Source organism: Scyliorhinus canicula, chromosome 5 (genome assembly GCF_902713615.1).
Source record: "Scyliorhinus canicula chromosome 5, sScyCan1.1, whole genome shotgun sequence".
Classification (NCBI taxonomy): Eukaryota; Metazoa; Chordata; class Chondrichthyes; order Carcharhiniformes; family Scyliorhinidae; genus Scyliorhinus; species Scyliorhinus canicula.
In genome coordinates this window covers 230748458-230820546 of record NC_052150.1, presented here as the reverse complement: position 1 = coordinate 230820546, position 72089 = coordinate 230748458, and the positions used below count along the sequence as shown (strand labels likewise).

The 72089-nt window shown below is 50.4% G+C and overlaps 1 protein-coding gene across 2 annotated transcripts; it reads left to right on the top strand.

The window, feature by feature from the left end:
• The first annotated feature begins 15553 nt into the window (after nt 1-15553).
• LOC119966667 (fucolectin-like) lies at nt 15554-66895 on the top strand. 2 transcript variants are annotated; one of them, XM_038798726.1, is made up of 6 exons: nt 15554-15581; nt 40008-40050; nt 52497-52564; nt 53922-54204; nt 54727-54894; nt 66746-66895. In XM_038798726.1, the coding sequence occupies exons 1-5, from the start codon at nt 15569-15571 to the stop codon at nt 54887-54889; spliced, it is 570 nt and encodes a 189-aa protein (XP_038654654.1). In that variant the 5' UTR covers nt 15554-15568; the 3' UTR covers nt 54890-54894; nt 66746-66895. The 2 variants fall into 2 exon arrangements, with proteins under 2 accessions (XP_038654654.1, XP_038654655.1); XM_038798727.1 differs by lacking the exon at nt 15554-15581 and adding an exon at nt 40240-40327.
• The last annotated feature ends 5194 nt before the right edge of the window (nt 66896-72089 follow it).

Genomic DNA, 72089 nt, shown 5'->3' with positions numbered 1-72089 from the left:
GAGACCCTGCGTGAGGACCCTAACGCGCTGCAAGGTATTCTCGGGCCACAGAACGCTGGGACCCGTCCGGATCGCAAATATGCTCTTCTAGCAACCCCTCTACCTCAACCAATGCTCGGGACCCTGCCAGACGTGACCCTGGATACGTAAACAGCGCCCTGGTCCCCGCCAACACCCTGGACCCCTCCAACACCCTGGTCACCTCCCTTCCACAAGTTCAGGCTCCTCCTATTGGATCCTGGGACAATCTAGCCACAGCCGCTGACGGAGGAAGCGAGAGAAACGCAACAGTCTGCCGGTAATAAATAATAATAATCGCTTATTGTCACGAGTAGGCTTCAATTAAGTTACTGTGAAAAGCCCCTAGTCGCCACATTCCGGGGAGGCTGGTACAGGAAGGTTAGACTGAAGCAACGCGGTTTCAAGATCCCTCTCCCCACTCCTGGCAAACGTCCAAGTGATCGATAACCAGCTGGATGAACTTAACGCCAGACTTACCTCTCAGAGGGAAGTAAGAGACTGCTGTGTGCTCTGTTTCACAGAGACATGGCTCACCCCCGCCTCACCGGACTGTGCCATACAGCCTGAAGGCTTCTCTATTCACCGGGCCGACCGCACGGCATCTTCAGGCAAAGCGAAGGGTGGAGGGGTTTGCCTCCTCATCAACTCCTCCTGGTGCTTGGATGTGGTGACCCTGGCGACCTACTGCTCCCCAGACCTGGAATACTTGACCGTAAAGTGCCGCCCATACTATCCTCCACGTGAGTTCACTTCAGCCATTATCACAGCGGTCTACATCCCACCCCAGGCAGAAGTGAGGAAGGCGCTGGATGAACTGTACACAGTCATAAACAACTACGAAACAGAGCACCCGGAGGCCTTGTTCATTGTGGCCGGAGACTTCAACAAGGCCAACCTCAAGAGCGTACTGCCAAAATTCCACCAGCGCATCTCCTGTCCCACATCTCTTGACCACTGCTACTCAAAAATCAAGGGCGCCTACCGTTCCATCCGCCGACCGCACTTTGGGAAATCAGACCATAAGACTGTGCTCCTTCTCCCGGCTTACAAGCAGAAACTCAAGCGGGAGAATCCAGCTAAGAAGGTTGTGCAGTGCTGGTCCGAGGAGACAGAAGAGCTCTTACGTGACTGCTTAGAGACAGTGGATTGGTCCATATTTAAGAACTCAGCGACCAACTTAAATGAGTATGTCACCACCGTCACAGACTTCATCAGCAAATGTGTGGACGACTGCGTGACAAAGAAAGCAGTACGTACGTTCCCCAACCGGAAACCATGGCTCAACCGCGAGATTGGATGGAATCATATAATCATCGAATTTACAGCACAGAAGGAGGCCATTCGGCCCATCGAGTCTGCACTGCCTCTTGGAAAGAGCAGCCTGCCCAGGCAAACATCTCCACCCTATCCCCATAACCCAGTAACTCCACCCAACACGAAGGGCAATTTTGGACACTAAGGGCAATTTAGCATGGCCAATCCACCTAACCTGCACATCTTTGGACTGTGGGAGGAAACCGGAGCACCCGGAGGAAACCCACGCAGACCCGGGGAGAATGTGCAGACTCCACACAGACAGTTGTGGTGAATTATAAACACTAATAATCCACACTGTATTGTGCAACATGTGTTGAGCCTGTACCTTGTATCAGATCATGTGTAGTTGCGCGGCTCTACCCAAGGGGGAGATGAGGAGCTTGTACTGGGCTCCACCCTTTGCTCCGCCCATGGCTCCTTCCCCTAACCAGAAGTATAAAGGTTGCTGTCGTGAGCCTGCCTGCCAGTTCATCGAGAGTTCATCTTGTCACAGGCAGGCTCTGTTGTAAGACGATTAAAACCACTGTTCCCTTCTAACCACGTGTCGTGTGAATTGATGGTCTCATCAATTTAATCGTCTTAAGAAACAGTAAGGAATGACCATGGAATCAGCCCTCAAACCTTATCGACTGGAACTCGACCCACAGGATGCAGAAGCGAAAGAAATCTTTTCACACTGGCTCCGATGTTTTAAGGCCTACCTGGATGAAGCAAGCACTACAGAAACTACGGAGGAGCAGAAACTCAGCCTACTGCACGCAAGGGTGAGCCATTGTATATCTACTCAACTTAATTGTACCGGCTCATATACAGAGGCCCTGGCCCTGCTCGACAGAATGTACGTGAGGCCCGTCAATGAGGTCTACGCGCGCCACGTTTTTACTAGTCGCCGCCAGTGCCCCACAGAATCGCTAGAAGAATTCCTAAGAGACTTAAAAACCTTATCCCGGGACTGTAATTACCAAGCTGTAAATGCTGCAGAACATAGGGAACTCGCTGTCCGCGATGTATTTGTTGCAGGCCTCAGGTCCAATTACGTGCGCCAGCGGTTGCTTGAGAAGGGGGCCCAAGGGACTTCCGGTTGCGGCTATGACTAGCTAAGTCGCACGTTTGGCGGCTCCTGCTACAAAGGTGTTTTCGGGCCGACTGGAGGGCCCCAACGGCGCTGGAAGGACAAATCCCGGTGGGGGAAGGCTCCCTGAGGAGAACCAGTCCAACTTTATGGTCGGTACCCGGAGTGGGGTGGCAAAGAAAGCAACAGCAGCTCCCCAAAAAAAGCGGGGGAAGAAGACCAAAATGGCGGCCGGTGGCGCACCCGAGGAATGGAGGAAATGGGCGGAGGAGCAGCAGGCCGCTCTCCTGCGCTTCTTTACGGAGCTGAAAGTGGAGCTGCTGGAGTCAATGAATGCGACGACCACCAGGCTGATGGGAGCCCAGGCGACCCAAGAGGCGTCGATTCGGGAGCTGCAGCAGGAGATGACTGCGAGGGAGGAGGAGGCCACGGTCCTCGTGGGAAAGGTAGAGGTGCACGAGGCACTCCACCTGAAATGGCAGAGCCGTTTTGAGGAGCTGGATACCCGAATGAGGCGGAAGAACCTGAGGATCTTGGGCCTGGCAGAAGGCCTGGTGGGGTCAGACCTCCCGGGATATGTAGCAGAAATGCTGAGCTCCCTGATGGGGGCAGGGGCCGTCCCTTCGCCCCTGGAGCTGGAAGAGGCCTACAGGGTCATGGCTAGGAGGCCAAGAGCAAATGAGCCCCCGAGGGCGGTGCTGGTGCGGTTCCAGCGACTCAGCGATCGTGAGAGAGTGCTGGAGTGGGCCAAGAGGGAAAGGAGCAGCAAGTGGGAGAACTCGACGGTGAGGGTGTACCAGGACTGGAGTGCGGAGGTGGCTAAGCGGCGGGCCCGGTACAACCGGACGAAGGCGGTGCTGCATGCAAAACGGATCAGGTTCGGAATGCTGCAGCCAGCGCGCTTGTGGGTCACCTACAAGAACCAACACCACTATTTTGAGTCCCCAGAGGAGGCGTGGGCCTTTGTACAGGAAGAGAAACTGGACTCGAATTAGACCCAGGGGATACTTGGCGGCCGTAGCCGCTTGGGTACTTTCAGCTGAACAAGCGGTTCTTTTTCGGCTGGGTCGGAACTGGGCAACCCTTATTGGAACGGTTTCCCCTTTTTTTTTTCTTTCTTTGTTTGGATCTTGAACTCTTGCTTTGGTTTTTCTTCTGATGTTTTTCCCCCCTTTGCCAACTTCCCTTAGTTATTGGTATTGTGGTTATTCATGGTTATTTATGGTTATTTAGAGTGTTTGGTGGAGGGCGACTGTTAAGTACATTGTTATTTGTTATCTATCTGTTATTTATAATGTTAAGTTGGGGAGGCGGGACGGGGGGGGAGAGCAGATCGGGGATATGGGCTCCTAGGGGGGGTTCTTTACAGGCATGGACGGGGACGGGGGTGGAACTGAAGATGGCGGGGTGGGGTGTGGCAGGGCGAAAGCGCGGGCTTTCCTCTGTTTTCCCGCGCGCGGGGCAGAGGAGGGGTGAGGGGAGGAGCGCGGGGCGTGGCTAGCAATGGCGACCTTTCCCGCGTTGGAGCGGGGCCAGGGAGGAGTGGCAAGGGGGGGGGAGGCCCCCCCCCGAGCCGGGAGGAGTCGGAGTGTGGCAGGAGCAGCCGGGTCAGCGTAAACCAGCTGACTTACGGGAGTACGATGGAGGGTACATCGCGGCTAGGAGGGGTCCTAGCCTGGGGGGGGGGGGGGGGGGGGGGGCTAGGGAGGGACACCGGGTTGCTGCTGGAAAGACCAGGAACGGGAAGTGGAGGACTGGAGGGGTGGGGGGAGGGGGCCATCGCCATGGGGAGCGGGTCAGAGGGGGAGGGTCGACCCGGGGCGAGCAGGGAACAGGACATGGCTAATCGGCAGGGGAAGGGGGCGGGTCGTCCCGTGACCCGGCTGATCACTTGGAACGTGAGGGGGTTGAATGGGCCGGTCAAGAGATCAAGGGTATTCTCACACCTGAAGGGACTGAAGGCTGATGTAGCAATGTTACAGGAGACCCATTTGAAGGTAGTGGACCAGGTTCGCCTGAGAAGGAGGTGGGTGGGACAGGTGTTCCACTCTGGATTGGACATAAATCCTTGAAAGTTGCCACCCAGGTTAATAGGGCTGTTAAGAAGGCATATGGTGTGCTAGCCTTTATAAGCAGGGGGATTGAGTTTCGGAACCACAGGGTCATGCTGCAGCTGTACATAACTCTGGTGCGGCCACACCTGGAGTACTGCGTGCAGTTCTGGTCACCACATTATAGGAAGGATGTGGAAGCTTTGGAAAGGGTTCAGAGGAGATTTACTAGGATGTTGCCTGGTATGGAGGGAAGGTCTTACGAGGAAAGGCTCAGGGAATTGAGGTTGTTTTCGTTAGAGAGGAGAAGGCTGAGAGGTGACTTAATAGAGACATATAAGATAGTCAGAGGGTTAGATAGGGTGGACAGTGAGAGTCTTTTTCCTCGGATGGTGATGACCAACACGAGGGGACATAGCTTTAAATTGAGGGGTGAGAGATATAGGACAGATGTCAGAGGCAGTTTCTTTACTCAGAGAGTAGTAGGGGTGTGGAACGCCCTGCCTGCAACAGTAGTAGACTCGCCAACTTTAAGGGCATTTAAGTGGTCACTGGATAGACATATGGATGAAAATGGAATAGTGTAGGTCAGATAGGCTTCAGATGGTTTCACAGGTCGGCGCAACATCGAGGGCCGAAGGGCCCGTACTGCGCTGTAGTGTTCTATGTTCTATGTTCTAACCGGGGGGTGGCGATTCTGGTGGGAAAGAGGGTGTCGTTCGTGGCGGAGGAGGTGGTGGCGGATAAGGAGGGTAGGTATGTGATGGTGAAGGGTAAGCTGCAGGGGGAGAAAGTGGTGATGGTCAACGTATATGCCCCGAACTGGGATGACGCGGGTTTTATGAGGCGCCTATTGGGCCTCATTCCGGGACTGGAGGCAGGGGGCTTGATCATGGGGGGTGACTTTAACACAGTGCTGGACCCCGGGCTAGACAGATCGAGCTCAAGGACCAATAGGAGGCCGGCAGCGGCAGAAGTGCTGAGGGGGTACATGGAGCAGATGGGAGGAGTAGACCCATGGAGGTTTGGTAGGCCGAGGGCGAGGGAGTATTCCTTTTTCTCCCACGTCCATAGAGTGTACTCCAGAATCGATTTCTTTGTGTTGAGCAGGGGGCTGATCCCGAGGGTACGGGAAGCTGAGTACTCGGCCATTGCGATCTCTGATCATGCACCACATTGGGTGGATGTGGAAATGGGGGAGGCGCGGGACCAGCGCCCGCTGTGGCGGCTGGATGTGGGGCTGTTAGCGGACAACGAGGTGTGTAAAAGGGTCCGGAAGAGCATTGAGAGCTATCTGGACTTGAATGACACGGGTGAGGTGCAGGTGGGGATGGTCTGGGAGGCCCTGAAGGCAGTGATCAGGGGAGAGCTGATCTCCATAAGGGCACACAGAGAAAGAAAGGAGAGGCAGGAGAGGGAGAGGCTGGTGGGGGAGCTATTGGAAGTGGATAGGAGATATGCGGAGGCACCAGAGGAGGGGCTGCTGGGAGAACGGCGCAGCCTGCAGGCCAAGTTCGACCTGCTGACCACCAGGAAGGCAGAGACGCAGTGGAGAAGGGCGCAGGGCGCGGTCTATGAGTATGGGGAAAAGGCGAGCAGGATGCTGGCACACCAGCTTCGCAAACGAGATTCGGCTAGGGAGATTGGGGGAGTGAAGGAGAGGGGCGGGAAGGTAGTGCAGAAGGGGCAAGAAGTGAACGGGGTCTTCAGGGATTTTTACAAGGAGTTGTATCGGTCTGAGCCGCCGACAAGGAGAGGGGGAATGGAGGACTTCCTAAACAAATTGAGGTTCCCAAGGGTCCAGGAGGGGCTGGTAGAAGGGCTGGGGGCGCCAATAGGGCTAGAGGAGCTAGTCAAGGGAATAGGTCAGATGCAGGCGGGGAAGGCGCCGGGGCCAGATGGGTTCCCGGTGGAATTCTATAAGAAAAATGTGGACTTGGTGGGACCGGTACTGGTACGAGCCTTTAATGAGGCGCGAGAGGGGGGGGGTTCTGCCCCCGACAATGTCGCAGGCTCTGATCTCCCTGATATTGAAGCGGGATAAAGACCCCGTGCAGTGCGGGTCCTACAGGCCTATCTCGCTTCTGAACGTGGATGCCAAGTTGCTGGCAAAGATCCTGGCAGCTAGAATAGAGGATTGTGTGCCAGGGGTAATCCATGAGGACCAGACGGGGTTCGTGAAGGGGCGGCAGCTCAACACGAACGTGCGGAGATTGCTGAATGTAATTATGATGCCGGCAGTGGAGGGGGAGGCTGAGATAGTGGTAGCGCTGGACGCGGAGAAGGCATTCGATAGGGTGGAGTGGGGGTACCTGTGGGAGACGTTGGAACGGTTTGGGTTTGGGGAAGGGTTTATTAAGTGGGTGAAGTTGCTCTACTCGGCCCCGACGGCGAGTGTAGTGACAAACGGGAGGAGGTCGGAGTATTTCGGGCTCCACCGAGGGACCAGGCAGGGATGTCCCCTATCCCCCTTACTTTTCGCACTGGCGATTGAACCGTTGGCGATGGCACTGAGGGGTTCAGGGGGGTGGAGAGGACTGACTAGGGGAGGGGAGGAACATCGAGTATCGCTGTATGCGGATGATCTACTGCTGTACGTGGCAGACCCAGAAGGGGGAATGCCGGAGATAATGGAACTATTAGCAGAGTTTGGGGACTTTTCGGGGTACAAACTAAATTTGGGCAAAAGCGAGGTTTTTGTGATACACCCGGGGGACCAGGGAGAGGGTATTGGGAGACTCCCCTTCAAGCGAGCAGGAAAGAGCTTTAGGTACTTAGGGGTGCAGGTGGCAAGGAACTGGGGGACCCTCCACAAGTTGAACTTTTCCAGGCTGGTGGAACAGATGGAGGAGGAATTTAAGAGGTGGGACATGGTACCGCTGTCGCTGGCGGGGAGGGTGCAGTCAATCAAAATGACGGTCCTCCCAAGGTTCTTGTTTCTATTTCAGTGCTTGCCCATCTTCCTCCCTAGGGCCTTCTTCAAAAAGGTGACGAGTAGCATCATGAGCTACGTGTGGGCGCACGGCACCCCAAGGGTGAGGAGGGTCTTTTTGGAGCGGAGTAGGGACAGTGGAGGGCTGGCACTACCCAATCTCTCGGGGTATTACTGGGCGGCAAATGTGTCAATGGTGCGCAAGTGGATGATGGAAGGGGAGGGGGCAGCTTGGAAATGAATGGAGAGGGCGTCCTGTGGCAACACAAGCCTGGGGGCCCTAGTAACAGCACCATGGCCGCTCCCCCCCACGAGGTACACCACGAGCCCGGTGGTGGCGGCCACCCTCAAGATATGGGGGCAGTGGAGGCGACACAGGGGGGAAATGGGAGGTCTGTTGGCGGCGCCAATAAGAGGGAACCATAGATTCATCCCGGGGAACATCGACGGGGGATTTCAGAGCTGGTACAGGGTGGGCATACGGCAGCTGAAGGACCTGTTTATAGAGGGGAGGTTTGCGAGCCTGGGAGGGCTGGAGGAGAAGTTTGAGCTCCCCCCGGGAAACATGTTCAGATATTTACAAGTGAAGGCATTTGCTAGGCGGCAGGTGGAGGGGTTCCCCCTGCTCCCCAGTAAGGGGGCAAGTGATAGGGTGCTCTCGGGGGTCTGGGTCGGAGGGGGGAAGATATCAGACATCTACAAGATAATGCAGGAGGCGGAAGAAGCATCAGGGGAGGAGCTGAAAGCCAAGTGGGAAGGGGAGCTGGGAGAGCAGATAGAAGACGGGACGTGGGTGGATGCACTGGAGAAGGTCAATTCTTCCTCCTCGTGTGCGAGGCTGAGCCTCATTCAATTTAAGGTGCTGCATAGAGCTCACATGACGGGGACAAGGATGAGCCGGTTATTTGGGGGTGAGGACAGGTGTGTCAGATGTCTGGGAAGCCCAGCGAACCATGTGCATATGTTCTGGGCATGTCCGGTGCTGGAAGGGTTCTGGAAGGGGGTGGCAAGGACGGTGTCGAAGGTGGTGGGGGGGGGGGGAGGGGGGGGGGAGGGGAGGGGGGGCAGCAATGGTCGTGGGGGGACATGCACGACTGTAACGCGGGCAAGTCTGCTCGCTGCTCATGTCTGTAACTGTAGGCTGCCTTGTTTGTTAAGTTGTTGCTTGGGGGGGGGGGGGGGGGGGTGGGGGGGAGGAATGGTGCGCGCGAGAGGGCGGGCGAGGAAGGGATATTTGCCTAGAGGGATTGTGTTGTAAATAATTTAAAAATTAGTAGGGGTAAATGTCTGTATGGAAAAAACTCTTTCAATAAAAATTATTTTTAAAAAAAAAGAGAAGGGGGCCCAAAACTTAGAAGACACTGTAGAACCTGCCACTACTATGGAGGTCTCGTTCCGCAGCCTTACCTTGTTCCCCGCGGACTCCGCGACCCCGTCATGGGCCCCCGACCAGCGACTACCCCAGGCCTGCGCCACGCGGCCACCCAGCCACTATGCTACTCCAGCCTGCCACTTTTGTGGCCAGCCCCAGCACCCGCGGCAGCATTGCCCGGCCCGCAACGTGACCTGCAGCAGCTGCGGTCGCAAAGGACACTATGCCAGAGTGTGTCTGCCGAAGAAAGCCCCAGCCTCTAACCCTCCCGCAGCCCAGAGCACTCGCTCCCTGAATTCGCAGGCCCGCAGGCTCCGTAACGCCACGGCCTGTACTCCGACTCTACCCCCCCACCCACCACGTGCGACCCAGGGGGGCTGCCATCTTGGCAAACCCCCACCACGCGACCAGCCACGTGCGATTCATGGGGGCCACCATCTTGAGCGCCATCTTCCTCGCAGCCCACCACGTGCGATCCACGGGGGCAGCCATCTTGGGCTCCACCCTCTCCAAACTCAGCAACCCAGATCGAAGACTGCGACCTCAGCGGGCATTCATCACGGGGCCACTCCAGCACAGCTGATCGAGCCGCCGACTACCCACAACTCAGCGCGGTCACGTTGGACCAGTCACGTCCGAAGCACCTCCGCAACTCCATGATGACCGTTGAAATCAACGGGTACAGGACGCCGTGCCTCTTCGACTCCGGGAGCACCGAGAGCTTCGTACACCCAGATCTGGTAAGACGCTGTTCGCTCCCTGTTCTTCCTCCACGGCAAACTGTCTCCCTCTCTTCGGGTTCCCACTCTGTTCACATCCAAGGGCGCACCGTCGCGACCCTAACGATCCAAGGCGCTAGCTACTCTAATTTTCAACTATACGTCCTGCCCGAACTCTGAGCCCCACTCTTACTGGGACTCAACTTCCAGTGTAACCTCAAAAGTCTCACCCTCAGCTTCGGCGGACCCCTACCCACTATCTGCAGCCTAGCCACCCTGCGAATCTTCCCCCCTCCACTCTTTGCCAATCGCACTTCGGACTGCAAACCCGTAGCCACTCGCAGCAGGCGGTACAGCCTGCAGGACAGGGTGTTCATTCGAACCGAGGTCCATAGGCTCCTACGTGAGGGGATCATAGAGGCCAGTAACAGCCCCTGGAGAGCTCAGGTGGTGATCGTCAAGACCGGGGAAAAATTCCGCATGGTTGTGGACTATAGTCAGACCATTAATCGGTTTACGCTCCTCAATGCATATCCCCTTCCCAGGATTGCAGACATGGTGAATCTGATTGCCCAGTATCCTCCACGGTGGATCTGAAGTCTGCATACCACCAGGTCCCAATCCACCGGAGGACCGCCACTACACGGCGTTCAAAGCCGATGGCCGCCTCTTCCATTTCCTCCAGGTCCCTTTCGGCGTCACGAACGGGGTCTCGGTGTTCCAACGAGCAATGGATCGAATAGTGGACCAGTACGGGCTGCGGGCCACGTTTCCGTACTTGGATAACGTCATCATCTGCGGTTATGACCAGCAGGACCACGATGCCAACCTCCATCGATTTCTCGACAGCCCAGAAACTCAACCTCACTTACAACAAGGAGAAATGCGTTTTCCGCACGACCAGGCTAGCCATCCTCGGCTATGTCATGTAAAACGGAGTCCTGGGCCCCGACCCGGACCGTATGCCCTATGCTCTTAGAATTCCCTCTCCCTCATTGTCCCAGGGCCCTCAAACGGTGCTTGGGGTTCTTTTCATATTATGCCCAGTGGGTCCCTCAATATGCGGCCAAAGCCCGCCCACTATTTAAGGCCACACTTTTCCCCCTGTCGGCTGAGGCACGCCAGGCCTTCAGCTGCATCAAGGAGGACATCGCCAAAGCGGCCATGCGGGTCGTCCCTTTTCAGGTAGAGAGCGATGCCTCAGAGGTCGCTCTCGCAGCCACATTGAATCAGGCTGGGAGACCAGTCGCATTTTTCTCCTGAACCCTTCCCGCTTCAGAACTTCTACACTCCTCGGTCGAAAAGGAAGCACAAGCCATTGTGGAGGCTGTATGTCACTGGAGGCACTACCTCGCAGGTAGAAGGTTCACCCTCATCACCGACCAAAGATCGGTTGCCTTCATGTTTGACAACTCGCAAAGGGGCAAAATAAAAAATAATAAAATCCTGAGGTGGAGGATCGAGCTCTCCACCTACAAGTACGATATAATGTACCGACCGAGAAAGCTCAACGAGCCCCCAGATGCCCTGTCCCGCGGCACGTGCGCCAGCACGCAGAGCGACCACCTGAAAGCCATCCACAATGACCTCTGCCACCCGGGGGTCACCTGGCTCGCCCACTATGTCAAGGCCCGAAATCTACCTTTCTCCACCGAGGAGGTAAAAGCCATCACCAGGGATTGCCTGATCTGTGCGGAGTGCAAACCGCACTTCTATAGACCAGACAGGGCCCACCTGGTCAAGGCTTCTCGGCCCTTTGAACGCCTCGCTATCGATTTCAAAGGGCCACTCCCCTCAACTAACCGGAATGTGTACTTCCTGAATGTCATCGATGAGTTCTCCCGCTTTCCCCTTTCCTATTCCGTGCCCCGATATGACCTCCCACACAGTCATCAGGGCCCTGCATAGTATCTTCACCCTGTTCGGTTTCCCCAGCTATGTACACAGCGACCGGGATTCGTCCTTCATGAGCGATGAGCTGCGTCAGTACCTGCCCGACAAGGGCATCGCCTCGAGCAGGACTACCAGCTATAACCCCAGGGGGAACGGGCAGGTGGAGAGGGAGAATGCGACGGTCCAGGGGCACTACCACGGGGGCTTCGCTCCCGGCATGGTTGAAGACGCCGGGCCCAGTACTCCTCCGGAAGCACGTCAGGGCACACAAAACTGACCCACTAGTAGAAAGAGTGCTCCTACTCACTCAAACCCCCAATACGCCTTCATAGAGTACCCTGCCGGCCATCAGGACACCGTATCCCTCCGGGACATAGCGCCTGCAGGATCAAACCCCACCACTACCACCGCCGAGATACCCCTCACACTACATCCCACCCAACTCGTCGCGCCCCACACCCCCGCACCTACCGGGTTGCTACACATGTTCCGCGCACCCGCGTCCACAAGCGTTCAGCGCCCCCAGTCGAACCAGACGGGTACGAAGCTCGGACAGAATCACCCCCGGAGTCCGCCATCGTATCCCAACCAACCGTGATCGTCCAGCCACCAGAAGAGGCTGCAACCCTGGTGCTCCGCCGATCACAACGGACAACTCGACCACCGGACAGACTCAATTTGTAAGCCATCACCCCCGCCAGACTTGATTTTTTCACAGGGGGTGAATGTGGTGAATTATAAAGACTAATAATCCACACTGTATTGTACAACATGTGTTAAGCCTGTATATTATATTGAATCATGTGTAGTTGCGCAGCTATACCCATAGGGGGAGATGAGAAGCTTGTACTGGGCTCCACCCTTGGCTCTGTCCATGGCTCCTCCCCTAACCAGAAGTATAAAGGTTGATGCTGAGAGCCTGCCTGCCAGTTCATCTGGAGTTCATCTTGTCACAGGCAGGCTCTGTTGTAAGACGATTAAAACCACTGTTCACTTCTAACCACGTGTTGCGTGAATTGATGGTCTCATCAACAGTGACCCAAGCCGAGAATCGAACCTTGGACCTAGGAGCTGTGAAGCTGTGCTAACCACTGTGCTACCGTGCTGCCCCTAAATTGCTGCCGTGTTGCCGGAATTGACTCCCTACTGAAGGGCAGTTCTGAGGCGTTCAAGTCAGATGACCTTGACTATACAAGAAATCTAGGTACGACCTCTGCAAAGCCATCCGAGATGCCAAGAGAGAATATCAAACCAAGCTAGAGTCGCAGACAGACTCTCGGCGACTGTGGCAAGGACTAAACAACATAACGGGCTGGGTTTCCTCCGGGGGCTCCGGTTTCCTCCCACAGTCCAAAGATATGCGGGTTAGGTGGATTGACCATGATAAATTGCCCCTCAGTGTGCAAAATTGCCCTTAGTGTTGGGTGGAGGTATGGGTTTGGGTAGGGTGCTCTTTCCAAGAGCCGGTGCAGACTCGATGGGCCGAATGGCCTCCTTCTGCATTGTAAATTCTATGATTCTAAAAAGCGAAGCCGAGCACTATGTCTGGCAGCAGTGCACCCCTCCCCGATGAACTCAATGCGTTCTATGCTCGGTTTGAGCAGGTAACCAACAATCCGCTGTCGAGTTCCCCAGCAGCCCATAATTCACCCATACCCACCATCACAGTTTCTGAAGTCAGATCGGCCTTGCTGAAAGTGAACCCACGGAAGGCGATGGGCCCGGACGGGATCCCTGGTCGTGCACTCAGAGCCTGCGCATACCAGCTGGCAGAGGTATACACAGACATCTTTAACCTATCCCTTCTCCACTCCGAGGTCCCCACCTGCTTCAAGAAGACCACCATCATACCGGTACCAAAGAAGAACCAGGCAACGTGCCTCAATGACTACCGCCCGGTGGCCCTGACGTCAGTTGTAATGAAGTGCTTCGAGAGGCTGATCATGAAACGCATCACCTCCATACTCCCAGAACGCCTTGACCCACTTCAATTCGCATACCGTCGCAACCGGTCCACATCAGACGCCATTTCCCTGGCCCTACACTCATCCCTAGAGCATCTCAACAACAAGGACTCCTACATTAGACTCCTATTTATTGATTACAGCTCCGCCTTCAACATCATAATCCCAGCCAAGCTCATATCAAAGCTCCAAAACCTAGGACTTGGCTCTCCACTCTGCAACTGGATCCTTGACTTTCTGACCCACAGACCACAGTCAGTAAGAATGAACACCAACACCTCCTCCACAATAGTCCTCAACACCGGTGCCCCGCAAGGCTGCGTACTGCCCCCTACTCTACTCCCTGTACACACACGACTGCGTGGCAAAATTTGGTTCCAATTCCATCTACAGGTTTGCTGACGATACAACCATAGTGGGCCGGACCTCGAATAACGACAAGTCAGGATACAGGAGGGAGATAGAGGGCCTAGTGGAGTGGAGCAGCGGTAACAATCTCTCCCTCAATGCCAGCAAAACCAAAGAGCTGGTCATCGACTTCAGGAAGCAAAGTACTGTACACACCCCTGTCAGCATCAACGGGGCCGAGGTGGAGATGGTTAGCAGCTTCAAATTCCTAGGGGTGCACATCGCCAAAAATCTGTCCTGGTCCACCCACGTCGACGCTATCACCAAGAAAGCACAACAGCGTCTATACTTCCTCAGGAAACTAAGGAAATTCGGCATGTCCACATTAACCCTTACCATCTTTTACAGATGCACCACAGAAAGCATCCTATCTGGCTGCATCACAGCCTGGTATGGCAACTGCTCGGCCCAGGACCGTAAGGAACTTCAGAGAATCGTGAATACTGCCCAGTCCATCACACGAACCTGCCTCCCATCCATTGATTCCATTTACACCTCCCGCTGCCTTGGGAAAGCGGGCAGCATAATCAAAGATTCCTCCAACCCGGCTTACTCACTCTTCCAACTTCTTCCATCGGGCAGGAGATACAGAAGTCTGAGAACACGCAGGAACAGACTCAATAACAGCTTCTTCCCCACTGTTACCAGACTCCTAAATAACCCTCTTATGGACTGACCTCATTAACACTACACCCTGTATGCTTCATCCGATGCCAGTGCTTATGTAGTTACATTGTACCTTGTGTTGCCCTATTATGTATTTTCTTTTATTCCCTTTTCTTCCCATGTACTTAATGATCTATTGAGCTGGTCGCAGAAAAATATTTTTCACTGTACCTTAGTACACGTGACAATAAACAAACCCAATCCAATCCAATCCAATCCAAAGATCCTTCCACAGCACCTTCCAAACCCACGACCACTATCATCCAGAAGGACAAGAGCAGCAGATACCTGGGAGCCCCACCACCTGGAGATTCCCCTCCAAATCACTCACCGCCCTGACTTGGAAATATATCGCCATTCCCTGACTGTTATTCGGTCAAAATCCTTGAACTCCCTCCCTAGCAGCACTGTGGGTGTACCTACACCTCATGGATTGCAGCGATTCAAGAAGGCAGCTCACCAGCATCTTCTGAAGGGGCAATTAGAGATGGGCAATAAATGCTGACCTCGCCAGTGAACCCAAATCCAGTAAATGGTGAAAAACCCTGGGAACAGAGAATGGAATTGGGAGCAGCACTGAGTATGGGCAATATACAGAAAGGAGTCTGGGAAAGGCAGATGTTGGGAGACAACAGTGAGGTAGAAATTGCCTCTGAGATGGAAAACGTGTTTGTGCATCAGAGCTCAGAATATGGGAGCTGCACCATAAGAAAATATAGATTTAAACAGGCACAACCCAAATGTTTAGTTTTTGATCGTTCAAAATTAAATATTCCTTTCAGGAGCTTCTTCTTGGAACCTAACGACGTGTTCCAATATTTGAACAAGAGTCAGCAAGGTGGTGCAGTGATTAGCATTGCTGCCTCACGGCGCCGAGGATCCGGGTTCAATCCCGGCTCTGGGTCACTGTCCACGTGGAATTTGCACATTCTCCCCGTGCCTGCCTGGGTTTTACCTGCACGACCAAAAGATGTGCAGGGAAGGGGATTGGCCACGCTAAATTGCCCCTTAATTGGAAAGTAACATTTTTTGAAAGGAAGTTTTAAAAAAAATAACAATATTAGAACAAGTGAATGCACACAACATCCACGCATGTTATTGAAGAGTGGAGACCACGAGACTGGAGAAGACCCAGATTACGGCTCGCAAAAGTATGAATTGCACAGGTACCTTATAAATATCTGCTTAATTTAGTGACAGTAATGACTATAGCGTTTCTTCAATCACAACAAAACCATATTATATTATTATACCAGTAAATCTCTGTATCTAACTCCGTGCTGTACCTGTCCTGGTAGTGTTTGATGGGGACAGTGTGGAGGGAGCTTTACTCTGTATCTAACCCCATGCTGTACCTGTCCTGGGAGTGTTTGATGGGGACAGTGTAGAGGGAGCTTTACTCTGTGTCTAACCCCGTGCTGTATCTGTCCTGGGAGTGTTTGATGGGGACAGTGTAGAGGGAGCTTTACTCTGTATCTAACCCCGTGCTGTACCTGTCCTGGGAGTGTTTGATGGGGACAGTGTAGAGGGAGCTTTACTCTGTATCTAACCCCATGCTGTACCTGTCCTGGGAGTGTTTGATGGGGACAGTGTAGAGCAGGGGTGGGCAAACTTTCCCGTGCAAGGGCCACATTCAGAAATTCACAATTCACAAAGGGCCGCATAGTATATTAAGTAAAATAATTACTTCACCCGGTTATGATTCTGGGCGCCTCATATAGAACATAGAACAGTACAGCACAGAACAGGCCCTTCGGCCCTCGACGTTGTGCCGAGCAAAGATCACCCTACTCAAGTCAACGTATCCACCCTATACCAGTAAGTAATCCAACAATCCCCCCCCATTAACCTTAAAAAAAAAATTTTTTTTTTTAAATAAAAAATTTTTTTTTTTTTTTTTTAATTTTTTTTTTTAATGACTTGGTGGGCCGCAGAAATACCTTTCGCGGCCCGCGGGCCGTAGTTTGCCCACCCCTGGTGTAGAGGGAGCTTTACTCTGTATCTAACCCCATGCTGTACCTGTCCTGGGAGTGTTTGATGGGGACAGTGTAGAGGGAGCTTTACTCTGTGTCTAACCCCGTGCTGTATCTGTCCTGGGAGTGTTTGATGGGGACAGTGTAGAGGGAGCTTTACTCTGTATCTAACCCCGTGCTGTACCTGTCCTGGGAGTGTTTGATGGGGACAGTGTAGAGGGAGCTTTACTCTGTATCTAACCCCGTGCTGTACCTGTCCTGGGAGTGTTTGATGGGGACAGTGTAGAGGGAGCTTTACTCTGGATCTAACCCCGTGCTGTACCTGTCCTGGGAGTGTTTGATGGGGACAGTGTAGAGGGAGCTTTACTCTGGATCTAACTAATATCCAGAGTCAATCGTCGTCAATCAGGGCGAGTGTTTGGAATGATCTCTTTGTGGTAAACAGATGGCGGCACAGTAGCACAGTGGTTAGCACTGTTACTCCCCGTGTCAGCGTGGGTTTATTCCGGGTGCTCCGGTTTCCTCCCACAAGTCCCGAAAGACGTGCTGTTAGGTGAATTTGACATTCTGAATTCTCCCTCAGTGTACCCGAACAGGAGAACACGTGATCGGCGTGGGCTTGGAGGGCGGAAGGGCCTATTCCTGTGCTGTATTGTTCTTTGTCCTTTTGTTCTAAACATCATCCCCTTTTATTCCAGCCTGTATAACACCGATCCCACTCACTGATAATGTAGTCTCGTTTACACGTGGCTTACATTGTAAACATGAAGAGGAAACTCAGGGTATTTCATTCTTTGTGGACTATTATTGCAATGATGCAGCTTCTGGCTGGCTGTGCTTCCATCTCAGGGGTTTCAGGGTGATCCACACCCAACAATCTGCTCAAACCATCAACAATAATAAAACACCAAAGCAAATTCAGACCAATGGTACAGTAAGATCCCACAATTAGCAATGAACTTGATGTTTTTATACTGACTTTGACTGAGCCAAGTTCACAACAGGTGCTGTAGGTTGTAATAGCAGAGCGAGGAGGCAGGAGTAATGATCTGGGTGGTGGTTTCTGTGGAAATGGAGGATGTGTGACAGAGACAGACAGAACAAAATGAGTCTCCACTTGTCAACTTAACTCAGTTAACATCAGGAGGAGGGCAGACTGTCCGGAGTGAGGGGCAGAACACACGGACATGTTCCAATACGAGGAAGGAAACCCCATGGGGAGAGAGACTGACCCTGTGGGGCGAGGTTTCTGTGTACATGGGGAAGTGAAGCAATATTCCCCAAGGCAGTGAGATTGTGTGGAGTCAGTTTGTTTACAGTGGGTGATGAGTGATGGCACGATGAAGCAACTGTGCCACCGTGTCACACATAATAATCTGCCTTCCTCTTCTTGTCACCAAAGCGGACACCTCACATTCACCCACATTATATTTTATTTACCAAGTACTTTCCCACTCAGCCAGCCTGTCCAAGTCACCCTGCAGCCTCTCTGCATCCTCCTCACAGCGCACACTGCCACCCAGCTTCGTGTCGCCTGCCAATTTGGAGATATTGCAATTCCTCCGTCCAAATCATTAATGTATATTGTGAACAGCTGGGATCCCAGCACTGAACCCTGCGGTACCCCACTAGTCACTGCTGCCACTCTGAAAAGGACCCATACCATAAGTGATAGGAGCAGAATTAGGCCACTCGGCCCATCGAGTCTGCTCTGCCATTCAATCATGGCTGATATTTTTCTCATCCCCATTCTCCTGCCTTCTCCCCATAACCCCTGATCCCCTTATTGATCAAAAACCTATCTATCTCTGTCTTAAAGACACTCAGTAATTTGGCCTCCATAGCCTTCTGCGGCAAAGAGTTCCACAGATTCACCACCCTCTGGCTGAAGAAATTCCTCCACATCTCTGTTTTAAAGGATCGGCCCTTTAGTCTGAGATTGTGTCCTCTGCTTCTAGTTTTTCCTACAAGTGGAAACATCCTCTCCACAGCCACTCAATCCAGGCCTCGCAGTATCCTGTAAGTTTCAATAAGATCCCCCCTCATCCTTCTAAACTCCAATGAGTACAGACCCAGAGTCCTCAACCGTTCCTCATACGACAAGCTCTTCATTCCAGGGATCATTCTTGTGAACCTCCTCTGGGCCCTTTCCAAGGCCAGCACATCCTTCCTTAGATACGGGGCCCAAAACTGTTCACAATACTCCAAATGGGGTCTGACCAGAGCCTTATACAGCCTCAGAAGTACATCCCGGGTCTTGTATTCTAGCTCTCTCGACATGAATGCTAACATGGCATTTGCCTTCCTAATTGCCGACTGAACCTGCACGGTAACCTTAAGAAAATTGTGAACAAGGACTCCCAAGACCCTTTGTGCTTCTGATTTCCGAAGCATTTCCCCATTTAGAAAATAGTCTTTGCCTAAATTCCTCCTTCCAAAGTGCATAACCTCACACTTTCCCACATTGTGTTCCATCTGCCACTTCATTGCTCATTCTCCTAGCCTGTCCAAGTCCTTCTGCAGCCCCCTTGCTTCCTCAATACTACCTGTCCCTCGACAGATCTTTGTATCATCTGCAAACTTAGCAACCCTGCTCCAAGAAACCATCTCAGACGTTCCACAAATTCCTTTTCTTGGGATCCAGTACCACCCTGATTTTCCCAGTCCACCTGCATATTGAAGTCCCCCATGATCATTGTGATGTTGCCTTTTTTACATGCCTCTTCTATCTCCTGATTTATTTTCTGTCCCACATCCTGACTATTGCTAAGGGGCCTGTACATAACTCCCATCAGGGTCTTTTTACCTTTGTGATTCCTCAACTCTTCCCACAGAGATTCAATGCCTTCTGATCCTATATCGCTCCTCGCAACCCCGCCCCCTTTGCCCATCTGCCTGTCCTTTCGATAGGACACATATCCCTGTATATTTAGATTCCAGCCCTGATCCCCTTGCAGCCACATCTCTGTGATGCCCACAACATCGTACCGGCCAATTTCAATGTGCATAACAAGCTGATTTACCTTGTTCCATATACTGCACGCATTTCGGTACAACACCCTCAATCCTGCATTGACCACCTCCCATTTCACATTCTCCTCAGTCACTGTACCCTGTACTGTCGCCCTTTTTGATTCTTGACTATGGCTCCTCTGCCTTGCACTTTCCCCCTTCCTGCCTTTTGTTCCTGTCCCGTTTTACTTCCCTCCGACTTCCTGCATCGGTTCCTATCCCTCTGCCACATAAGTTTAAACCCTCCCCAACAGCACTGGCAAACACTGCCCCCACGACATCGGTTCCAGTCCTGCCCAGGTGCAGACCGTCCGGTTTGTACTGGTTCCACCTCCCCCAGAACAGGTTCCAATGCCCCAGGAATTTGAATCCCTCCCTCTTGCACCATCTCTCGAGCCACGCATTCATCCTATCTATCCTGACATTCCTACTCTGACTAGCTCGTGGCACTGGTAGCAATCCTGAGATTACTACCTTTGAGGTCCTACTTTTTAGTTTAACTCCTAACACACAGATAAAGAGAAGATAACTGCAAAATGTACAATAAACGGCCAGGGAAGGACCCTGCAGCAACAAAAGGCGGGGCGGGGGGGGGGGGGGGGGGGGAGAAGAGACAAGGAGGGAGGGGGAGAGGGGATTGATTACAGAGGGAAGTGACTTGTATATTGGAACAAGTCACATACCCTTGTTGAATGGACAGTGAATAAAATGTAAACGCTTCAATTAAAACATTTTATAAAAATCAAGCCCAGCACCAGGGGGCCAGTGGAATGCGATGTTCTGGTGCCTTGACAGCGGCAAGGGAAGGCAAATTGGACAGCAAAGGCTGTTGGCGAATCATTAACGGGGCCGACCCAGCATTCTCCAGGTCTCCTGCGAGGTTCACTTCTGCTATTTAAAATCAGAGGACGGGCTACTGAGGGGCGAGGGCGGGGGGGGGGGGGGGGGGGGGGGGGGAAGAGAGGGAGTGACATATGTTCCCAAAGTCACAGTCATTGTCTGAGAGTGTAGCCACCTAAGATGGACACTGGGCTAACAAAATGGAGAACTGCTAAGACTGTAGGGAGAAAACAGTTTAGCCAGGACAAGCAGTCTGCAAAGGCTAATTAGCATTCTGCACGTAGCAAAACTGGTTTATGGCCAGGTGGAAGATCTCAACCAAAGGTGTAAATAGCAAAACGCTTTGCATAGTAATGAGGCAATCCAGATCTGGGCACACACAATAGCAACATTTGGGTTTGAATGGATACTTTGAGTGGACGCCCAGACGAAACGGCACCAGAAGTATCCATCACAAAAGACCCTAGAGACCACCCCACCCATCGAGAAGAGACCCTCAGATTGGGGGATTTGTAAGACATTGATTGGGAAATAACCCAATCGATACATGGCAGGTAAAGGCCCGCCCCGAAAAGCCACAGACATTGGGGGCCCTATAAAGATAGACCCCGCACATGGTTCTGTCTGTTTTTGTGCTCCGGCTTGGACTGCTGTTTTGACTCCGGCCCAGATCTGCTGTTGTATCCTGACTCCGACTCCAGCCATTGATCCTGTCTTCCATCACCAGCCGTTGAGCACCAGCCATCGTTCAGTAAGTGCCAAAACGACGCTCGCTACGTGAACCCGGCATTACTTATACAGTATTCGACTATTAGCGAACAGAAGGTGCAGCCCAGAAAGGAACAAAGGCCTTGTCCCCTGACCTTGCTGGTTCCTACTTAGATAAGTATTTAGTCGTTTAATAGTAGTAATAAGTATTAGTCTTTAGCGTATGCATGCGTATTTATTATATTTGTATAATAAATATTAATCGTTTGAACTTACTAATCGGTGTATAGTTTTATTACTTTGAACCTGACCTTGAAATACTTGTGAGGTGTCTAGATACGGCACCTGGCGACTCCGAGCTGAAAATACACACACAGAGCTGTAGCAGTGTTAAGCACACGGCCTTTAAACGGAGGCGTGTTAATACACTCCAATAAACGCGTAATACACTCAAGTAAAACGTGCAACATTTAGTGGCGACTTCCTGACGGGACGCGGTTACAAGTGGCACCCCCACTCCGTCGAGGACCCTGAAATTTGAATTAGAAATCTGGTAAAGGAAAAGGAAAGAAATCACAAGTATTCAAGGTGTTCAAACGAATAAACGTAATTCGGAAGTGTGTTTAGTGCATGCGTACTAACAGGGTTGTAAGGAAAACCTGAAAGCATTTTTGTTGCGACAAACTTTCGGTAGTTTTGTGAACGGAACATAGCGTAAGCCTCACCCGTTTCGTGAGACATAACCTCAACACCCCCTGTTCCAAATTAAAGTGAGTCAGAGAAAATGGCCATGCAGGCAATGGAACGCCTCATGAATCCAGAACGGTTTGTGGTTGCAGCGACCAGCAGTAGCCGAGTAGGTGAGTGTCCCGTGTGGGAGCTGGAACTCCGCAAGTATCTGCAAGGAAAGGGATGGCCCCTTTGGAAAGAATTCTGTATGAATGAGGAGACAGGTCCCGGAAGTATAGGACATACTTGGTGGGAGAACCTCTCTCAAATTCATAAGAAAACCCTTAGTAAAGCACGCAAGCCGATGGCAATCGTGTCCTGTTTGGCACAGTTGCGAGGCACAGAGGAGGTCGTTCAGACGCTCCGGGCAGAATTAGAGGAGAGAAATCGAATGAGTAAAGTGGATGTCAGGGACATCGAGAAAGAAAATATGGATCTTAGAGGGAAGTTGGCAGAGAAAGGTAGAGAGGTGGATGATGCCAAGAGGGCACATCAGTCTTGTCTAGCCCATCTCAGCAGTTCCCAGACCCAGTACGAAAAGGCCTATCAGGACGTGCAACGTGCCGTCCTGATAAGAGAAGAATCAGAGAAGCAGGTAGAGGCTTTGCAGAGGCAATGCTCTGACCTAAAGGCAGCTTTAAGAGCACTCCATGCTGCCACCACAGAACAAAGACAGAGTAGTAGACCATGCAAAATGCAGGAAGCAGATTGCGGAGCTGCAATCACTGCTTTCAGTGCAGAATGGGTTCCAAAGCACCTTTGGAACGCAGTTAGATGAGGAGAATGCCCCAGACTGGAAGGAATTAAGCGAAACAGCGCAGCGTTATGTTCAGGGAACATGTGCGCCAGCAGCGCAGCAGAAAAGACAAGCACCCCAACCCCCCACAGATCAGATAGTTACCGCACCAATGAATCCAGTCACCACCCAGAGGAAAGCGACCACAGAAGGCGCACCCGATATCACCTACACCACCCCCTTAACTGTCACCCAACTCAGGGACGCATGTGAAAAGATCACTCCGTTTCTCCCCACCGCAGACCCCCACCAATTTTTCGCAAAAGTAAAGCAACAGGCAACCATGTACGGCCTGGACGAGAGAGAGCAGGTTAAGCTCACGGTTCTGAGCTTAGACCAATCGGTAGTAGCAGCCCTCCCCGACCCACAGAACGTTGGCGGAGGCACCCTAGAGGAAATGCACACCTCCATTTTAGATGCCATAGGGTATAACCGAGGTGACCCAGTCGAAGGACTTAACAAGTGCCGACAAAAGAAAACCGAGCACCCCACAGCATTTGCAGGAAGGCTGTGGATCCATTTTAACGCAGTTTTCGGCGATTTAAATAGAGCCCATTTGAACCGTGAAAACATGGTTAAATGGATGCGCACCATAATTTCCCATGCCACAGATGCAGGACAGAGTGCTTGCAGCAATTATGACCCCTCAGAAGAGGCCCATAATGAAAAATGGGTCTTGAAAAGATTGTCCCGCATTTGGCAGCAATCCGTTCACAATAAAACAGCATTTATAAATCCCGAAGAGCAGGCAGATGCAGACATGAATCCAGTTAAAACACATCAAAACCCCACATGGGTAAATGAGGGAAGGAACAGCCCACAGCAGATCAAGTCAAAGGAATGTTTTAACTGTGGACAGTTAGGACATTACGCTCGAGAATGTCAAGCCCCCCCGAAACAGCAACAGAATCAGCCCACCAATGCCCCCCGAAGCAGCAATGAAACCAAAATCCCCGACCCCCCACTCAGGGAACAGTACACAAGGGAACAATGCACCAGAGTGCCTGCTCCGCCTTATGTGCCTCAGGGGTCATGTTACAACTGTAGGCAGCCAGGACACTTCTCCCGAGACTGCAGGAGACACCCAGCACCAGCTAGACCCGCCCCCAGATATGAAAGAGAACACCACTCACAGCAGCTACAAGGTCCCAGCTGCCCCATGCAAACTATGAGCGCTTACCCACCACTTCTCATGGCAGGGATACCTCAGCAATGCCACTTCATTTTTGTTTCTCTCCTCCCCCTCTTCTTCGGTCACACTGCACTGACTCCATATGCTAGTTACACCCCAAGCCAAATGTAATTTACAGTATCTTTGTTCTGATGGAACCTGTACGATATTCGTTGCATGTTTGTTTGTATGTGTTTTATAAAATGTTCAGTGTTTAAATTTAAACAGCTTTTCACAGCCCCACGCCACCACTGATGGAACCTGCACGTATGTTTTGTTTGTGAGTTTATGTTTGTTTGTTTCAATGTTACTGGTTCAGTTGGAGGCTGGACACCTTTTCAGCTGAAAAGATTGTGACCACCTCTCACGCACTCTAGTTTGTCCGCCGATACCTTTGAGAACTTCTGTTCCCAACCCAATGGTTTGATTGGAAATCTTTTCAGCTGTAAGGCTTGTGACCGCCTCACACGCACACTAGTTTATCTGCAGATACCTCTGAGAACTTCAGTTCACTGTTTTTAGATGAAGGAGCATCTTGGCTCCTCCCTTGTTTTAGGTGCCCCTCTATTCGGCGAATAGAGGCTGCAAATCCACGGTAAACACATTCTTGCCCGTTTAATCCAGGTTACTCAGGCAGTGGACAAACGGCACTGAGGACCCACCCTGCCTGAGAACCCACTTTGGTCAGCCAAGCTCGGGTATGGCACATCACGCCTTACCCGGGGATCCCATTCAAATCGTACCCGTAGCGGCCCATACGCAACCCATTCGACCTTTTCTTTCAAATTTGTTTTCATTTTTCGTTAGGTAGCCCTTAGGCCGCCATCCCACATGCTATTTACATCCAGGAACATTCAGATGGTAAATGAGCAAAGCCTGCGAGACGGCTCGCAGGAGGAAAGTTGTTAGGTGTATTCTGTTCATTAAATTCGCTTTTGAAAAAAAAAATGAGGGGAGTCACAGGGTGTGACTTGGCCAGTCATTTTAATGGGTCAATTGGAATTAAAAGACAGATACACCAACAAGTACGGATATTAAACTGTGTATTGACAGATACTGTGCTTGATCCCATAGCTTTCGAAGGACGAAAGAGGGTTCACAGCAAGGATCGGCCATACAGGAGGAAGAGAAAGAGAACGAAGAGAAGACCATGATGGAAGCCTACCTATTACTGCTAAATGTTATATTTGTATGTGTGGAAGCAAGGCACGTTTCCCCCACAACCCCCGCCGTCAATGTTTCCCTCACACCAACTCCCCCGTGCTCAGCTCTGATCAGTGAAGTTCAGACCTGGTGCACAAAATTTATGACATGGTACTCCATGTCATATGTGATTGAATCACTGCTAGTGATCGCAATCCTCTGCATAATCATACAGACCCTCAGGTTGAGGAAATGGAAAAGGAGAGCCTCCCGTTCCTGCCCCTCAACCGTTTATGGAGTTCGATCCCCTATTTTTCGGTTTCATCAATCCCCCTTGCCCCTTGATGAATAAAGCACTATGTGAATAAAGATACCCATGTATTATATTGTCCTGGACTCGATTGCCGAGTCAGGAAATGTTATGTAATGTGGTATGAATGAATAAGGTTTAGACTGTAATAAAATGTTTAAGGTAAGAAAAGGATAGTTGTGATAGGTAGAGGTTCCCGGTTTTTGGTAATGCATGTCCCCTTTGACATAGCGCCAAGTAGAGATGTCAGGTAAAAAATTTTTCTTCCCATAGTCAAGGACAGAATAGACGCCCAGGAACTTGCCGAGGTCAGAGAACACAAAGAAGGCACCCAGAAGCACTCGAAGCAACGTGCATAGGTGATCCTTCACAATTTTTTTATTGTGAGGATCACAAGGAGGGAATGTAGCCACCTAAGATGGACACTGGGCTAACAAAATGGAGAACTGCTAAGACTGTAGGGAGAAAACAGTTTTAGCCAGGACAAGCAGTCTGCAAAGGCTAATTAGCATTCTGCACGTAACAAAACTAGTTTATGGCCAGGTGGAAGATCTCAACCAAAGGTGTAAATAGCAAAACGCTTTGCATAGTAATGAGGCAATCCAGATCTGGGCACACACAATAGCAACATTTGGGTTTGAATGGATACTTTGAGTGGACGCCCAGACGAAACGGCACCAGAAGTATCCATCACAAAAGACCCTAGAGACCGCCCCACCCATCGAGAAGAGACCCTCAGATTGGGGGATTTGTAAGACATCGATTGGGAAATAACCCAATCGATACATGGCAGGTAAAGGCCCGCCCCGAAAGGGCACGGACATTGGGGGCCCTATAAAGGTAGACCCCGCACATGGTTCTGTCTGTTTTTGTGCTCCGGCTTGGACTGCTGTTTTGACTCCGGCCCAGATCTGCTGTTGTATCCTGACTCCGACTCCAGCCGTTGATCCTGTCTTCCATCACCAGCCGTTGAGCACCAGCCATCGTTCAGTAAGTGCCAAAACGACGCTCGCTACGTGAACCCGGCATTACTTATACAGTATTCGACTATTAGCGAACAGAAGGTGCAGCCCAGAAAGGAACAAAGGCCTTGTCCCCTGACCTTGCTGGTTCCTACTTAGATAAGTATTTAGTCGTTTAATAGTAGTAATAAGTATTAGTCTTTAGCGTATGCATGCGTATTTATTATATTTGTATAATAAATATTAATCGTTTGAACTTACTAATCGGTGTATAGTTTTATTACTTTGAACCTGACCTTGAAATACTTGTGAGGTGTCTAGATACGGCACCTGGCGACTCCGAGCTGAAAATACACACACAGAGCTGTAGCAGTGTTAAGCACACGGCCTTTAAACGGAGGCGTGTTAATACACTCCAATAAACGCGTAATACACTCAAGTAAAACGTGCAACAAGAGTCCTGCCGCTGGGTGGGGAGCTTCTGTCAGGGCCGGGGGGAGTTGCGGGGGGCAACCAGGGGATGGACCAGGGGGTGGGGATGGACCAGAGGGTAGGGGTGTCCCCGCGGGGCCGGGGTGTCCAGGCATGGATGACATCTGTGGGTGGCAGCCTCCTTCCCACCCCGGGGAACAGGGTGCTGCCTCTCCGCCACGGCATCCAACACTGTCTGCAGCTCTGCATCAGTGAACCTCACTGCTGCTCCCCCGGGTGCCATCTTCTTGGCTGGAATGAGAGTGTGGGGAGTGGCTGCAGCTTGTCAGCTTCTCGAGAGCCAATCCCGACCCCGGCGAATCACCGCCAACGTTCGTTGGAATTGCATTAGCTCCACGAGGCACAGGGATGACCCATTAGGATGTCCTGTGTCACTCCGGGGTCAGCGCCGCTTTTGGGGCCGTAGAACCTACGGGATTCAGTCCCGGCATCAGCACGTAGTCTCTGAAACAGAGAATTCCACCCACAGGGTGTGTCCAATGGGCATGCTGAGCTGGAAAAGTAGCTCACCACGGCGCACAGTGAAAACCGGGAGACCCCGCTACCGCGATCTACCCGGCTCGTAACGCCTCCCAAGATTCAACTCAATCTGACGAGACATTATGATGTGAAACCAGCCCACAATGGGCGAGATCACTTTTCAGCAAATCTGCATATTAGAGCAAGTCAGTAAGCCTCATTCTAATGTCCAGATTCCTGAGGTATCTGAGGCTTTGTGATTCCCATATTGCTTTCGAGCTCGGGGGGAGGTTGGGGAATTAGGCTCCATTTGAAAATGGTGTCCAGCTCTCGCTACAATGGGGAGTTCCGGAGATTGGAGCTCCCCACTGTAAAAACCGTGGCTGTGTGTGGCCTCGGTCGCACATTCCCTGTTCAGGACCTTTATTCAACATCAGTCACGTTGAATAGCCATGTGTTTCTCAGCACTGCGAGCACCAGGAAACATGCGGCTGAACCCGCTCGCTCGGGGACTTAGTTCCCTTTTGGGAGAATGGCGTCCACAATATTTTGGCCTCAACTACTTTCTGTGGTAACAAATTGCACAGCTCACCTCTCTCTGGGTGAAGACATTTCTCTTCATCTTGTGATAGGACTGTTGATGACTCATTCCATCACTTTGCTGATGATGGAGAGCAGACTGATAGGGCGGTAATTGGCTGGGTTGGATTTGTCCTGTTTCTTGTGTATCGGACACACCTGGGCAATTTCCCACATTGCCGGGTAGATGCCAGTGTTGTAGCTGTACTGGAACAGCTTGGCTAGGGGTGCGGCAAGTTCTGGAGCACAAGTTTTCAGTCCTATAGCCGGGATATTGGAAGGGCCCATAGCGTTTGCAGTATCCAGTGCCTTCAGCCATTTCTTGATATCAGTGGAGTGAATCGTATTGGCTGTAGACTGGCATCTGTGATGCTGGGGACCGCCGGAGGAGACCGAGATGGATCATCCACTCGGCACTTCTGGCTGAAGATTGTTGCGAATGCTTGAGCCTTGTCTTTTGCACAGTGTGCTGGGCTCCTCCAGTGAGGATGGGGATATTTGTCGAGCCTCCTCCAATGAGTTGTTTAATTGGCCACCATCATTCACGGCTGGATGCTGTCATAATATACACCAGTATATCGTGGTGCAGACACACACTGATGGACACACACAGGGACCAATCAACATGTACAAGCACCGCAGCCAATCACCAGTTAGAATACACGCACTATAAAGGCAGAGGGCACCACGGTTCCCGCTCATTCTGGGTAACTCATCCAGCCCAGCACAGACTCACACCACGTGCTGAGAGAATCAACTGGTTCAGACAAGGCTTAGGTCTCTAGTTCAAGTTAATATTATTTAGACCCACAGTCATCGTGTGTTAGTTAGAAGTAGTTAATAAAATTGAGTTGAACCTTCATCAGTGTTGGAAATGTCTGTTCATCTCTCAAGCCTACACTAGCCAACACATCAGATGTGGCAAGACGACAGAGCTTAGATCTGATGGGTTTTGTTCTGGAATCACTTAGCGCTGTCTATTACTTGCTGCTTATGCTGTTTGACACACTGGTAGTCCTGTGTTGTAGCTTCACCAGGTTGCCACCTCATTTGTCAGTATGCCTGATGTTGCTGCTGCCATGCTCTCCTGCACTCTTCATTGAACCAGGGTTGATCCCCTGGCTTGGGGGTAATGGGAGAGTGGGGGATATGCCAGGCCATGAGAAGACAGGATATTGTCTCCACAAGGACTGTGCGGTGGTCACTTCCACCGATGCTGTCATGGACAAATGCATCTGCGGCAGGCACGCTGAGGTCAAGTATGTTTTCCCCTCTTAGAACATAGCACATACAGTGCAGAAGGAGGCCATTCAGCCCATCGAGTCTGCACCGACCCACTTAAGCCTTGATCCCTCACCACCTATCACACTCCCAGTTTAACAGCTCTGTCCTTTAGGACCCGGCCAGCTCAGTCTGTGGTGGTATCACCTGAGCCACTCTTGATGATGGACATTGAAGTCTCCCACCCAGAGTATATTCTGTGCCCTTGCCACCCACAGTGCTTCCTCCAAGTGGTGTTCAACATGGAGGGGAACTGATTCATCAGCTGATGGTGGCTGGTACGTGGTAATCAGCAGGAGGTTTCCCTGACCATGTTTAACCTGAAGCCAGGAGACTTTGTGGGGTTCAGAGTCAATGTTCAGGACTCCCAGGGCAACTCTCTCCCGACTGTATCCCACTGTGCAGCAACCACCTCTGCTGAGTCTGTCCTGCCGGTGAGACAGGACATACCCAGGAATGGTGATCGTGGTGTCTGGGACATTGTAATGAATGATTCTGTGAATATTAATGTCAGGCTGTTGCGTGAGACAGCTCTCCCAACTTTGGCCGGTGTTAGTGAGGAGGACTTCGCAGAGTGGACAGAGCTGCGTTTGCCGTTGTCGTTTCCTGTCGCTTCCTGATTCAATGCCGGTGGTCCATCCGTTTCCATTCCCTTTTTTTCGTGTTTTCATAGCTGTTGAATACAACGGAGTGGCTCACTCGGCCATTTCAGAGTCAGCATATTGCTGTGGGTCTGGAGTCACATGTAGGCCAGACCGGGTAAGGACGGCAGATTTCCCTTCCCTAAAGGGCATTAGTGACCCAGATGGGTTTTAGCGACAATCGACAATGGTTTCATGGTCATCGTTCATCTTTTAATTCCAGATATTTTATTCAGTTTAAATTTCACCATCTGCTGTGGTGGGAATTGAACCCGCGACCCCAGAGCGTTACCCTGGGTCTCTGGATTACTAGCCCAGTGACAATAACACTATGCCACTGCCTTCCCTACAGTCACAGGAGTGTCACTGACATCCCTTCCTGGTATTCCCGGCTCTGCCTTTGCATCTCAATCAGCTGAGGGACAAATGTGTCCAGAGACATGCCCTTGGCAGGGTCACAGCTGGGTCCTGGTATCCAGCAGACCTCCAGCAGAGGGACTGTTTAGCACACTAGGCTAAATCAGTGGCTTTGAAAGCAGACCAAGGCAGGCCAGCAGCACGGTTCGATTCCCGTAACAGCCTCCCCGAACAGGCACCGGAATGTGGCGACTAGGGGCTTTTCACAGTAACTTCATTGAAGCCTACTCGTGACAATAAGCCATTTTCATTCAACTGTCCCTGGGTCATCCCTACCTCCACCTGATGTGCACCACAAGCTGTGTGAACTCACCAGATAGTGATCCAGAGGCCTGTCTGCCCCAATCACAGTGTGTGTCTCTGCGATGGTGGATGGTGCGGGTGATCAATGTGACACATTGGACTACAAACAACTCGCTTGAGACTGATCATCTGGATGAAGGTTCAGTGGATGCTCACTTTCCTCTGGCAGGCCCACTTCACTCTCGGTGTGGCCCCCATCCTGTTCCTGCCCTGCGAGCTCCATGGCTCTCTCCTCATACGGAGTCAGGACCCACATCTCGAGCATCCCACCATCCGTTTTCTCTCTCTCTCTGGGCGGTTCTGCACGATCTGCTCCTGCGGGAATGCAAATGGGGGCAATCTGAGCTGGACGCGTGGCAAAGAAATTGGCGTCAGGTTTAATGCCATCAGACTGGTTGGGCGGAGCCTGATCGAGACGGCACAGAGATCAGGGCACCCTTTAAATATGGATCCCCAATCAGAACAGACATAAACCTCCAACACCTCCCTCCCCCCCACCAACCACAATGTTATCGGGGACTCCCCCCACCCACCCAGCAATTATTGGGGTCTCTCCCCTTAGCCACAAGCACTGCTGACGTATCATCACTGCCCCCTCTTCCAAAGCCCACTCACCCCATCACTGCACACCAACCTGGAAATGCCAACTCGTGTCAGGGGGCAGTGTCGGGGGGCAGTGTAGGGGGGGCAGTATCGGGGGGTCAGGGGGGGGGGGGCAGTGTCCGGGGGGGCAATGTCCGGGTTCGGGGGGCAGTGTCGGGTGTCGGGGGGGGGCAGTTTCGGGGCGGGGGTCAGTTTCGGGGGGGGCAGTTTCGGGGGTCGGGGGCAGTGTCGGGGGTCGGGGGGCAGTGTCGGGGGTCGGGGCAGTGTCGGGGGTCGGGGGCAGTGTCGGGAGTCGGGGGCAGTGTCGGGGGGGCAGTGTCGGGGGTCGGGGGGCAGTGTCGGGGGTCGGGGGGCAGTGTCGGGGGTCGGGGGGCAGTGTCGGGGGTCGGGGGGCAGTGTCGGGGGGCAGTGTCGGGGGGCAGTGTCGAGGGGCAGTGTCGGGGGTCGGGGGGCAGTGTCGGGGGTCGGGGGCAGTGTCGGGGGTCGGGGGGCAGTGTCGGGGGGGCAGTGTCGGGGGGGCAGTGTCGGGGGGGCAGTGTCGTGGGGCAGTGTCGGGGGGGCAGTGTCGAGGGGCAGTGTCGGGGGGGCAGTGTCGGGGGGGCAGTGTCGGGGGGGCAGTGTCGGGGGGGCAGTGTCGGGGGGGGCAGTGTCGGGGGGCAGTGTCGGGGGCAGTGTCGGGGGGGCAGTGTCGGGGGTCGATGGGGCAGTGTCGGGGGTCGATGGGGCAGTGTCGGGGAGGTATTGTCGGGGGGAGCAGTGTCGGGAGGGACAGTGTCGGGAGGGCAGTGTCGGGGGGGCAGTGTCGGGAGGGCAGTGTCGGGGGGGCAGTGTCGGGGGGGCAGTGTCGGGGGGGGCAGTGTCGGGGGGGCAGTGTCGAGGGGTCGGGGGCAGTGTCGAGGGGGTCGGGGGCAGTGTCGGGGGTCGGGGGGGCAGTGTCGGGGGTCGGGGGGCAGTGTCGGGGGTCGGGGGGCAGTGTCGGGGGTCGGGGGGCAGTGTCGGGGGTCGGGGGGGCAGTGGCGGGGGTCGGGGGCAGTGTCGGGGGTCGGGGCAGTGTCGGGGGTCGGGGGCAGTCGGGGGTCGGGGGCAGTGTCGGGGGTCGGGGGGCCGTGTTGGGGGTCGGGGGGCAGTGTCGGGGGGCAGTGTCGGGGGTCGGGGGGCAGTGTCGGGGGGTCGGGGGGCAGTGTTGGGGGTCGGGGGGGCAGTGTCGGGGGTCGGGGGGCAGAGTCGGGGGGCAGAGTCTGGGGGCAGTGTCGGGGGGCAGTGTCGGGGGTCGGGGGGCAGTGTCGGGTGTCGGGGGGCAGTGTCGGGTGTCGGGGGGCAGTGTCGGGGGGCAGTGTCGGGGGTCGGGGGCAGTGTCAGGGGGCAGTGTCGGGGGGGGCAGTGTCGGGGGGGCAGTGTCGGGGGGGCAGTGTCGGGGGGCAGTGTCGGGGGGGCAGTGTCGGGGGGGCAGTGTCGGGGGGGGCAGTGTCGGGGGGGCAGTGTCGGGGGGGCAGAGTCGGGGGGGGCAGTGTCGGGGGCAGTGTCGGGGGGGGCAGTGTCGGGGGGAAGTGTCGGGGGGGGCAGTGTCGGGGGGGGGCAGTGTCGGGGGGGCAGTGTCAGGGGGGCAGTGTCAGGGGGGCAGTGTCGGGGGGGCAGTGTCGGGGGGGGCAGTGTCGGGGGGGGCAGTGTCGAGGGGGTCGGGGGGCAGTGGCGAGGGGGTCGGGGGGCAGTGTCGAGGGGGTCGGGAGGCAGTGTCGGGGGGCAGTGTCGGGGGGGCAGTGTCAGGGGTCGAGGGGGCAGTGTCTGGGGGGCAGTGTCGGGGGCAGTGTCAGGGGTCGGGGGGGCAGTGTCGGTGGGGCAGTGTCGGGGGCAGTGACGGGGGCAGTGTCGGGGGGGCAGTGTCGGGGGTCGGGGTGGCAGTGTCGGGGGGCAGTGTCGGGGGGCAGTGTCGGGGGGCAGTGTCGGGGGGCAGTGTCGGGGGGGCAGTGTCGGGGGGGCAGTGTCGGGGGGGCAGTGTCGGGGGGGCAGTGTCGGGGGGGCAGAGTCGGGGGGGCAGTGTCGGGGGCAGTGTCGGGGGGGGCAGTGTCGGGGGGAAGTGTCGGGGGGGGCAGTGTCGGGGGGGGCAGTGTCGGGGGGGCAGTGTCAGGGGGGCAGTGTCAGGGGGGCAGTGTCGGGTGGGCAGTGTCGGGGGGGGCAGTGTCGGGGGGGCAGTGTCGAGGGGGTCGGGGGGGCAGTGGCGAGGGGGTCGGGGGGCAGTGTCGAGGGGGTCGGGAGGCAGTGTCGGGGGGCAGTGTCGGGGGGGCAGTGTCAGGGGTCGAGGGGCAGTGTCGGGGGGGCAGTGTCGGGGCAGTGTCAGGGGTCGGGGGGGCAGTGTCGGTGGGGCAGTGTCGGGGGGCAGTGACGGGGGCAGTGTCGGGGGGGCAGTGTCGGGGGGGCAGTGTCGGGGGGCAGTGTCGGGGGGCAGTGTCGGGGGGGCAGTGTCGGGGGGCAGTGTCGGGGGGGCAGTGTCGGGGGGGCAGTGTCGGGGGGGGCAGTGTCAAGAACCAGGGGTTACAGTCTGAGGATTGAGGCCTCCTCCTGCTCCTATCTTCTATGTATCTCTGTATCTATGACAAACGCCATCTTTGTTTACCTTTGAATGCTGACAGCCTCAAGGGCTTTTAGTGTGTGTTTAATGTGGGATTATAGATAAGATGCAGCAACGTAGTCTTTTCATTCAGAGTCAGCTGGAAGTGAATAACTGACTCTGGGGTCTCAAAATCAAATGGAATTTTTCACTCACCACTTCTCTTTCAATATCTGCCCATCGAGCCTGCTCCGCCATTCAATCATGGCTGATATTTTTCTCATCCCCAGTCTCCTGCCATCTCCCCAAACCCCTGATCCCCTTATTCATCAAGAACCTATCTATCTCTGTGTTAAAGACACTCAATGATTTGGTCTCCACAGCTTTCTGCAGCAAAGAGTTATTGTTCTGTGTACAATCCAGACAGATTATTCAACACATGATAAAACTTAGGGCAAGCAGACAATATACAATGTAAATACACAGACACAGGCATCAGTGAAGCATACAGGAATGTAGTACTGCTCAGTAGTGAAGATGTGTGAAGAGATCAGTTCAGTCATAAGAGGGTCATTCAGGAGTCTGGTAACAGCACGGTTGCATCGTGGTTAGCACAATTGCTTCACAGCACCAGGATCCCAGCTTCGATTCCCCGCTGGGTCACTGTCTGTGCGGAATCTGCACATTCTCCCCGTTTCTGCGTGGGTTTCCTCCGGGTGCTCCGCTTTCCTCCCATAGTCCAAAGGTTAGGTGGGTTGGCCATGCTAAATTACCCTTAGTTTCCACAATTGCCATTAGTGTTGGGTGGGGTTACTGGGTTATGGGGATAGGGTGGAGGTGTTGACCTTGGGTAGGGTGCTCTTTCAAAGAGCCGGTGCAGACTTCTGCACTGTAAATTCTATGAACAACGGGGAAGAAGCTGTTTTTCAATCTGTTGCTGAATGTATTCTCTGACCTTTCTATCTCCTGCCCGATGGAAGAAGTTGGAAGAGTGAATAACCCGGAAGGGAGGGGTCTTTGATTATGCTGCCCGCTTTCCCCAGGCAGTGGGAGGTGTAGATGGAGTCAGTGGATGGGAGGCAGGTTTGTGTGATGGACTGGGCTGTGTTCACAACTCCCTGTAGTTTCCTGTGGTCCTGGGCTGAGCAGTTGCCATACCAGGCTGTGATGCAGCCAGATAGGATGCTTTCTATGGGGCATCTGTAAAAGTTGGTCAGCGTTAATGTGGACATGCCGAATTTCCTTAGTTTCCTGAGGAAGTATAGGCGCTGTTGTGCTTTCTTGGTGGTAGCGTCGACGTGAGTGGACCAGGACAGATTTTGGTGATGTGCACCCCAAGGAATTTGAAACAGCTAACCATCTCTCTTTGGGGGGGGGGTTTTAAACTAATTCAGCAGGGGCATGGGAACCTGGATTGTAGTTTTGGGGTACGGGAGATTGAGAGTATAGAGGTCAGGAGCACAGATTTGACTTCGCAGGAGAGTGCCAGTGTTCAGGTAGGTGGTTTGAAGTGTGTCTACTTCAATGCCAGGAGTATACGAAATAAGGTAGGGGAACTGGCAGCATGGGTTGGTACCTGGGACTTCGATGTTGTGGCCATTTCAGAGACATGGATAGAGCAGGGACAGGAATGGTTGTTGCAGGTTCCGGGGTTTAGGTGTTTTAGTAAGCTCAGAGAAGGGGGCAAAAGAGGGGGAGGTGTGGCGCTGCTAGTCAAGGACAGTATTACGGTGGCAGAAAGGATGCTAGATGGAGACTCTTCTTCCGAAGTAGTATGGGCTGAGGTTAGAAACAGGAAAGGAGAGGTCACCCTGTTGGGAGTTTTCTATAGGCCACCTAATAGTTCTAGGGATGTAGAGGAAAGGATGGCGAAGATGATTCTGGAAAAGAGCGAAAGTAACAGGGTAGTTGTTATGGGAGATTTTAACTTTCCAAATATTGACTGGAAAAGATATAGTTCGAGTACATTAGATGGGTCGTTCTTTGTACAATGTGTGCAGGAGGGTTTCCTGACACAGTATGTTGACAGGCCAACAAGAGGCGAGGCCACATTGGATTTGGTTTTGGGTAATGAACCAGGCCAGGTGTTAGATCTGGAGGTAGGTGAGCACTTTGGAAACAGTGACCACAATTACGTTAGTGATGGAAAGGGATAAGTATACCCCGCAGGGCAAGAGTTATAGCTGGGGGAAGGGCAATTATGATGCCATTAGACATGACTTAGGATGTGTAGGTTGGAGAAGTAGGCTGCAAGGGTTGGGCACACTGGATATGTGGAGCTTGTTCAAGGAACAGCTATTGCGTGTTCTTTATAAGTACGTACCAGTCAGGCAGGGAGGAAGGGGTAGAGCGAGGGAACCGTGGTTTACCAAAGAAGTGGAATCTCTTGTTAAGAGGAAGAAGGAGGCCTATGTGAAGATGAGGCGTGAAGTTTCAGTTGGGGCGCTTGATAGTTACAAGGAAGCGAGGAAGGATCTAAAGAGAGAGCTAAGACGAGCAAGGAGGGGACATGAGAAGTCTTTGGCAGGTAGGATCAAGGAAAACCCAAAAGCTTTCTATAGGTATGTCAGGAATAAAAGAATGACTAGGGTAAGAGTAGGGCCAGTCAAGGACAGTGGTGGGAAGTTGTGTGTGGAGGCTGAGGAGATAAGCGAGATACTAAATGAATACTTTTCGTCAATATTCACTCAGGAAAAGATAATGTTGTGGAGGAGAATGCTGAGACCCAGGCTATTAGAATAGATGGCATTGAGGTGCGTAGGGAAGAAGTATTGGCAATTCTGGACAAGGTGAAAATAGATAAGTCCCCGGGGCCTGATGGGATTTATCCTAGGATTCTCTGGAAAGCCAGGGAAGAGATTGCTGAGCCTTTGGCTTTGATTTTTATGTCATCATTGGCTACAGGAATAGTGCCAGAGGACTGGAGGGTAGCAAATGTGGTCCCTTTGTTCAAGTAGGGGAGTAGAGATAACCCCGATAACTATAGGCCAGTGAGCCTCACGTCTGTTGTGGGTAAAGTCTTGGAGAGGAATATAAGAGATACGATTTATAATCATCTAGATAGGAATAATATGATTAGGGATAGTCAGCATGGTTTTGTGAAGGGTAGGTCATGCCTCACAAACCTTATCGAGTTCTTTGAGAAGGTGACTGAACACGTAGACGAGGGTAGAGCAGTTGATGTGGTGTATATGGATATCAGTAAAGCGTTTGATAAGGTTCCCCACGGTCGGCTATTGCAGAAAATACGGAGGCTGGGGATTGAGGGTGATTTAGAGATGTGGATCAGAAATTGGCTAGTTGAAAGAAGTCAGAGGGTGGTGGTTGATGGCAAATGTTCAGAATGGAGTTCAGTTACGAGTGGCGTACCACAAGGATCTGTTCTGGGGCAGTTGCTGTTTGTCATTTTTATAAATGACCTAGAGGAGGGCACAGAAGGTTGGGTGAGTAAATTTGCAGACGACTCTAAAGTCGGTGGAGTTGTAGACAGTGTGGAAGAATGTTGCAGGTTACAGAGGGACATAGATAAGCTGCAGAGCTGGGCTGAGAGGTGGCAAATGGAGTTTAATGTAGAGAAGTGTGAGGTGATTCACTTTGGAAAGAATAACAGGAATGCGGAATATTTGGCTAATGGTAAAATTCTTGGCAGTGTGGATGAGCAGAGGGATCTCGGTGTCCATGTACATAGATCCCTGAAAGTTGCCACCCAGGTTGATAGGGTTGTGAAGAAGGCCTATGGTGTGTTGGCCTTTTTGGTAGAGGGATTGAGTACCGGAGCCATGAGGTCATGTTGCAGCTGTACAAAACTCTGTTACGGCCGCATTTGGAGTATTGCGTACAATTCTGGTCGCCTCATTATAGGAAGGACGTGGAAGCTTTGGAACGGGTGCAGAGGAGATTTACCAGGATGTTGCCTGGTATGGAGGGAAAGTCTTATGAGGAAAGGCTGATGGACTTGAGGTTGTTCTCGTTAGAGAGAAGAAGGTTAAGAGGTGACTTAATAGAGGCATACAAAATGATCAGAGGGTTAGATAGGGTGGACAGGGGCAGCACGGTGGCTCAGTGGGTTAGCACTGCAGTCTCACGGCGCTGAGGTCCCAGGTTCGATCCCGGCTCTGGGTCACTGTCCGTGTGGAGTTTGCACATTCTCCCCGTGTTTGCGTGGGTTTCACCCCCACAACCCAAAGAGGTGCAGGCTAGGTGGATTGAACATGCTAAATTGCCCCTTAATTGGAAAAAATTAATTGGGTACTCTAAATTTATAAAAAAAAAGAAAAGATAGGGTGGACAGTGAGAGCCTTCTCCCGCGGATGGAGGTGGCTAGCACGAGGGGACATAGCCTTAAATTGAGGGGTAATAGATATAGGACAGATGTCAGAGGTAGGTTTTTTACGCAAAGAGTGGTGAGGCCGTGGAATGCCCTACCTGCAACAGTCGTGAACTCGCCAACATTGAGGGCATTTAAAAGTTCATTGGATAAGCATATGGATGATAATGGCATAGTGTAGGTTAGATGGCCTTTAGTTTCTGACTTCCCATGTCGGTGCAACATCGTGGGCCGAAGGGCCTGTACTGCGCTGTATCGTTCTATGTTCTATGTTCTATCTCCACCTCGGCCCCGTTGATGCTGACAGGGATGTGTACAGTACTTTGCTTCCTGAAGTCAATGACCAGCTCTTTAGTTTTGCCGGCATTGAGGGAGAGATTGTTGTCGCTGCACCACTCCATTAGGTTCTCTATCTCCCTCCTGTATTCTGACTCGTCGTTATTCGAGATCCGGCCCACTATGGTCGTGTCATCAGCAAACTTGTAGATTGAGTTGGAGGCAAATTTTGCCACGCAGTCACGTGTGTACAGGGAGTATTGTGTGGAGATGCCGGCGTTGGACTGGAGTGAGCACAGTAAGAAGTCTTACAACACCAGGTTAAAGTCCAACAGGTTTGTTTCAAACACTAGCGTTCGGAGCACTGCTCCTTCCTCAGGTCAATGAAGAATGAGGAATCCTTCCAATTCACCTGAGGAAGGAGCAGTGCTCTGAAAGCTAGTGTTTGAAACAAACCTGTTTGACTTCAACCTGGTGTTGTAAGACTTCTTACTATAGGGAGTAGAGTAGGGGGCTAAGTACGCAGCCTTGCGGGGCCCCGGTATTGAGGACTATTGTGGAGGAAATGTTGTTGTTTATAATTACTGATTATGGTCCATGGGTCACAAACTCAGGGATCCAGTTGCAGATTGAGGAGTCAAGTCCAAGGTTTTGGAGCTTTGATATGAGCTTGGCTGGGATTATGGTGTTGAAGGCGGAGCTGTAGTCAATAAATAGGAGTCTGATGTAGGAGTCCTTGTTGTTGAGATGCTCTTGGGATGAGTGTAGGGCCAGGGAAATGGCGTCTGATGTGGACCGGTTGTGGCGGTATGCAAATTGGAGTGGATCTAGGCATTCTAGGAGTAAGGAAGTTTGGCACTTCTTCCGCAATTGTGATCACTGCAGGAATGGCAGGGCCAATTGCTCCATTTTAAGATGATTGGAGGAAGGTATAAGGGAGATGTCAGAGGTCGGTTCTTTACACAGAAAGTGGTGGGTGTGTGGAATGCACTGCCAGCAGAGGTGGTGGAGTCGGAGTCATTAGGGACATTTAAGCGACTCTTGGACAGGCACATGGACAGCAGCAAATTGAAGGGGTGTAGGATAGGTTGACCTTAGATTAGGGTAAATGGTCGGCACAACATCGTGGGCTGAAGGGCCTGTACTGTGCTGGACTGTTCTATCTTCTATGTTCTATGACCCTCCCGACGTTTGCCCATGACCCACCCGCAGGTCGCGACCCTGAGTTTGTAAATAGCTGATCTACCTGATGCACTGCAGGAACTCATCAGGTTTCCATAGACAGTACCTTCCAAACCCACAACAACTCGCATCTCGAAGGGCAAGGGCAGCAGATACCTGGGAACCCCACCACCTGGAGATTCCCCTCCAAATCACTCACACTCTAGAAATATATCGGCCGTTCCTTCACTGTCGCTGGGGCAACATCCTGGAACTCCCTCCCTAGCAGCACTGTGGGTGTACCTACACCTCATGGACTGCAGCGATTCAAGAAATCAGCTCACAAGCATCTTCTGAAGGGGTAATTAGAGATGGGCAATAAATGCTGACGTCGCCAGTGAACCCAAATCCAGTAAATGGTGAAAAACCCTGTGAACAGAGAATGGAATTGGGAGCAGCACTGAGTATGGGCAATATACAGAAAGGAGTCTGGGAAAGGCAGATATTGGGAGACAATAGTGAGTGAGAAATTGCCTCTGAGATGGAAAACGTGCTTGTGCATCGTGTTCAGAATATGGGAGCTGCACCATAAGAAAATATAGATTTAAACAGGCACAACCCGAATGTTTAGTTTTTGATCGTTCAAAATTAAACATTCCTTTCAGGAGCTTCTTCCTGTACTCTGAACAATGTGTTCCAATATTTGAACAAGTGAGCACACAACATCCACCCAGGTTCTTAACAATTCTTCACAATTAGAACTTTGTGAAATCTCCTGACCAATTTTCAGATGATGAGTAATTTCCCACCAATCGTGTGGCCGTATAATTTCCTCGTGACTGACGTGCTCTCTATTTAACCCAGGGAGTGAGTGGACACCATTAGACTGGAGAAGACCCAGATTGAGGTAAGCAAAAATATTAATCACTCGGGAACCTTATCAATATCTTCTTAATTTAGTTCTAGTAATGAGTATAGAATTTAGCTGAATGGACGTTCTAATTTCCTAATGATTAACTGGAGAGCTATACTGAGGGGTTTACTGTGCAGGGGGAGACAGATCATGTCCAGAATGAAATTACATCTGTATTTCCAGGTAAGGAGATCCTGATTCTCACTTTCACATCCTTGGACACTCTGTTGTGACCCTTGTCCTTCTGAACGGAATTTCAACTGAGTTTAAGGTGAGATCAATCATTCTGATACTTTTACCTCTTTGAAATTCCTCCTCCAATAAACCAACATAATTCACCGAATTGTCCCGTACAAAATGTGGATTTTAAATGTCTAACTTTCCAGGGAGATGGGCAATAAATGCTGACCTCGCCAGTGAATCCAAATCCAGTAAATGGTGAAAAACCCTCTGAACCGGGGGCAGCACGGTAGCATTGTGGATAGCACAATCGCTTCACAGCTCCAGGGTCCCAGGTTCGATTCCCTGCTGTGTCACTGTCTGTGCGGAGTCTGCACGTTCTCCCCGTGTGTGCGTGGGTTTCCTCCGGGTGCTCCGGTTTCCTCCCACAGTCCAAAGATGTGGGGGTTAGATGGATTGGCCACGATAAATTGCCCTTAGTGTCCAAAATTGCCCTTAGTGTTGGGTGGGGTTACTGGGTTATGGGGATAGGGTGGAGGTGTTGACCTTGGGTAGGGCGTAGGGTGCTCTTTCCAAGAGCCGGTGCAGACTCGATGGGCCGATTGGCCTCCTTCTACACTGTAAATTCTACGATGATCTATGATTTCAGGTTGTGATGGTTTTCCTGCGCACCTGCTGACCTTGTCCCTCTAAGTGGTAGAGGTTGCAGGGTTGGAAGGTGCTGTCAAAGGATGCTTGGCCAGTTGTTGCAGTGTATCTTTCACACGGTACACACAGCTGCCTCTGGGAGTGAACGGGGTCCCACGCAAGCTCTGCCCTGGGTGGTGAAATGAAAATGAAAATGAAAATCGCTTATTGTCACGAGTAGGCTTCAATGAAGTTACTGTGAAAAGCCCCTAGTCGCCACATTCCGGCGCCTGCCCGGGGAGGCTGGTACAGGAATCGAACCGTGCTGCTGGCCTGCTTGGTCTGCTTTAAAAGCCAGCGATTTAGCCCAGTGAGCTAAACCAGCCCAGGGTGGTGCTGAGCTTCCTGTGTGTTGACGGGACTCGCCATGTATCACAAATTAAATTGTGGTCAGTCACCAAGGGGCATAGATTTAAGTACCATTGGGCAAAGTTTAGAGGAGATATGCGAGGTATGTTTTTTTACAGAGAGTGTGGTGAGTGCTTGGAAAGCATGGTAGCACAATGGTTAGCATTGATGCTTCACAGCTCCAGGGTCCCAGGTTCGATTCCTGGCTTGGGTCACTGTCTGTGCGGAGTCTGCACGTTCTCCCTGTGACTGCGTGGGTTTCCTCCGGGTGCTCTGGTTTCTTACCACAAGTCCCGAAAGACGTGTTATTCGGTGAATTGGACATTTTGAATTCTCCCTCAGTGCACCCGAACAGACACCGGAGTGTGGTGACTAGGGGCTTTCCACAGTAACTTCATTGTGGTGTTTATGTAAGCCTACTTGTGACACTAAAGATTATCATACAGTAGTCCCCCTTTATAACGCGGGTGTTGGGGTCCAAGACAGCCACCCACGTTGCAACCGAGCCGCGGATATCCACGATGGGGGTTTTAAATTTATTTTAAAATCTATGCTAGCGCTTCCCATTGAGAGTCTACGGGGGGCGGGGGGGAGAGGTCAGACCCCCGTAGACTCACAATGGGAAGCGCTAGCATAGATTTTAAAATAAATTTAAAACCCCCATCGTGGATCTAATTAAAACAGTGTCAATTTCAGCGGCCGGCTCACTTTGATCCGGAGAGGGAAGCTGCTCTCTCACTGAAACAATCAACCGGCCGCTGAAATTGACACTGCCGGCTGCTCTCTCCCTCCAATCAGAAACATTGAAACTTAAAAGTTGGATTGGAGGGAGAGAGCAGCCGGCAGTGTCAATTTCAGCGGCCGGCTCACTTTGATCCGGAGAGGGAAGCTGCTCTCTCACTGAAACAATCAGCCGGCCGCTGAAATTGACACTGCCGTCTGCTCTCTCCCTCCAATCCAACTTTTAAGTTTCAATGTTTCTGATTGGAGGGAGAGAGCAGCCGGCAGTGTCAATTTCAGCGGCCGGCTGATTGTTTCAGTGAGAGAGCAGCTTCCCTCTCCGGATCAAAGTGAGCCGGCCGCTGAAATTGACACAACTGACAGTTGGGGTCCATAAGCCCCCCCGCGGTATATCGCGAACCGCGGTATTGCGGAGCGCGGTATAACGGGGGACTACTGTATTATTATTATACCCATCCTATCCATGTGTTTGTCAAGATGCCTTTTGAACGCCGTTAATGTATCTGCTTCCACAACCTCCCCTGGCAACGCGTTCACCCTCTGCGTAAAAGAACTGTCTCACACATCTCCTCTAAACTTTGCCCCATGGACCTTAAAGCTATGCCCCCTGGTGACTGACCCCTCCACCCTGGGAAAGAGTGCCTGCCCATCCACTCTATCCATGCCCCTCATAATCTTGTAGACCTCTATCAGGTCACCCCTCAACCTCCGTCTTTCTAATTGGATTGGATTGGATTTGTTTATTGTCATGTGCACCGAGGTACAGTGAAAAGTATTTTTCTGCAAGCAGCTCAACAGATCATTTAGTACATGGAAGAAAAGGGAGTTAAACAAAATTCAAGAAAATACATAATAGGGCAACACAAGATATACAATGTAACTACATAAGCACCGGCATCGGATGAAGCATACAGGGTGTAGTGTTAATGAGGTCAGTCAATAACAGGGTCATTTAGGAGTCTGGTGACAGCGGGGAAGAAGCTGTTTTTTGAGTCTGTTCGTCCGTGTTCTCAGACTTCTGAATCTCCTGCCCGATGGAAGAAGTTGGAAAAGTGAGTAAGCCGGGTGGGAGGGATCCTTGATTATGCTGCCCGCTTTCCCCAGGCAGCGGGAGGTGTAGATCGAGTCAATGGTTCGTGTGATGGACTGGGCAGTATTCACGACTCTCTGAAGTTCCTTGCGGTCCTGGGCCGAGCAGTTGCCATACCAGGCTGTGATGCAGCCCGATAGGATGCTTTCTATGGTGCATCTGTAAAAGTTGGTAAGAGTTAATGTGGACATGCCGAATTTCCTTAGTTTCCTGAGGAAGTTTAGACCCTGTTATGCTAATGAAAACAGTCCGAGTCTATTCAGCCTCTCCACATAGCTAACACCCTCCAGACCAGGCAACATCCTGGTAAACCTCCTCTGCACCCTCTCCAAAGCCTCCACATCCTTCTGGTATTGTGGCAACCAGAATTTTGTACAATATTCCAAGTGTGGCCTTACCAAGGTTCTATACAACTGTACCATGACTTGCCAGTTTTTATACTCGATGCCCCGTCCAATGAAGTCTGACAACACCAGGTTAAAGTCCAGCAGGTGTGTTTTGAATCACTAGCTTTCGGAGTGAATCACCTGAGGAAGGAGCAGTGCTCCGAAAGCTAGTGATTCAAACAAACCTGTTGGACTTTAACCTGGTGTTGTCAGACTTCTTACTGTGCTCACCCCAGTCCAACACCAGCATCTCCACATCATGACTGTCCAATGCGGACCAGCATTCCGTATGCTTTTTTGACCACTTTGTCCACTTGTGTTGCCACCTTCAAAGATTTGTGGATGTGCACTCCCATTCTTACGAGTTTTGCCATTTACGGTATATTTCCCCTCTGTTACACCTACCAAAGTGCATTACCTCACATTTGTCTGGATTAATCTCCATTTGCCATTTCTCTGCCCAAGTCTCCAACCTATCTATGTTTTTGTTTTAGAAAGCATTTTATTGAAGTATTTATAATTTTAACATTTAAACATTCTAAACAAGAGCGGTCCGACACACGCAGCAACATCACAATAACATACCCAACTTCCGTGCCTCCCTTTCACCCCCACCCCTCTCTCCGCCCCCTTCTGCTGATGGTCAGTTGACCTTAAAAGTAGTCGATGACGCTTGCCACCTCTGAGCAAACCCCTGTACTGAACCTCTCAAGGCAAACTTAATCTTTCCCAGCCTGAGAAACTCTGCCATGTTGCTGATCCACACCCCCCACTTTGGAGGCTCGGAGTCCCTCCATCCCAGCAAAATCCATCTCCGGGCCACCAGGGAGGCAAAGGCCAAAACATCGGCCTTCCCCCCTCCCCCCTTGGCCCCCGGATCATCCAATACACCAAATATTGCTAGCTCTGGACTGGGAGTCACCCTCCCTTCCAGGACCTCTGACATGATGTCTGCAAATCCTTGCCAGAATCCCCTCAGCTTCGGACACCCAGAACATGTGTACATGATTCGCCGGGCCTTCCCCCGCACCGCCCACACCTGTTCTCCACCTCCTCAAAGATCCTGCTCATCCGGGTCACAGTCATATGAGCCCTGTGGACCACCTTGAAGTGGATCAGGCTGAGCCTGGCACAGGACGAGGATGAATTGACTCTCTTCAAGGTATTTCCCCACTGTCCGACTTCCAACTTCCCTCCCAATTCGTCCTCCCACTTCCTCTTCACCCCCCCGATTGGGACCCCTTCCCACTCCATCAATTCCTTATATATTTCCGAGACCCTCCCCTCCCCAACCCCTGTTTTAGACATTACCTTATCCTGCAGTCCCCTTAGAGGGAGGCGAAAGGAGCTTGGAACCTGCCTCCGGACAACGTCCCGTACCTGTAGGTACCAAAATCCGTCCCCACCCGGTAACTCAAACTCCTCCTCTAATGCTTCCAGGCTCGGGAAACCCTCCTGAATGAAGAGATCACCAAATCTCTCAATTCCTGCCCACTGCCACCTCCTGAAGCCCCCGTCCAGCAAACCCCCCCCCACCCCCCGAACAAAACGGTGGTTCTCACGGATTGCTGAACTTATCTATATTCTGCTGTATCCTCTGACAATCCTCAACACTATCTGCCACTCCACCAACCTCGGTGTCATCCATGAACTTACTAATCAGACTGCCTACATTTTCCTCCAAATCGTTTATGTTTACCACAAACAACAGAGGCCCCAGCACAGATCCCTGTGGAACACCATTAGTTACAACCTTCCATTCAAAAAAACACCCTTCTACTGCTACCCTTTGCCTTCTGTGACTGAGCCAGTTCTGTATCCATCTTACCACCTCACCTCTGATCCCATGTGACTTCACCTTTTGTACCAGTCTGCCATGAGACACCTTGTCAAAGTCTTTACTGAAGTCCATGTAAACAACATCCACCGCCCTCCCCTCAATCATCTTTGTCACCACCTCAAAAATGTAATCAAGATAATGAGGCACAACCATCCCTTCACAGAACCATGCTGTCTATCGCTAATCAGTCCATTTGTTTCCAAATGGGTATAAATCCTGTCCCTGAGAATTCACTCCAATAATTTACCGACAACTAACGTGAGGCTCACCGGCCTATAGTTTCCAGGATTATCCCCGCTACCTTTCTTAAACAGCGATACCTCATTAGCTGTTCTCCAGTCCTCTGGGATCTCACCTATAGCCAATGAGGATACAAAGGTATCAGTCAAGGCCCCAGCAATTTTCTCCCTTCCTTCCACAGTATTCTGGGGTAAATCCCATCCCAGGAGACTATCTACCCTAATGTCTTCAAAAGACCCAATACCTCCTCCTGTTCGATGTTAACATGATCCAGACTATCCACAAGCCCTACCCAAGAATCATCTTCCACAATGTCCTTTTCTTTGGTGAACACTGATGCAGAATATTCATTTAGTACCTCACCCATTTCCTCTGGCTTAACACATAGGTTCCCCCCCACTGTCCTTAAGTGGTCCAATCCTTTCCCTGGCTACCCTCTTGCTTTATACATATGAATAAAAAGCTTTGGGATTCACCTGAATCCTCCTTGCCAAGGACCTTTCATGACCGTTCCTTGCCCTCCTAATTTCTCGCTTCAGTACCTTCCTACTTTCTTTATATTCCTCAAGCGTTTCAACTGTCCCCACCCTTCTGGACCATACAAAAGCCTCCTTTTGCTTTTTGACAAGGTTCACAATATCCCTCGTTATCCAAGGCTCTCTAATTTTAATAATCTATATTGCCACAAGTAGGCTTACATTAACACTGGATAAAAGCAGAAAAGCAAATCACTGCGGATGCTAGAATCTGAACGAAAGAGAAAGAGATTTTCCAGCATTTTCTCTTTCGTTACATTAACACTGCAATGAAGTTGCTGTGAAAATCCCCTAGTCGCCACATTCCGGCGCCTGTTCGGGTACACACAGGGAGAATTCAGAATGTCCAATTCACCTCGCAGCACGTCTTTCGGGACCTATGAGAGGAAACCGGAGCACCCGGAGGAAACCCACGTAGACACAGGGAGAATGTACAGACCGCACAGACAGTGACCCAGCCGGGAATTGCACCTGGGACCCTGGTGCTGTGAAGCAGCCATGCTAATCACTGTGCTACCGTGCTGTCCACACTTCTGTTCTCTCAGGAACGTGACTTTCCTGAATCCTAATCAACTGTCACTTGAAAGACTCCCACATGTCCGCTGTTGATTTATCCTCCAACAGCCGCACTGTAATGAACTCCAATTGGCTTTATTGGTTGGCCAATTGGAGTATGCGCTCCCTCAATGATAGCTCATTGAGGGGGCCCATATAATCACCTGTGTAGGCTTTGTGAGCCAGTCTTAAGTTGACTGGACTGCTAGCAGCACTGTTTGTAGCTGCTCCTGTAATATCGTTATTGTAAATAAATATTGGTGTGGTGACGGAACTCCTGCCTCCCGTGGATTACTACACGCACCCAATCCAAATTCAATTCCTGTCTGATGTTATCGTAATTTGCCTTTCCCCAGTTTTGCACCTTAACCCGAGGGTTACCCTCATTCCATTCCAAAAGTACCCGCAAACTTACGGAATTGTGGTCACTACTCCCAAAATATTCCCCGACTGAAACCTCAACCACCTGTCCAGGCTCATTCCCCAATACCAGATCCAGTACAGCCCCTTCCCTAGTTGGACTATCTACATATTGCATCAAGAAGGCTTCCTGGGGGCGGCAAAGTGGTGCGGTGGTTAGCACTGTTGCCTCACGGCGCTGAGGACCTGGGTTCGATCCCAGCCATGGGTCACTGTCCGTGTGGAGTTTGCACATTCTCCCCGTGTCTGCGTGGCTCTCACCCCCACAACCCAAAAGATGTGCAGCGAAGGTGGATTGGCCACGTTAAATTGCCCCTTTATTGGAAAAAAAATAATTGAGTACTATAAATCTATTTTTAAAAAAGCATCCTGGATTCACCTTACAAACTCTGCCCCAACTAAGCCCCAGCACTAAGTGAGTCTAGGTCAATATAGGGGAAATTAAAATCCCCTACCACAACAACCCTGTTACTATGGCACCTATCCAAAATCTCTCTACCTATCTGTTCCTCTATCTCCCGCTGGCTGTCGGGGGGCCTGTAATAAACCCCCAACATTGTGATTCCCCCCTTCCTGTTCCTGAGCTCTACCCAGAATGCCTCATTGTATGAGCCCTCCGAGGTATCTCCCGCAGTACGGCTACAATATTCTCCTAAACCAGTAATGCTGCTCCCCCACCCCTTTTCCAACCCGCTCAATCTCTCCTGAAGCATCTATATTCTCCAACATTCAGCTGCCAATCCTACCCTTCCTTTAACCATGTTTCTGTGATTGGATTTGTTTATTGTCACGTGTACCGAGGTACAGTGAAAAGTATTTTTCTGCAAGCAGCTCAACAGATCATTCAGTACATGGAAGAAAAGATAGTCACAACATCATAATTCCAAGTCGTAATAAGTGCCCGAAGGGCAGCACGGTACCATTGTGGATAGCACAATCGCTTCACAGCTCCAGGGTCCCAGGTTCGATTCCGGCTTGGGTCACTGTCTGTGCGGAGTCTCCACATCCTCCCCGTGTGCGCGTGGGTTTCCTCCGGGTGCTCCGGTTTCCTCCCACAGTCCAAAGATGTGCAAGTTAGGTGGATTGGACATGATAAATTGCCCTTTGTGTCCAAAATTGCCCTTAGTGTTGGGTGGGGTTACTGGGTTATGGGGATAGGGTGGAGGTTTTGACCTCGGGTAGGGTTCTCTTTCCAGGAGCTGGTGCAGACACGATGGGCCGAATGGCCTCCTGCACTGTAAATTCTATAAAATTCTATGAAGTTCATCTGCCTTACCAACTATACTTCTGGCAACGATTCAAATGCACTTCAAACCACTGCGTTTGAGCAGACAGGGTGATGTTGTTCTCGTAGTTTTGTTCTCTATTTCTCCTTCAGTTATTACACATTCTAAGCTAACGCGCTGGTTCCCTCCCCCCTGCCAGACTAGTTTAAATCCTCCCGAGTGACTCCAGCAAACCTCCCAGCCAGTATATTGGTGCTTCTCCAGTTTAGATGTAACCCGTCCTTCTACTGCAGGTCCCACCTGCCCCAGAAGAGATCCCAGTGGTCCAGAAATCTGAAACCCTCTCTCCTCCACCACCAGTTTAGCCATGTATTTAGCTGTACTATCCTCCTATTGCAAGCCTCACTGCCACGTGGCACAGGGGGCAATTGCAAGATTACAACCCTCGAGGTCCTGCTTTTTAGCTCACTGCCTAACTTTCTGAACTCCTGCTGCAGGACCTCATGCCCCTTCCTGCCTATGTCGTTAGTACCTATGTGAACTACGACCTCTGGCTGTTCACCCTCCCCCTTCAGGATGTCCTGTGTTTGTTCAGGACATCCTGGACCCTGGCACCAGGGAGACAACTTACCATCCTGGAGTCTCTTTCCCGTCCACAGAATCGCCTATCTGTGCCCCTTACTATAGAGTCCCCTATGACTATTGCTCTCCTGCACTTTGCCCTCCCCTGCTTAGCAAAAGAGCCAGTTGTGGTGCCAATGCTCTGGCTGCTGCTGTTTCCCCTGATAGGCTATCCCCCCCGACAGTACCCAAAATGGTTTAGGAGCTGGTTTAGCACACTGGGCTAAATCGCTGGCTTTGAAAGCAGACCAAGGCAGGCAGCAGCACTGTTCAATTCCCGTACCACCCTCCCCGAACAGGCGCTGGAATGTGGCGACTAGGAGCTTTTCAAGTAACTTCATTGAAGTCTACTTGTGACAATAAGCGATTTTCATTTCAACGGTATACCTGTTAGAGAGGCGGACAGCCACAGGGGATTGTTGCACTGACTGACTTTCTAGAGGTCACCCATCTCTCTGCCTGCACCTTGGGTGTGACCACATCTCTATCACTCCTATCTATGATGCTTTCCGCTACCTGCATGCTCCAAAGTGCATCCAACTGCTGCTCCAACCGAACCACGTGGTCTGTGAGGAGCTGCCATTGGTTCCATTTGCTGCGGATGTAGTCGATTGGAACGCTGAAGCGTCACGGATCTCCCACATCTCACAGTTAGAGCACTGCACGCCGCTGAGTGCCATTTAAGCATTAGTTAATTAATTTAAAATAAATACTTAAATCGTTATTAGATTAAGTTACAATTAACTATATGGTCCGTAGCGCTAATTCTGTACTGTAAAATGAAATGCTAGATACTAATCTCTGCCCTCAGGTTTAGTTACTCCTCGACCTAATTAATCAATTAAGTTTAATTCATTTTTCAATGTTTTTTTCAAAATAAAGATTCTCTGCCAGCCGATCAGGTCCCAGCTTTATTCTGAAGTCACTTCTCAGTTCATTTCCAGGTATATAACAGGTGGGAATCCATATGACAGGTTCATTACTGAACCCCCATCGCAGGTTTATTACTGAACCCCCATCACAGGTTTATTACTGAGCCCCCATCACAGGTTTATTACTGAACCCGCGTCACAGGTTTATTATTGAACCTCCATCACAGGTTTATTACTGAACCCCATCACAGGTTTATTACTGAATCCCCATCACAGGTTTATTACTGAACCCCATCACAGGTTTATTACTGAACCCACATCACAGGTTTATTACTGAACCCCCATCACAGGTTTATTACTGAGCCCCCATCACAGGATTATTACTGAACCCCCATCGCAAGCGTATTACTGAATCCCCATCACAGGTTTATTACTGAACCCCCTTCACAGGTTTATTACTGAATCCCCATCACAGGTTTATTACTGAGCCCCCATCACAGGTTTATTACTGAACCCCCATCACAGGTTTATTACTGAACCCCCATCACAGGTTTATTACTGAACCCCCATCACAGGTTTATTACTGAACCCCCATCACAGGTTTATTACTGAACCCCCATCACAGGTTTATTACTGAATCCCCATCACAGGTTTATTACTGAATCCCCATCACAGGTTTATTACTGAACCCACATCGCAGGTTTATTACTGAACCCCCATCACAGGTTTATTACTGAACCCCCATCGCAGGTTTATTACTGAACCCCCATCACAGGTTTATTACTGAACCCCTATCACAGGTTTATTACTGAATCCCCATCACAGGTTTATTACTGAACGCCTATCACAGGTTTATTACTGAACCACCATCACAGGTTTTTTACTGAACCCCCATCACAGGTTTATTACTGAACCCACATCACAGGTTTATTACTGAACCCCCATCACAGGTTTATTACTGAACCCCCATCACAGGTTTATTACTGGTGGGAACCCCCATCACAGGTTTAGTACTGAACCCACATCACAGGTTTATTACTGAACCCCCATCACAGGTTTATTACTGAACCCCCATCAGAGGTTTATTACTGAACCCCCATCACAGGTTTATTACTGGTGGGAACCCCCATCGCAGGTTTATTACTGAACCCCCATCACAGGTTTATCACTGAACCCCCATCACAGGATTATTACTGAACCCCCATCACAGGTTTATTACTGAACCCCCATCGCAGGTTTATTACTGAACCCCCATCACAGGTTTATTACTGAGCCCCCATCACAGGTTTATTACTGAACCCCCCATCACAGGTTTATTACTGAACCCCCATCACAGGTTTATTACTGAACCCGCGTCACAGGTTTATTACTGAGCCCCCATCACAGGTTTATTACTGAACCCTCATCACAGGTTTATTACTGGTGGGAACCCCCATCGCAGGTTTATTACTGAACCCCCATCACAGGTTTATTACTGGTGGGAACCCCCATCACAGGTTTAGTACTGAACCCACATCACAGGTTTATTACTGAACCCCCATCACAGGTTTATTACTGAACCCCCATCAGAGGTTTATTACTGAACCCCCATCAGAGGTTTATTACTGGTGGGAACCCCCATCGCAGGTTTATTACTGAACCCGCATCACAGGTTTATCACTGAACCCCCATCAAAGTATTATTACTGAACCCCCATCACAGGTTTATTACTGAACCCCCATCGCAGGTTTATGACTGAACCTCCATCACAGGTTTATTACTGAATCCCCATCACAGGTTTATTACTGAGCCCCCATCACAGGTTTATTACTGAACCCTCATCACAGGTTTATTACTGAACCCCCATCACAGGATTATTACTGAACCCCCATCGCAGGTTTATTACTGAGCCCCCATCACAGGTTTATTACTGAACCCCCTTCGCAGGCTTATTACTGAGCCCCCATCCCAGGTTTATTACTGAGCCCCCATCACAGGTTTATTACTGAATCCCCATCGCAGGTTTATTACTGAACTCCCATCACAGGTTTATTACTGAACCCACATCACAGCTTTATTACTGAGCCCCTATCACAGGTTTATTACTGAACCCCCATCACAGGTTTATTACTGAACCCCCATCACAGGTTTATTACTGAACCCCCATCACAGGTTTATTACTGAACCCCCATCACAGGTTTATTACTGAACCCTCATCACAGGTTTATTACTGAGCCCCCATCGCAGGTTTATTACTGAACCCCCATCACAGGTTTATTACTGAACCCCCATCACAGGTTTATTACTGAACCCCCATCACAGGTTTATTACTGAACCCCCATCACAGGTTTATTACTGAACCCCCATCACAGGTTTATTACTGAACCCCCATCACAGGTTTATTACTGAACCCCCATCGCAGGTTTATTACTGAACCCCCATCAAGGGGATGATTCCTGAACCCCCATCACAGGTTTATTACTGAATCCCCATCGCAGGTTTATTACTGAACCCCTATCACAGGTTTATTACTGAACCCCCATCAAGGGGATGATTCCTGAACCCCCATCACAGGTTTCACAATGACCAGGGGCAGGGTGAGAGGGGGGGTTGCAGAGTTGGGGGGGGGGGGGAAGCTGGGAAAAGAACATTTATGAGGTGAGGAAGGGTCCGTGCATATTCTAACCTAATTTGGTGCCTCTTGTGTTTTGATCCTGAGGATGAGGATGATCATGCTGTCCACAGTTCTCTGCTTCACTCTGATCCTCAAATTTGGACTGGCAGAAGGTAAGAATCCCAGGGTTTCTGGTGAAATCTAGTGATTTTCCTGTTACTGTGCAATTTCTGGGTTACCTTTTCTAAGATACTGGAGGCTTTATCTGGGAGTATATGGCCCACTGCTGACTCTGTAGTTTACAGATAACCTCACACTAATAACTCATAGTATTTCCATTGGAGAGACTTAGAGATTAATGTTATGAAGATTTCCTCTGCTCAGGCACTGTTCCATTGGCTAATCTATGCCTTGTCACCCCTCTCCTCTAAAACAAACCCTTGACCCCTCCGTCTGTACAGTCTGTTCCCTTTCCAACCTCCCTTTCCTCTCCCAAGTCCCTGAAAGTGCTCCCGTTTCCCAAATCCATGCCAATGATCCAGGAAATTCCCTGTTGAATCCCTCCAATCATCTTTCTGTCCATCCACATTACTGAAACGGCTCAGAGCAGTCACAATTACAGCCTATATGACTGTGACTAAAGTAAACTCTCCTCCTCATCCCTCTCGACCTGTCTGCAGCCTTTGACATGGTTTGACCCCACCATCCTCGTCCAACACTGTTGTCCAGCTGGGTGTGGCTGCTCTCTCCCAGTTCCATTCTTATCTATCTAATCGCAGCCAGAGAATCCTTTGCAATGGTTTCTCTTTCTGCTCCTGCTGAGGTGGTTCTGGTATCCCCCAACAATCTCTCCTTGGCCTCCACCTATTTCTCATCTATGTTCTACTCCTCAGTTCTACTGTCAGGTTATATCAATAGGATCCAGTGTTCTTGTTACTTTTCATAAACAATCAGATTGAACGATCTGGGTGGGCTCGAGGATCAAAGGGATCTGAGGAAGGCCCCAAACACCAGATTTATTTAGAGGTTGGGAAAGAATTGAAAAGTATGGAAATTACCCCAAACCTGTATTGCAACTTGGTTTGACTACTTAGAGGACTGAGTCCAGTTCTGGTCTCCACATTGTCACCTGGATATAGAGGCACTGGACAGAGTAGATTCACAAGGATGATACCAGTAACGTGTGGGCTTACACATCAGGAAAGGATTGTCAGGCTGGGTTTCGTTTATCTCAAAAATGTTGAAGGGTGACCTCAGAGTTCAGCGTGAACCAACTTTCAAATTTGCAATTCGCAGGAGTGGCTCTTAACCTGACCTTGCTGCCCACAGTGTGTCATTAACTTGCAGTCATTTCCCCAGCAAACTCCAGCCCAATATTGTCCCAATTATGAGCTTTAAGCTTTCTGCTGCTTCCATTGATTATCAGGCAGATCTGGGTTGTTCAGCTTGTTCCACATTTCCTGCAGTGAAAGTCTATCAATGTGACAATGATGGTGCGTGAGGTTTTAGTGAATGTGTTTGTTCTTGCAGTGAATCTATCCAGCAGAGCTCGAGCTACACAGTCCAGTGTCTATGATTTTCATAGTGATCCAATTCATGCTGTGGATGGAAACACAGATTCCAATTGGGGGAGATCATCCTGCACAGCGACAGGAAACGACCTGAATCCTTGGTGGAGAGCTGATTTACACAAGTCACAGGAGATAAACTCAATCAGAATCACCAACAGAGGGGACTGTTGTCCCGAACGTCTCAACGGAGCACAGATTCGGATTGGAGACTCGCTGGACAATAATGGCAACAACAATCCTATGTAAGGTGGAGAGGAGAATATAGCCTACTGTGGGGTGAGGGTGGGAGCAAGGGGCCACAGTAATTGTGTAGGGGGAGGGGATGGATGTGTTGGGAGTGTATGTCGTAGATGCTGCTACTAAACTTTGCAGCATTCCTGCCAACATTTCTCCCAACTAACATCACTCATTTTATTCTCTAAATGCTTCTTGTTATTTGGAGATGGTGCTAATGGCTGTGCTGAGCACCCAGGCACCTGTCCACATGGGTCATATATTCAGATTTTAGGCAGCACGGTGGCGCAGTGGGTTAGCACTGTAGCCTCACGATGCCGAGGGCCCGGGTTCGATCCCTGCATTGGGTCACTGTCCATGTGGAGTTTGCACATTCACCCCGTGTCTGCGTGGGTCTCACCGCCACAACCCAAAGGTGTGCAGGCTCGGTGGATTGGCCACGCTAAATTGCCCTTTAATTGGAAAAAAATGAATTGGGTCTTTCAAATTGTTTTTAAAATTCCGATTTTAACATGAAGCTATTTTTCCAGATGTGCCACCATCAAATCAATCGCAGCTGGTAAGGCTGAAACCTTTGAATGTGGAGGCATGCACGGTCGCTATGTAAATGTCATCATCCCAGGAAGAAATGAATACCTGACTCTCTGCGAGGTGGAGATTTACGCAACTGAGAGAGGTCAGATTGACTGTTAGAGCCGGTAAGTGAAATTGCCTCACCTTTGATCAAACCACTGGGCAGTGTTAGACGTTTAGCTGCTGTTGTATAAAGAGTCAAAGGTTCTGCTCCTTTTTACAAACACCTTTATTTAACTTTACCAGACTCTGCACAAAACTCTAACATCACTTCACCTGACACAAAGGCCACCTGAAGCCTCTTTACATATCAGTGTCAATTGGTGGATACTTAACATAAATGAGACCTAATTAGAATGTCTCTTAACCCATTACTGAACAGTCTCCCCTTCCTTGGAGAAAAAAAACAATTAGGTGAAACAAAATTACAAGAAATTCAAATACACACACACGGTTTCCCCCTTTCTCTTTTTTTCATCTTTTTTTACAAAGCCCCTCTTTTTGTAAAATAGTCTGACAATTGACAGCAACTGTCAACCCATTTAATTTTTGCCATCTCCTCTCTACCCAACATCTGCTTCGAACTTGACCTTAACCTTTTTTCATTGACATATTTGTAGAGTGCACATTTTCCCACAGGGATTTATTGTCAATGTGACATTCAATAGGTATATTACCAAAATCCCCTAATCCCAAAATTTCTATCAATATCTGAGATATATAAAAGGCTATATCCACCGCCTCTACAAGGCTTAATGTCTCAGCAGCCAAAGTGCTTTTGACCACTCTCCTTATTTTCTTTGTTTCCCAGACAAGACAGCAACATTTACCATTGTTCCCCAAAAGGAAAATTATAAAGCCTCCTGCGCATGAAACCCCATTGCATAAATTTGCATAGGACGCATCACTATAAACTATGAGTTTCAAGTGCCTCAGGTCACCTAAAACCGGGAACATCAAAACATACTCCTGCATTTTTAGTTTGACCAACACTTTATTTGCTCTTATTATGTCTTCCACTTTGGGATCATTCATTTTTGTACTCAACTCTAAGACATCAAAACTCACGTCCGGTCTAGTCTGTCTACCTAACCAATGCAGTTGCCCAATTAAACTCTTTGCTCTTTTTCCATATTTGAAACCATTGCGTCTTTTTGTGAAATCCGGCCACGGCTAATTGCTCTGGGCTGATGCTTTCCAAATAAGATTGCTGGCGTAAAGTTGCCCCTAACTTAGTCTGTCCGATTTCCAGTCCAATATATTTAAATGCACCAGAAGCCTGACTTCCAATCCTGAATTCTTTTCTCAAACCAGAGATTACAATAGTTTCAAAATCACTAGTCCCACCCCACAAAAAATCATCGACATGCATCATAAAGATGCCAGAAAGATTTCCTTTATAGTGCCAGTAAAACATTGCCGGATCTGCTTTCAACTGGCAACAGCCTAACTTTAACAAATCTGACCTTACCGAAAAATACCAGACTCTAGACGCATCATTTAATCCATATACACATTTGTTCAACTTCCACAGTACCCCTTCTCTGTTAGCTGCTTCTTTAGGAGGACGGAGAAAAATGTCTCTCTGGAGCTGATGCCCCTTCAAAAAGGCAGCTTTTATATCTATAGATTTGCAATCCCATGCCTTTGTGGCTAATAGAGCCAAGAAGATCTTTAAAATAACCTTTCCTGCCATAGGTGAATCTACCCTTAAATCCTGATCTTCTAAGTTTTCTTCAAATCTCCTTGCCACCAACCTAGCATTTTCCTTATCTGTTCCATCCGGAAAAACCTTTTCCATGCAAATCCATCTGTGGGATAGAGCTCTTTGCCCCCTATCCGGTACTTCGGTGTATACCCCAAATTCACTAAAACTATGCAGTTCTTGCTGTTTGGCATCTTTGATAACTTTTTTATCTAATATATTTTAAGCCACCAAAATCTCACGTGCATGTGGGCTTCTACTCCTATTAGTATTCGTAGTCTTACTCATGTTCCGAGATCTTGATAACTACGTCCCCTTTCCTGCCTGGTATCTCGTTCTGTACTGCTACTGCTTGATCTTTCCCTTCTGTTGTGGGATGTCCTTTCAATAGTTCTCAACTTTTTCCTGCGGACCTGTTTACTATCCAATGTTCTATCTGAACTGGCACTGCGTTTGTCTGCCCTCCGTTTTTGAACTTCGTGTTCCCAATCCATTGTCTTGACTCCTTCCTCTGAATGCTGTACATTCAACCTATGTTTATACTTTCCAGTGACCTTCTCTGCTCTACTAATAACAGTTGCATCCTTGCACTGACTAGACCCTTCAGGAAAGTATGTCACTTTTGTACCAACTTTTGGCAGTTGTCCTTTTGGGAAAATGGCCTGTTCTAATTCATCAGAAATGTTGTGTTCCTCTACAGAACCCCTGTCTATATCAGTTAAATGGTCCTCATAGTTCTGTAACACATGCACACCAGATGGCTCTTGTTCTTCGTCATGTCTGTCTGCTCTGTCTAAATTTGAAAATTTGTAATCGGTACCCATTATCCTTGATGAATGTACCCTAACAGTTTGATTGGCATGCTGCAAAATAATTGTTTGGCCATCCATGCCTATGATCTTCCCTGGGCCTTTCCAATCATTAAAATTGTCTCTCTTATAGAATACTATGTCTCCTTGCTGAAAAACGGTATTTGACATTGTGTCTTAAAGCTCTGCGAATTCTTTCAGAGACTTCTGCTTCCAAAAAAGCTTTTCTACTGCTATGTAATGCATTTAAATGCTCAGCAAAGGCAGAGCTAATTGTAGTCCCCTCCCAAGCTGGAGGATGGTCATCTGAAATGGATGGAATTTTAGGATTTCTACCAAACACTAATTGATAGGGATTATAGCCCCCAACCATCTGCAATGAATTATTTGCATGCACCACCCATGCTAAAGCTGAATTGAGCCTGCAGTTTGGTCTCTCTGCCAAAATTTTCCGGAGCATGTTATCTATTACCGCATAGGGCAGCACGGTGGCCTAGTGGTTAGCACAACCGCCTCACGGCGCTGAGGTCCCAGGTTCGATCCCGGCTCTGGGTCACTGTCCGTGTGGAGTTTGCACATTCTCCCCGTGTCTGCGTGGGTTTCGCCCCCACAACCCAAAAATGTGCAGAGTAGGTGGATTGGCCATGCTAAATTGCCCCTTAATTGAAAAAAATAATTGGCTAATCTAAACTTAAAAAAAAAAAATTTTTTTAAAATTAAAAAAATCTATTACCGCATGGTTTCTTTCACACGCACTATTACTAAATGGGCTTTCCGCAGCCGTATTCATAACTGTGATATTCACGTTTTCACACATATCCCTAAACTCATCATTAGCAAATTCTCCCCTATTGTCCGTAAGGAATTTTGCCAGTGGGCCCATTCCTGTCCCTATCCATTTTTCCAGGATTTGATCCAGAATTACTCTTTCTTTACTTCGCACAATCGGGATTGACTAAATCCGGTTGCTAAATCTACAAAATGCAAAATAAATATATTATTGGCTTTATTCCAGATCTTAAGGTCCATGGCCACAATGTCGTTAAAATCTCTGGCCAAAGGTAGGGTTACTATCGGTGTGCAACAGGGGCTGGTTTAGCACACTGGGCTAAATCACTGCATTTCATTTCACTTCTGTACTTCCTACAAATTTCACATTGATCACTAACCTGTTCGATTAGCTTAGTACAGTTTTCATCCCTTACCCCTGCATCCTTTAATAAATTTTTCAGCCTACGAGGTGATGGATGCGCAAATTGATGATGCAATTTTAATACAACAAGCTTTTTATCAGCTAAAGTCCCATTTTCAATTGCCATTAACATCCTAAACAACTGTACTTGAAATATTATTTGTCAGTAATGGAATACAATAGTGTCCCGACTGTGTAAATTGTAAGTCCACCGTCTTTCCAAAAACTGTTGCCTTATCCTGTTCCAGATCCAGTTTCATGTGTGTTTTCTTCATCGACGGTCTGCTTAGAAGCAAGGGTATCTCACTTGATACAACATCCGTGCTAATGAAATGATTCACTCTGGCAATATTGCAAGGGATCACCACTCTTTTCAGTGACTTCAGAGTATTATCATCCCCAAACCTGAAACTTGTGGAACTTTCAAATTCCTTAACCTTGTTACGATTTTCAGCATCCACGGAGGCCAGATAACATTTTGACCAGACATTCCCACACACAGTAGATGTGCAGCCACTGTCCAATACAGCACAATTGAAGGATTCTGCAACCAACACCATCATTACCGTCAAAAAACTGCTTGTTAATAGGACATTGCCATCTTTCTGGTCACTGCCATCTTTCTGGTCACTATCTTTTACCTCTTCTGACTCTTCTGTGTCATGTGTCGCTTCAAACGTTCTATTATAACGTGTTGGACAGTTGAAAGCATAATGGTATTGAGAGTCATATTGAAAACATCGATCTATTATACCTCTGGCATTTCTGGGTTTCTATTTCTATTGTAGGTTCTAACTGGGTTTCTGTCTTAATACACAAGAACATAAGAACTAGGAGCAGGAGTTGGCCATCTGGCCCCTCGAGCCTGCTCCGCCATTCAATTAGATCGTGGCTGATCTTTTGTGGACTCAGCTCCACTTTCCGGCCCGAACACCATAACCCTTAATCCCTTTATTCTTCAAAAAACTATCTATCTTTACCTTAAAAACATGTAATGAAGGAGCCTCAACTGCTTCACTGGGCAAGGAATTCCATAGATTCGCAACCCTTTGGGTGAAGAAGTTCCTCCTAAACTCAGTCCTAATTCTACTTCCCCTTATTTTGAGGCTATGTCCCCTAGTTCTGCTGTCACCCGCCAGTGGAAACAACCTGCCCACATCTATCCTATCTATTCCCTTCATAATTTTAAATGTTTCTATAAGATCCCCCTCATCCTTCTAAATTTCGACGAGTACAGTCCCAGTCTACTCAACCTCTCCTCATAATCCAACCCTTTCAGCTCTGGGATTAACCTAGTGAATCTCCTCTGCACACCCTCCAGCGCCAGTACGTCCTTTCTCAAGTAAGGAGACAAAACTGAACACAATACTCCAGGTGTGGCCGCACTAACACCTTATACAATTGCAGCATAACCTCCCTAGTCTTAAACTCCATCCCTCTAGCAATGAAGGACAAAATTCCATTTGCCTTCTTAATCACCTGTTCCACCTGCAAACCAACTTTTTGTGACTCATGCACTAGCACACCCAGGTCTCTCTGCACAGCGGCATGCTTTAATATTTTATCATTTAAATAATAATCCCTTTTGCTGTTTTTCCTACCAAAATGGATAACCTCACATTTGTCAACATTGTATTCCATCTGCCAGATCCTAGCCCATTCACTTAACCTATCCAAATCCCTCTGCAGACTTCCAGTATCCTCTGCACTTTTTGCTTTACCACTCATCTTAGTGTCGTCTGCAAACTTGGACACATTGCCCTTGGTCCCCAACTCCAAATCATCAATGTAAATTGTGAACAATTGTGGGTCCAACACTGATCCCTGAGGGACACCACTAGCTACTGATTGCCAACCAGAGAAACACCCATTAATGCCCACTCTTTGCTTTCTGTGAATTAACCAATCCTCTATCCATGCTACTACTTTACCTTGAATGCCATGCATCTTTATCTTCTGCAGCAACCTGTTGTGTGGCACCTTGAAAAAAGGCTTTCTGGAAATCCAGATATACCACATACACTGGCTCCCCATTATCTACAGCACTGGTAATGTCCTCAAATAATTCCACTAAATTAGTTAGTCACGACCTGCCCTTTATGAACCCATGCTGTGTCTGCCCAATGGGACAATTTCCATCCAGGTGCCTTGCTATTTCTTCGTTGATGATAGATTCCAGCATCTTCCCTACTACTGAAGTTAAGCACACCGGCCTATAATTACCCGCTTTCTGCCTACCTCCTTTTTTAAACAGTGGTGTCACGTTTGCTAATTTCCAATCCGCCCGGACCACCCCAGAGTCCAGTGAATTTCGGTAAATTATCACTAGTGCATCTGCAATTTCCCTAGCCATCTCTTTTAGCACTCTGGGATGCATTCCATCAGGGCCAGGAGACTTGTCTACCTTTAGCCCCATTAGCTTGCCCATCACTACCTCCTTAGTGATAACAATCATCTCAAGGTCCTCACCTGTCATAGCCTCATTTCTATCAGTCGCTGGCATGTTATTTGTGTCTTCCACTGTGAAGACTGACCCAAAAAACCTGTTCAGTTCCTCAGCCATTTCCTCATCTCCCATTATTAAATCTCCCTTCTCATCCTCTAAAGGACCACTAGTCTCCCACTAATCTTTGCAATTTTGTTTGCTTTTTCCTTCAATTTGATACTCTCCCTTATTTCCTTAGATATCTACGATCGATTTTCCCTCTTTCTACCGTGCTTCCTTTTTGTTGGTATAAACCTTTGCTGAGCACTGTGAAAAATCGCTTGGAAGGTTCTCCACTGTTCCTCAACTGTTTCACCATAAAGTCTTTGCTCCCAGTCTACATTAGCTAGTTCTTCTCTCATCCCATTGTAAGCTCCTGTGTTTCATCACAAAACACGAGTGTTTGATTTTACCTTCTCACCCTCCATCTGTACTTTAAATTCCACCATATTGTGATCGCTCTTTCCGAGAGGCCACTAAATCATAGTCATTTACGATGATTTGCTCCATCACCCATTTACCTTATTTCGAATACTACAAGCATTCAGGTAAAGAACACTTATGTTGGCTTTTTTACCTCTGTTTTGAATCTTAACACCTCAATCAGTAACCTCTCCTAAGTTATATTTCCTCTCAACTTTTCTCCTAATTTTCAAATGTCGTTGAACCCATATCTTCATGTAACAACCTACCACGTCGCTTACCATTAATGTTTTTACTTCCCGTTTTATTCCTTTTAGTATTACTGGGCCTATTCACTGAGCTCCCCTCAGTCACTGTACCTTGTACTGTCGTCCTTTTTCATTTTTGACTCTGGCTTCTCTGCCTTACACTTTCCCCCTTACTGCCTTTTGTTTCTGTCCCTTCCAAATTCCTGCATTGGTTCCTATCCCCCTGCCACATTAGTTTAAACCCTCCCCAACAGCTCTAGCAAACACCCACCCCTCGGATATCAGTTCCAGTCCTTCCCAGGTGCAGACCATCCGGTTTGTACTGGTCCTACCTCCCCCAGAACCGGTTCCAATGCCCCAGGAATTTAAATCCCTCCCTCTTGCACCATCTCTCGAGCCATGCATTCATCCTATCTATCCTGACATTCCTTGTCTGACTAGCTCGTGGCACTGGTAGCAATCCTGAGATTACTACCTTTGAGGTCCTACTTTTTAGTTTAGCTCCTAGCTCCCTGAATTCAGCTTGCTGGATCTCGTCCCGTCTCTGGCTCACTTACAAGTTGCTCTTTTAAATTGGCCTGAATTGACTCCCCTCCCCCACCTGCTTTTAGATCAAAGTAGATTAAGGTGACTGACACTTAACTGCCAACCAGTTATATGAGTGGGTGGGGCAGCCCTTGTTAACCTGCACTGCACAATTCTAGATTAATTTAAATTAATTTAAACTCCTGAAATTTAAGAGGAGCAGTCTTACCGTTTGGATTGGATTCAATTCCCACCAAGCTTCAAATTCCCAAACTCAATCTTGGTTCTGCCTCACTCTGGCTGTGTCTTCTCTGGCTCACTGGGAGAACTCACCTTCATAATTTCCGGGTCCCGATCTCCTTCTATAGTCTTGGAACCTATTTGCAGCCGTACAATTTCGCCATCATGTTAGTAGTGTATCTTCCATATTCTGCCTTATTGCAGACTGACCTATTTGGGTCATCAGAGCCATTGGAATTGAATGTTTCCCCAGAAACTTTTTTAAAGCTTCTGTCATCTGTTCGAATAAGGTATCCTAATCCATAAACTGAACTCCTGTCAAAACCAGGAGCCTATCCCTGTTGCTCACTCTAGCACAGTCAAATTAATTTAAAGGCCAACACAGACTGTGGAAATTCCAGGTTGTGTTTCCGCAGCCTTTTATATGGTCTGCCAAATTCCATTATATAGTCTTCCACGGATAATTCCTCCATTTACCGAACCTATCAAAATCCGACCATGCTTCAAACGCACTGAACAAGTCATCTTTCTTATAAATCTTATCCATATAATGTAATAGAGTCTCCAAACCTTCTTCTGAGTCTAACTCTTCCAATTCCAGCTCAGAAAGCACTTTGTTTCGGATTACTGTCATAAGGTAGAGAAAGAGCCAATGCCATACCTTGTTTTCTCTTTTCCAAGGCATTTACCTTAGTCCACATAACTACTGCACTTCTCCATTGGTCGTACGATCCCCTTTCAGAAAATAAGAGGGGGTAGTCATATCCGGCCATCTTTATCCTCGGTTCAGCCAAATATCTTTGGGCTTTTTTCTTCTCACTCACTCCTTGGTTTGGTCGGGAAAAGTTGTATCTTTCAGTCCTTCATATTTGCACAGCAACCATCCTCTGCTACCATTTGTTATACGTTTAGCTGCTGCTGTATAAAGAATCAAAGGTTCTGCTCCTTTTTACAAACATCTTTATTTCACTTTAACAGACTCTGCACAAAACTCTAACGAGACATCACCTGACACAAACGCCACCTGAAGTCCCTTTACATATCAGTGTCAATTATTGGATACCTAACATAAATGAGACAACTAATTGGATCCTGGGGTTTATTCCAGTCCACATTCTGATCCCATTCCCCATGTTATCCCCCTACCTGCCCCTGTGGTGCTGCCCTGAGGCCATGGAGCTGCTTTCAGGATTTGGAGCTGATCAGTGGTCCCTCCCTCAAACAGACAATGGATTGTTTGACGAGGGGCTGGGTCCAATGTCCCTTCATCCATTAGGTAACAACTCACAGCAACATAGAAAATAGGAACAGGATTAGGCCATTCGGTCCTTTGAGCCTGCTCCATAATTCAATATGAACATGGCTGATCCTCTGTGTCAACTCCATCCTCCAGCTCCCTCCCTGTACAACCCCATCCTCCAGCTCTCTCCCTGTACAACCCCATCCTCCAGCTCTCTCCCTGTACAACCCCATCCTCCCGCTCTCTCCCTGTACAACTCCATCCTCCAGCTCTCTCCCTGTACAACCCCATCCTCCAGCTCTCTCCCTGTACAACGCCATCCTCCAGCTCTCTCCCTGTACAACCCCATCCTCCAGCTCTCTCCCTGTACAATGCCATCCTCCAGCTCTCTCCCTGTACAATGCCATCCTCCAGCTCTCTCCCTGTACAACTCCATCCTCCAGCTCTCTCCCTGTACAACGCCATCCTCCAGCTCTCTCCCTGTACAATGCAATCCTCCAGCTCTCTCCCTGTACAGTGCCATCCTCCAGCTCTCTCCCTGTACAACGCCATCCTCCAGCTCTCTCCCTGTACAATGCCATCCTCCCGCTCTCTCCCTGTACAACGCCATCCTCCAGCTCTCTCCCTGTACAACTCCATCCTCCAGCTCTCTCCCTGTACAACTCCATCCTCCAGCTCTCTCCCTGTACAACGCCATCCTCCCGCTCACTCCCTGTACAACGCCATCCTCCAGCTCTCTCCCTGTACAACGCCATCCTCCAGCTCTCTCCCTGTACAACTCCATCCTCCAGCTCTCTCCCTGTACACCACCATCCTCCAGCTCTCTCCCTGTACAACTCCATCCTCCAGCTCTCTCCCTGTACAACACCATCCTCCAGCTCTCTCCCTGTACAACGCCATCCTCCAGCTCTCTCCCTGTACAACCCCAACCTCCAGCTCTCTCTCTGTACAACGCCATCCTCCAGCTCTCTCCCTGTACAACGCCATCCTCCAGCTCTCTCCCTGTACAGTGCTATCCTCCAGCTCTCTCCCTGTACAACCCCATCCTCCAGCTCTCCCCCTGTACAACTCCATCCTCCAGCTCTCTCCCTGTACCACCCCATCCTCCAGCTCTCTCCCTGTACAACTCCATCCTCCAGCTCTCTCCCTGTACAACTCCATCCTCCAGCTCTCTCCCTGTACAACTCCATCCTCCAGCTCTCTCCCTGTACAACTCCATCCTCCAGCTCTCTCCTTGTACAACACCATCCTCCAGCTCTCTCCCTGTGCCACTTGTTGCCTTTATAGTGGAGAAACGTATCCATTTCCTTCTTCAATATATTCAGTGACTTGGTATCCAGCGTTCTGTGGGAGAGAATTCCACAGGTTCACCGCCCTCTAAGTGAGGAAATGTCTCCTATCTCAGTCCTAAATGGCCGTCCCTGTATCCTGAGACTGTGACTCCTTGTTTCGACCCCCCCCCCCCCCCCCCCCCCAGCCAGAGGAAACAATGCCCCGATGTCCAGTCCACCCAGCCCGTTCAGAATTTTATATTTCAATGAGATCTCCATTCATTCTTCTAAATTGCAGTGAATACAGACCCAGTTAACCCAATCTCTCCTCAGGCGACAATCCTGCCATCCCAGGAATCAGGGACCCACAATGCACTCCCTCTATGACAAGTATATCCTCTGTGAGATAAAGCAATCAAAGCTGCACACAATGGGGGTGATCTTGTGGCCGCGTTGTGCCGGGCATAAATCCCGTGATATTGGCACAATCCTGGGAGAGGCCTGAAACTCCCTAACAGCACTGTGGGTGTACCTACACCACAGGGACTGCAGCGGTTTGAGAAGCAGCTCACCACCATCTCCACAAGGTCATGGTGGCACAGTGATTAGCACTGCTGCCTCACAGCAACAGGGACCCGGGTTTGATCCAGGCCTCGGGACACTGTCCGTGCGGAGTCTGCACGTTCTCCCCGTGTCTGCGTGCGTTTCCTCCGGGTGCTCCGGCTTCCTCCCACAGTCCAAAGATGTGCAGGTTAGGTGGATTGGCCGTGATCAATGAACATTGAACAAACATAGAACATACAGTGCAGAAGGAGGCCATTCGGACCATCGAGTCTGCACCGACCCACTTAAGCCCTCACTTCCACCGTACCCCCATAACCCAATAACCCCTCCTCACCTTTTTGGTCACTAAGGACAAATTATCATGGCCAATCCACCTAACCTGCACGTCTTTGGACTGTGGGAGGAAACCGGAGCACCCAGAGGAAACGCACGCAGACACGGGGAGAATGTGCAGACTCCGCACAGGCGGTGACCCAGAGGGGAATCTAACCTGGGACCCTGGTGCTGTGAAGCCACAGTGCTATCCACCTGTGCTACCGTGCTGCCCAATGCATGGGGTAATGGGGATAGGATGGTGGAGTGGGCTTAGGTGACGTGGAGGGTCAGTGGATTCTATGGATTAGGGATGGGTAATAAATGGCGGCCTAGCCAGTGACTCCCACACCCTGGGAACAAAATAAAAAACATCTCTACCGCTCTCTGCCTCACTTTCCTCCGTTAGAAACTCCATGAATCCCACTCTGACCTAATATCTCCTCATGTGGTTACATGTCTAATTTTGTTAATGCCCTTACAAAGCATCTTGGGAGGTTGTCCTTATGTGATCGGTGTGATGTGAATATATATTGATGTTGTTGCCCCCAGTAACCACAGCAGGAGTCAGGGCCACCAGGAGAAGGGGGAATCCAGCACATTGCCTGGATGGCCCATTCCGCCGGCAGGGAACCCACTATGGTGGCTCACCATGGGCTGTTTAGCACAGGGCTAAATCGCTGGCTTTGAAAGCAGACCAAGGCAGGCCAGCAGCACGGTTCGATTCCCGTAACAGCCTCCCCGAACAGGCGCCGGAATGCGGCGACTAGGGGCTTTTCACAGTAACTTCATTGAAGCCTACTCGACAATAATCAATTTTCATTTCATTTTTCATTTCATGGGCGGCACTGGAAGACCGTGCCGGAAGGAAGGGCTGTAAAATCCGGCCCTTTCCAAGCTTTCTAGATGATTCCATCCATGTTGATTGAGGAGAACTCCTTGTGTTTCATTCTGTTTCTCAGAGTTATCGACTGCAGAGATGAAAGTTATCAGAAAGTCATGAAGCCGCTGGGATCTCTGAATTAAACCAGATATACAATCAACCAGTTCCAGCAAATGTACACAATCCCCGACTTTCTGCATCTCCATAAAATAAAGCAAATCAATTAAAACCTGGCTGTTTGTCTTTCTATAAACGTGACACAGAGCAGCATAGAGATTGGACCAATCACAGAAGGGAATCCAGCAGGTCCGACTTCTATTGAATTTTCCATTTTCTCCAACTGGGTGGGGGACAGTGAGACAGAAATTCCGCCCTCTCTGCCACCATTAGCCTAGAATTGATCACATTTTGCAGCCAAGAAAGCATACGGAATGCTTGCCTTCATTGGAAGGGGCAACGAGTATAAAAACTGAAAAGACAGAGGTTGAGGGGCGACCTGATACAGGTCAGCAAGATTATGAGGGCAATAGAGCAGAGAACATAGAACAGCACAGTACAGGTCGTTCGGCCCACGATGTTGTGCCGACCATTTACCCTAATCTAAGGTCAACCTAACCAACACCCCTTCAATTTACTGCTGTCCATGTGCCTGTCCAAGAGTCGCTTAAATGTCCCTAATGACTCTGACCCCACCACCTCTGCTAGCAGTACATTCCACATACCCACCACTCTCTGTGTAAAGAACCGACCTCTGACATCTCCTCTATACCTTCCTCCAATCACCTTAAAATTATGTCCCCTCGTGACAGCCATTTCCACCCTGGGTGTAAGTTGTAGCAAACTCATAAAAGGACCAAAATGAACTAGAAATGTTGGAACAGGGCATTCCATTTTAAATGGACAGATTGCTGTATAACCCGTGTCTCCAGGCATATGTGGTGATGTGCATCACTGTAAGTACACAAGGGGTTAATGTAAATACATGCAGACTAGCTAGACACTAGAGGGAGCACCAGAGACATCACACTCACACACACCCAACCAATACATCAGTGAGATAGAACATTGAACAGTACAGCACAGAACAGGCCCTTCGGCCCTCGATGTTGTGCCGAGCATTGTCCGAAACCAAGATCAAGCTATCCCACTCCCTGTCATTCTGGTGTGCTCCATGTGCCTATCCAATAACCACTTGAAAGTTCCTAAAGTATCCGACTCCACTATCACATCAGGCAGTCCACTCCACACCCTAACCACTCTCCGAGTAAAGAACCTACCTCGGACATCCCTCCTATATCTCCCAGCCTGAACCTTGTAGTTATGCCTCCCTGTAACAGCTACTTTGCAAACGTGAGGCTGAGATTTGCATGGATAGTGTGTTTAGAGAGGTGGTCACACCCCAGGCTAAGTCTGCACAGGCAGAAAGGGAATGGGGGACTGCCAGGCAGAGCAGGGATCGTCATTTTCCAAAACTCTTTGGACTGTAGAACTATGCCAAAGGATTGTAAAACAGCCAATGTGGTACCCTTGTTGAAATGTGGGACTCTGCCAATGTGGTACCCTGTATCGGTGGCACAAGGATTAGCATGGAGGTTAGCACTGTTGCCTCAGTGTCAGAGACCCGGATGTGGTTCCAACTTCCGGCGACTGTGTGGAGTTTTCACATTCCTCCCACGTCTGCGTGTGGTACCTCTGGGTGCTCCGGTTTCCCCCCTCCCCACAGTCCAAAGTTGTGGATTGGCCATGATAAATAGTCCCGAGGTGGGGTTACGGGGATAGGGATTGGGCCTAGGTATGGTGTTCTTTCAGAGGGGCAGTGTAGACTTGATGAGCCAAATGACCTCTTTCTGCACTGTGGGGAGTCTATGGCAAGCGGAGGAGACAAAATGCAGGAAACTACAGGCCAGTTAATCTAACTTCAATTATTGGAAATAGATTAGAATTGGTTGTTGAGAGAATAGCAGTGTATTTGGAAAGTCATAATCTGATCAAGAAGAGTCAGCCTGGTTTCATGAAGGGGAAATCTGTCTGACAAATTTACTAGAACTCTTTGAGGAGTAATCAGCCAGAGTAGATAGAGGAGAACCAGTCTGTGTCTATTTTGATTTCCAAAAGGCATTTGACAAGGTGCCACATAAAAGGCTAATACATAAAATAGGAGTTCATGGTGTTAGAGATAATATTCTGGCATTGATAGAGGATTGGCTACAACCAATTCACGATACACACAGAGGTGACACGACCACAGGAGGGCATTACACCAACCCATATATAAAGGACACAGCACACATGATCTTTCCAGTGGAGACAGTCAGTGAGTAGAGACACAGGGTTGATTTGATCACTCCCACCACGTGAATTGTAGCAGTCTGGTTAGTCAGTCTGAGTAGCTACAGTAGGATTAACAGTAGTGTCGAACCCAAGTTATAATAGTGTATATAGTTTAATAAACATGTTGAGGTTATCTCCACGTCTGATCCTGCGTCGAGTGCACCACAAGGAAGCCGCTTATGCTACACCGAGAGCATAACAAGACATGGTACCAGGAGTGAACTGTTTCAATCCGTATAGCCATACCTCAGCGTACAGTGACAGCCAGCAACAATACCCAGGCAAGATGTTCCAGATCCCGGTTCCACAGCAGCTCCAGTGCCACGGCGATCTCCACGAATACTGTCCGGCAAAGGTTTGAACTCTTCCTGGTGGCAGCCGACCTACAAGACGTGGCCGATGCTGAAAAGACAGAGCTGCTGCTCACCACCCCTGGTGCCAGAGCAGAAGATAGCTTTCAAAAATTTAAGTTCGCCAAAAGGCAAAACAGGTGCATCTTCCAGGCAGTCCTGGACAAATTCGGCAAATACTGTGAGGAAAACTCACTCCAACCTGCCAGAAAAGGTAAGAAAAGCCTTTGTACTCACCACGAGGCCGAGATCCCGGAGTGAGGACAATTTTGATCGGCGGCCATCTTGCTAAAGGTTCTGCACATGCTCAGTCGCTTCCGACGACAAACGTCATATGCGTCATGGCGTCAGAGGCCCCAAACCACGCCCACTTAAAGGGGAAATCCCAAAGCTCGAAAAAAAATTCTTAAAGTCGGAAAACAAGATTCTTTCACCTGGAATGACTGTCCAATGCCTCAATTTGAACCAGAACATGAAACTTACCTCCAGAGAAACCTACAACAAGCAGTTGTATACCGACCTGGAATACTTTGAGACCGTCCATTATATTTTCTCTGGACCTTGCAAGCCCAATGCCAGCTCCGACACAGACAGTGATGATATGGTCCGAGAGGACTATGACGAACCTTTCACCTTGGGAGGCTACCCCCATACTGCGTCCGACGCAGACACGGATTCATTCTTCGCATTTGTGGATCTTCAGCCCAGCATCTACGACATCCCGACTCTGAGTGCAGGATTATGCTGCGGCCTGAAACCAAGAGACAGAGAGCAGTGCAAGCCCACAGAGAGCAGCCTGCTGCCCCACAGAGAGCGGCCTGCTGCCACACAGAGAGCGGCCTGCTGCCACACAGAGAGCGGCCTGCTGCCACACAGAGAGCGGCCTGCTGCCCCACAGAGAGCGGCCTGCTGCCACACAGAGAGCGGCCTGCTGCCCCACAGAGAGCGGCCTGCTGCCCCACAGAGAGCGGCCTGCTGCCACACAGAGAGCGGCCTGCTGCCACACAGAGAGCGGCCTGCTGCCTCACAGAGAGCTGCCTGCTGCCACACAGAGAGCGGCCTGCTGCTACACAGAGAGCGGCCTGCTGCCACACAGACAGCGGCCTGCTGCCACACAGAGAGCGGCCTGCTGCCACACAGACAGTGGCCTGCTGCCCCACAGAGAGCGACCTGCTGCCACACAGAGAGCGGCCTGCTGCCACACAGAGAGCGGCCTGCTGCCTCACAGAGAGCGGCCTGCTGCCACACAGAGAGCGGCCTGCTGCTACACAGAGAGCGGCCTGCTGCCACACAGACAGCGGCCTGCTGCCACACAGAGAGCGGCCTGCTGCCACACAGAGAGCGGCCTGCTGCCACACAGAGAGCGGCCTGCTGCCACACAGAGAGCGGCCTGCTGCCCCACAGAGAGCGGCCTGCTGCCACACAGAGAGCGGCCTGCTGCCACACAGAGAGCGGCCTGCTGCCACACAGAGAGCGGCCTGCTGCCACACAGAGAGCGGCCTGCTGCCACACAGAGAGCGGCCTGCTGCCACACAGAGAGCGGCCTGCTGCTACACAGAGAGCGGCCTGCTGCCACACAGAGAGCGGCCTGCTGCCACACAGAGAGCGGCCTGCTGCCACACAGAGAGCGGCCTGCTGCCACACAGAGAGCGGCCTGCTGCCACACAGAGAGCGGCCTGCTGCATCACAGAGAGCGGCCTGCTGCCACACAGACAGCGGCCAGCTGCCCCACAGAGAGCGGCCTGCTGCCACACAGAGAGCGGCCTGCTGCCACACAGAGAGCGGCCTGCTGCCACACAGAGAGCGGCCTGCTGCCACACAGAGAGCGGCCTGCTGCCACACAGAGCGCGGCCTGCTGCCACACAGAGAGCGGCCTGCTGCCACACAGAGAGCGGCCTGCTGCCACACAGAGAGCGGCCTGCTGCCACACAGAGAGCGGCCTGCTGCCTCACAGAGAGCTGCTGCCACACAGAGAGCGGCCTGCTGCCACACAGAGAGCGGCCTGCTGCCACACAGAGAGCGGCCTGCTGCCACACAGAGAGCGGCCTGCTGCCACACAGAGAGCGGCCTGCTGCCACACAGAGAGCGGGCTGCTGCCACACAGAGAGCGGCCTGCTGCCACACAGAGAGCTGCCTGCTGCCACACAGACAGCTTCCTGCTGCCACACAGAGAGCGGCCTGCTGCCACACAGAGAGCTGCTGCCACACAGACAGCGGCCTGCTGCCACACAGAGAGCGGCCTGCTGCCACACAGACAGCGGCCTGCTGCCACACAGAGAGCGGCCTGCTGCCACACAGAGAGCGGGCTGCTGCCACACAGAGAGCGGCCTGCTGCCACACAGAGAGCTGCCTGCTGCCACACAGACAGCTTCCTGCTGCCACACAGAGAGCGGCCTGCTGCCACACAGAGAGCTGCTGCCACACAGACAGCGGCCTGCTGCCACACAGAGAGCGGCCTGCTGTCACACAGAGAGCGGCCTGCTGCCCCACAGAGAGCGGCCTGCTGCCACACAGACAGCGGCCTGCTGCCCCACAGAGAGCGACCTGCTGCCACACAGAGAGCGGCCTGCTGCCACACAGAGAGCGGCCTGCTGCCACACAGAGAGCGGCCTGCTGCCACACAGAGAGCGGCCTGCTGCCACACAGAGAGCGGCCTGCTGCCACACAGAGAGCGGCCTGCTGCCACACAGAGAGCGGCCTGCTGCCACACAGAGAGCGGCCTGCTGCCACACAGAGAGCGGC

Excerpts from the sequence above, each read along its gene's own strand:
- LOC119966667 (XM_038798726.1), top strand. Across the intron at positions 40,051-52,496 it reads TGGAGAAGACCCAGATTGAG|GATGAGGATGATCATGCTGT; the intron begins GTAAGCAAAAAT and ends TTTGATCCTGAG. Across the intron at positions 54,205-54,726 it reads AATGGCAACAACAATCCTAT|ATGTGCCACCATCAAATCAA; the intron begins GTAAGGTGGAGA and ends CTATTTTTCCAG.